Here is a 55,573-nt window from a genome sequence, read left to right as displayed (position 1 = left end):
TAAGCTTAGATGTAAAACCCCTTACATATAAAAATTTTCAAATTTTTTGTTTAATGAATAAATGTTTGGTTTCCCTTGAATTTTATGGATCGATTAAAAAAATAAATATTTGAATGTTTCACACCTAAACTTAAGTACCTAATAAACTAACAACCTTATATAACAATCCCCCGTATATATATATATATAATACATAATAACAGAGCAACCTCTTTTTAAAATCTCAATTGAGGAATTGAAGTACCTAAACTACCCATCTCCTTTATTCATCATTTTAAACATCTCTACCTAATAGTACCCTTAATAGAATAATTTACATTATAAATCTCTCCATCCTTAAAATAATTACACTATTTCTTTTAAAATAATTTACAACTAATACATGGCATGGACATGTTGGCTGTAGCCGGCATTGCTATTGCCTTTTTCAGCTTATTTGGACTTAGTGTTGCGCAACTTGCTTTGCGAAAACTTATGGCCGGAAAATTGTTTTGCAATATTATCTACTATATTAAAGCAAATTGAGAGAAATAGTAAAGTTTTAGAAGTTTTAAGTTTCAAATCACAGAACTTTCAAAGGTTTTAGTTTAATCCTACAACAAAATTTTAGGAGCTTTATAGTTCACCACAAAGTTTTAAAAGTTCTTAATTTAGTCCTACAACAAAAAAATTTATATTAATGTTAAGTTTTATCACAAAACTTTTAAATTTTTAGTTATAAAACAAAGTTGTAGGAGTCTTATACTTCACTACAAAAATTTTAAAAGTTTTTAGTTTAGTCCTACAACAAAAACTTTATATTTATGTAAGACATTACACCATCCGAATTTTGTAACGTCGCATCCCTTTTAATCCATATGTTGCTACGTAAAGGCCCGCTTTGATTCTTCTTTTTTTTGTCCTTTTGTTTTATTATTGGTTTCTTGCATAGTTTTATCTTCTTTTTTTTGGTTTTTGTTTGTTTTTGATTTTTGGTATATATATATATATATTGAGAGAGAAAGATTTCTTATTTTGAGAACCATTTTTTTTTTGGTAAGAACCATGAAAACTCGTAAACTATATATTTGTTCACATGTTTTTTTTTTGTTTATTCATATGTGAAATGATGTAAAAATGTATGTTGTAGAAGAAACTTTTAAAATAGCCTATTATGAACTTGTGAATGAATTTGTTCACATTTTCTGTTTATATATGACAAACGACTATATATAAGGTTTGAGAAAAAAAAATCTTCTACAACATATATTTTTATAACGTTTCACATGTGAACGAACAAAAAAAAACATGTGATCCAATATAAAATTTAGGAGTTTTCACGGTTTTTAAAAAAAACAGGTTCTCAAAATAAGGGTCCCTTATATATATATATATATATATATGTTTTAGGTAAAATAAAACAAGTATTAATATAAAACATATAAAACAATAGGTTTTTCTACAGTGATAATCATCGTGCATCATAAAAATTATCGTACATCAATTGATTCGTGAATCTTCGTGCATCAATTTAACCATGATCTAAGGGTTAAGATCTTGTCTTATTTGTTTTACTTTAATACTTGTTTTACAATACCCAACCCTTATATATATATATATATTTTCTTTTGACTTATTGTTTTCTTGTACAAAATATATATATGTATTTGATACTACAAACTTTAAAACGTGCTTATGATATTGCCATAAATATTATTATATTTAATATTTGATATGTTAAAATTCTTAACAAACACATATAGTGTAACTACATAAAAAACAAATCGTAATCACAATAATTGAAATCGTGCAGACGAAACCTAATGTGGTGTTACCCTCAAATAGATATATAGTATTTAATTTGAAAAACTTTTGAGCAAACATATCTATAACAAAATGATGTTTAAGCAAATGGTTGTCAATTTAACACGTGTACACAAATAACGAAACCATATCAACACGATAACTAAGGCCCTGCAGCGTGGGGCGTATACCCCGCTAGTTGAAGAGAATTACGTCCGTTTTGAAAAGAAAAATCGTTTAGATAATAGGTTCGGATGAGCTCAAACTCGAGCTTCCAAAATTTTTATAAGCTTGAGCACAAGCACGGTTGAATTCAGACTTAATTCGGCTCGACTTGTTTACATCTTTTCACATCACTATACAATTATTATCTACACATCTATACTAAATTTATGTAGATTTATACAAGTAATACCTTTATTAATTCTATAGATATTCTTTAGTGTAAAATGGGCTCCCTTTGGGGGTACCAGCTGTATAAGGTGCCTCGAACCCTGAGCATACTGTCCGTTTGGATGTAAATGCTCAGCTCGATGGAAGGACCTTTCCACCCGCCGTTTAAAAAAAAGTTTCTATAGATATTAAAGGCGCCTGGTATCCCGACCAGACTTTTGGTAATTAAACACACTATTTGTAGCGATTATCGCTGCAAATAGTGGTGTTTTGTCCATATCCAAATATTTGCAACGATAACTGATAGGGGGCCCACTATTACTTCGCCAGATTTGCCATTACACATAGAGGGCCCACACCATTTGCAGCGACTATCGCTGCAAATATTAGTTATGATCGAGATACCAAAAAATAATGGTGGGGATACAGGTTGCGTTAAAAACAGTAGCTGATACAATGGGAAGAAAATAGTAAGTAAGATGGTTATATAAAAGACAAAAGGAGTTAATTACTGTAAAATTGAGAAAGGAAAACTGGTCCATCAACAGTAGGAATGCGGAGACTAGGCTCTTCAGTCAAATCAAATTCGTCCGTGATAACTCAGACACCAAATTCATGCAACCCCATCCCTTTTACTACATCAATGTTCCACCTTTCATTTCATTTCTGGTTAAGTTAGGCCGAGGGTAATACCACTAGGTAAAAGTCAATCTGACCAAGATATTAGTGGCGACGTCGCCGCTAATTTCTCGTTCAGATTTACTAGATATGGGAGCCCGCAGTATTAACGGCAACGTCGCCGCTAATACCCTCTGTGGTGGGGTTACACATTTTCTCCTGGTGGGGTTACACATCCCGTTAAGTTATTCCACAACAATTTTACAAATATTATATATTAACATATTAAGACATGAGGTGTTTAGTTACGGAAAATACCCATTGTTTTTCATTTTTGTTTTTCAAGCTAACATGAAAAACAAAAAACGCGTGCTAATCATAGTTTCTAAGAATATTTTACAAGAAAACAAAAAACATTGTTTTTTATTTTTATTTTATTAAAAACTTGATAAAAACATCTTTTTTTTTAATCCATTTCCATTTTTCATTTCATTATTCCCTCTCCCCTCACATCTCTAATATGTTTTCTAGTTTTTTAATTGAAATGAGTTTTCAACATTTTTATTTATTTTCTAAAAAATAAAAACCCCTTAATATCATAAATAAAAAAACTTAAAAACATTTTCAAAAACCAAACGGGACTGAAGTATCTATTGTGTTTTCTTTCTTCTTTCATTTGTTTTATTTTCTTTTTAATTAAACATACGGAGCATTAAGCACACTTACAATCTTCTTATTATCTACTAATGGTCCGCTTTTTATTGCTTTGAAAAAGAATCAGCATCGCTAAGGCTATCCCGATATTGACTCATTATAGAGAGAATAAATGAGTCTTAGACTAACGTATATTGTATAATAATGAGTTAGTTATGCGTAAAGGAAAAAAGAGAAGAAGTATTTGCTTTCAAGATTGACTTTGCAAAAACGTACGATAATGTCAACTGGAAGTTCCTTATTTCAATTTTAGAAGGGATGGGGTTTCAGGACTTATGGTGTAGATGGGTTTACGAGCTGTTGTCCGTGGCAAGGTCATCCATCATTGTCAATGGGTCACCTACCTTCGAGTTCCAATGTCAAAAAGGTATGAGGCAGGGTGACCCGATGGCTCCGTTTTTATTCACTATTGTAATGGAAGCTCTATCGGTCATGTTGAGAAAGGCGATAGAATCTGGAAAGTTTAAAGGGATTGAATTGACGGGTAGTGACCAGGTGGTCTCACATATGTTCTATGCGGACGACTGTGTAATTATGGGGGAGTGGTCGACGAATAATATAAGGTACGTGGCAAACATATTAAGAGTGTTCAATATGTGTTTTGGATTAAAGATCCATCTTGGAAAGTCATCATTATTTGGTGTGGGAGTCGAAGATATAGAAATCAAAGAGATGGCCCAGAAGATTAAATGTATGGAAGGAAGGTTGCCGTTTTTGCATCTAGGCATTTGAGTCGGGGCCAATATGAACAGGATAGTGAATTGGAACTTCCTCTTCGATATTTTTGAGGCAAGACTATCAAGATGGAAGGCGACATCTCTTTCCATGGCAGGTAGAATAACTCTCAGAAATTCTGTTATGGAGAGTCTTCCTAATTATTATTTTTCCATCTTTAAAGCCCCGGTATCGGTTATAGAAGGGTTGGAGTCCAGAATAAGAAAATTTTTATGGGGTGGGGGTGAGTCAGGAAAGAAAATACATTGGGTAACTTGAGAAAGAGTGGCTTCTCCTATCAATATGGGGGGACTGGGGTTGAAGTGTTTGAGGGATACTAATTTGGCGCTTCTAGCCAAATGGATGTGGAGGTATAAAACGGAGCCGAACAGCCTGTGGAGGAAAGTGATTAGTGCGATTCATGATACTAAAAGAGGGTGGAATTGCATCCCAAATAACAAATACATGCTACGGGTGTAGAGTAATATTGTCAGGAGTATAGAATCGATAAAAGTGGCAGGATTAGGTGTAAAGGAGCTGCTGAAGGGAGAACTTGGTAACGGGGAGGATATTAGTTTTTGGCTGGATAGATGGGTGTCCAGCTTGTCATTGAAAGAGAGATTTCCACTCCCTTTTCAAACTCGAAAAATAGAAAAAGATTAAGGTAGTAGATCGTTATAATTGGGGGACTGGTTGTTTCAGTGATAAATGGAATTGGATGAGAAGCACGATGTCGAGCCAGGAAGAGAGTGAAAGGGTGGACCTAATGGCATTACTAAATGGTGTAAGATTGGTGGATAGGCCAGATAAATGGGAGTGGCAAGGAGGAAAAGAGAACGTCTTTTCGGTTAAAGACGTAAGGAAGTTCTTGGAAAAAAGGAAAGATTATTCGAATAGGTATATTATGGATTAGTGCAATTGGGCACCAAAGAAGTGTAACGTGTTTGTTTGGCGAGCTGTGATGGATAGAATCCCAACTAAAGATGCATTGAAGACTCGGGATTGTTGGAATGGAGATACTAGTTGTTCCCTATGTGGGGAGGGGTCGGAGAGCACGCAACACATTTTTTGTGAATGCGTGGTTTCTGCTCGGGTTTGGCACTTTATTAGCTGCTGGACCAACTCTGCTCCGTTCTTTGTATTCAATTTGGCAGACTTACTGGAGATACATAAACAGCGTGGAAGAGGGAAGACAAAGATCATGGCTATCAAAGGTATCATCATCATTAGTTGTTGGTGCAGTTGGAAAGCCAGAAACGCGAAGATCTTTGAAAATAAGGAAGCCAATACCATAGAAATCACTCAAAGTATTAAGACTTTGGGGTTTCTTTGGTTCTAAGTATAGGACAAACCATAGGAATTTATCTTGGAACGATTGGTGTAATTTCAATGTTATGTAAATACTTGTAAATACAGGTCGCCGACGTTTTTGCCGGGACATATATGAATAGAAGTTTACTTTTCAAAAAAAAAAAAATTTTATGCGTAAAGGATATTGTAAAAGATCGTTATTGAATGGTAGTATTGTCACGGACAGATTATAGTTATGGTTTTTTTGATGTCGCATACTGATTGAACGTTTGAAAAAAAAAAACAGTTATGGTTTGATAATGAATGGGCATTGTGACCTCTCTAATGACGGTAACTTTACAACATTAAGGTGATGTGTTATCAATTTCACATCATAACCACACCACTTTTGCAATCATGATCAACTAGATTCAATAATATCCCATATAAAGTAAAAGAATAATATTAAACAAAAAATTTTAAATTGGATGGACGACGCCATCCGTAACTACCCCGCGCCGGCATGAATACCTTCATAATGTAATGGTTGATATTGTGACCTTGGCTCGAGGTTTGTAAGGCTTATATATAGTGGGTGTTGTGCCTTGCTAAACGGATACTTGACTATATACTTTTTTCTTCATGTTTTCTCTATAACCTACTTACGAGGTTTGTTATTATTATTATTATTACTACCAGACTTTCCATTAAAGTATAATTTCTTCTTCTAATGAATACTACTATACGAGTAGTAATGACATATACACATTTAGGTTTTCTAATTTTGCTTTTAAATCATTGAAAAAGGTTTAAAACAAATATAACTAGACAACTATTGAATGAAAAGGTACGTGTTACAAAAAGTTTAGATATTTTTTTGACCAATTAACATTATCAAACAAACAAGAGCGGTGTGTGTTTTTGGACTAATTATGGTTTCATCATATAAATACTTTTTGTCAGGATATTAGCAATTTTGTTTATTAGTAATTATAATTATATCTGTTAACTTACTTTAGTTAAATTAAAACTGGTTTACTTGATTGTCAAGGTTAGTGGATCAATTATATTATTTACTATATATTAGAAGGGTACCCGAGTAATGACACGGTATTTGTGGCGTCAGTATGGTGGTGACAGCAATTGGTGGTTGTAGTGACAACGTCTAGTGGATAAGGTAATTAATATAAGGGGTTTGCTAAATATAACCCTTAGGGCTGTATTTAAAGTGCATAAATTGTTTGTACATTTACCATAAAATTTAGGGAGTGAACTTTTAATATAGAAAATACAATTTTTTTATGTACATTAAATACAACCTTTAAGACTACATTTAACATTTTCCTTAACATAAAAATAAATGATATAAAGAGAGGTAGAGGATATATATAGTGAGATAATGCACATATTGTGTAAAAGTGATAAGATAAGTATTATGGGTATATTTCATATCCAAATTATATAATTATCTAGCTTTTTGTACTAAGCTAGAAAAGCTATAAATCTGTTAGGTTATATTGTTTTAATCTTTTTAAGTTGTGCTAGGTTTTAAACCAGCTTGAAATTAGCTCTATAAAATAGACCTAATAACCCACGGTTAAAGCTATATATCCAAAAATCTCATATAAATTATAGTAATTCTTGCATGTTGTGAGGGTTAATTGTGCGTTTTGTTGGATCAATATTTGTTTTTAAGTGTTAATAACCTTAGGATAGATAAATACAAAAAGAACTATCCAAATTTCCGTACCTGTTTAATTCTCACAAGTTTCTGAATAGAGGGGTGGAAGCAACACGTATAACCAAAAACAAGCCATATGCCTATTAAACTGTAAATGATAAAGGTTTAATATTTGGTCCCGTCCACTTTTCTTAATTACATGCTATCTATTCGTGTTTTTGTTGTGCCATCGAGAATAGATTATTTGTGAGGGTCATTTTGCTCGGTAAAAGCAGCATCTTGAATTATGATCACATATGTTCAACTAGTTAATTAAGTATTTCATGATTCACATGTTCAATTAAAATAAAGTTAGGATTTTCCTTTTCTACGTGAGGGCGGTGAGGCAATGTACGTAAGGTTATCTAATTAATTTATGTTTTTGACTATGGGTATGTTTGACAAAACTAGCTGGTAGCTGTAGCTGAAAGCTTGTAGCTGTAATTTTTCGGATACAAGTGTTTGGCGGAGTAGCTATAGCTTTTAACAAAATGCGTAAAATGACTAAAATAGACATAAATAATAGTTAGTATTAAATTATATATATGTAAAATCTTTTTCAATTTAATCTATAAAAAAAATATTTAATTTGTTTCATATACATATATAAAATATAAATAAAAAACTCAACTAAATATATATATAATATATTAAGTAAAAGAAAAATGTAATTTGATATTAATACTTTATTATTGAAAATATATATATATGCTCCTGCTAGGCGTTAGCTAGAGGTTTATAGTGCCAAAAAACATTACCATAGACATTATGTTAAAAATATATATGCTGGCAAATGCCAACTCCAAAAGCATTGCCATAGTCAACACTGAACCATTAATGTAAGTTGACGATGGGTTTTAATGTAATTTACATCTCAAAAGCTTCAAGCTTTTGGAAAACGCTTGCATAAGTAGCGTTTGAAATTTTAGCTTTTTGATTAGTTCAGAAGCTTGAAGCTCTTTTAACCAAACGAAACTTTTTATTTGATATGAACTTTTTCATAAAAGCTTGAAGCTCCTAAAAGCTCTAAAAAGCTTCTTGGCAAACATACCCCATTTCTATTTTCTAAGGCATGTTTTTTGAACAGTCAAAAAACGCCAAAACGTTTCAGCTAAGCCTGAAAATAACACTGTATAGTATTATTATACAATTATACTATAAATATCAAATAATACATTACAATTATTGCATGATATTTCTATACGAGTAGTGTATATGTTAGGCTTGACTTAGATTTAAGTACACAAATACCAAAAGCCACAAGCGTATAGCGTTCCTAGAATGGAAAAGATCGCACAAAAGCATGATGTGTATATTTTGTCTATTACACGTATTAAAAATTAAAAATAAAAATATATCTACTAATTAATGATCTATGTGTTTCGAATAATCTTGACAAATTTTCTATGTTTAAACTTAAACACTCAGTACTTCTATAACTCCTTATCAGTCATTTATCTAAAATATCTTTATTAACCATTCATATCAACTACCTTTACATTAATTATCTACACCATTCGACGACGCCTCCATCACCAACAGTCACCCCCACCACTATATCATTGTCATCACAACCATCGTATTGCGCGGATACCGTGCTAGTCAAGTATGCAAACATCGAGGAGAGCACATAAATCTTATTTGTTAATTACTAATTTTTAAAAAATAGTACAATATATATATATATAATAGTACAGTGAATGGATCAAGTGAGAACCACATATATGTTAAGAACCGTGAGAACTATTAAAAAATCATCTCTAAGGGTTTTTGCCCTTAGAATTAAGAGCTACGCCCGTACCGTAACAACCGTCAGCATCTATTGAATATTCCCATATGCGTCCGGTGACAACCCCTTTAGAACGAATGTAAGGCAACGCCTGTACCGTATCCATACGTTTTCTTAATACGTAACCTGTATGATTTTTTTATAAAAATTTTTTTTTTAATGGGTTTTTGTTAAAAGAAATAAAAAACAAAAAAAGTTTCAAAAAATGAAAAATTAAAATTAAAAAAATTAAAAACTATACAAAAAAGAAGAAAAGGGGAGGGAAACTAGTGGTTCTCACGGTTCTCTCCATATTTGTGGTTCTCACGTTAACCCTCACATGTGATACGTTATAAAAATATACGTTGCAGACGAAAGTTTTTTTTCAACAAAACCTTATATATATCCGTTTGATCACATGTGAACGAAAACGTGAACATATTCATTCACAAGTTCACAAAAGGTTATTTTGAAGGCTTTTTAAAAAAGTTTATTATACAACATACTTTTTTATATCATTTCTCATATGAATGAACAAAAAGAACATGTAATCCAATACATAATTCGAAAGTTCTTATGTTTTTTGAAAAAAAATGATTTTCAAAATACAGAGAGAAGGGAGAGAATGTCCGTTTTTTTAGCTTGTTTTTTTGTTTTTCATTTTTTCACTTTTTTTTTTATTCATTCTTTAATTAACTCAATTACTAAAAAAATTTTAAAAAATTAAATTAAAAAAATTTTAACACGAATCAGTGAGTTATATATGTAAGGGTACGGTACGAGCCTCCCTCAAGGATATTAATAAGGGTAGTTGGTGGAAGTGATAGGTCATAGGGGGTGATCGATGATGGGGTAATCTACTTCGCTTATAGGGGGTGATCGGTGATAGGTCATAGAGGGTGATAGCCATCATGGCCCCGCCATAGACTGAGAGACTTCGTTTATAGCTTACTTTTTTGAAAAAAAAAAATATATTTATAAATTTTTAAAATTTTTTATACGGAATTAGTTAATTAAAAAGAGACTGAAAAAAGTAAAAAAAAAAAAGGTTCAAAACAACAAGCTAAAAAAAAAAAACCTTTTTTTCTTCCCTCCTTAAAATACCATCTCTATCAATATATGACAAACCATATAATACGATGTGGATACACATCTCATTAAACCACATTTTCATCTTTCATGGTTACAAGATAAGTATGGATCATGTTGAAGAAAAGTCTTAATATTACATCACGACTCCATATATCATCTGTACTTAATTTGTTCCAAAATTAATTGTCAACATTATTTTTCCACTATTAACATAGTCATAGTTATTAAACTTTTACGAGTCGAGTTGATTTACATAAAAAACGAGTCAACTCTTTGGGTGCTCGTTTTTGTCAAGACTCTTACAAGTCGATGTGTAAACGTAGACCGAGTCACAAATATGTAATTATCGTAGTTTGATACTTTGGTTATTTATAATATTAGTTATTTATATTGTTATATTATTTTGTGTATTATCTAAGTAGTGTTGATCAATTTATTGCGAATTTGAAGATAAATTGTAAATTTATGACTCAAAACTACTGAAAATGTAACATTTTAGTAAATTTAGTAAGATAATGAACTTATATTTTCTTTATAAAAACGTCACATATATATTAATTGTACTATATTATGTACAAGTAGTATTTAAAAATGTCCTGACTCTTACAAGTCGAATCACGAGTTAAAAAATCATATTTTCAAATTGAGTTAAATACGAGTCAAAACTATGAGCATAGTTACATTGTAAAAGTAGGTAAATTCTTTCCAAGTTTTTGTCTTAACCTCATAATTAGTCTTAGTTGGTAATGTTAACAAATGTAATATAATGACATGTTTGTGATGTAAACGTGATGAGTCATCTATTATGAGTTGTGAAAGTTAATATAAAGATCATCTATACAACTATTATATTTACTTGATTTGAGTAAAAATCAGGTGTTAACTCCGAATTCTACGCCATTGTTCAATGTTCTAGCCCCCTTTCCCTAAAAGTCAAAAGCAAAAATAGATAGAGATTCTTTAAGATAAAAATAATTTTATAGATAAAATTAAAGAAATCTTAAAATTTGAATTAAAATTAAAGATTAAAATTTAAAATTTATTTTTAAATTTTGATTATTGATTTTAATATAATGGTCAAAATTCTTTAACTTTACATATAAAGTTTATTAAAGTAAATGAACTTTAAAAGATCTCAATCTAACAAAAATTGACATGTGTTGACGTTTGGATAATAATAGTACAAATGTATAATGCTTCGATTTTGTCACCGAATCAAGCTACCGTACAAGTTCGTCAACTATTAATTTCAGATTGTTCATCAAACTTTTACTTGACTTAAAAGTCCATATATAAATCTTATCTTCTACACTTTTAGACTTTTAACCTTTTATGTTAAACGAAAGCCCTTGTACATTAATTAATTGTACACTTACCATAAAATTTATAAGTGGATTTTTAATATAGAAATGTATAATATTTTTATGCATGTTAAGTGAAGCCCTAACAGTGTGTTCTTAAGTTTTGTTGGAGGTGAAAAAGAAAAGAATCCAAGTGATCCTAAAATAAATTGTGTTCTTGAGTTGATTTTTAACAATGGAAAGAAAATGAAATGATAAAATTTGAAGGGATTTTTTAGTTGTATTTGTTTAAAAAATCTTCCTCTCATATTTGGGATGATTCGAAATGATTGAATCTCTTCTATTATAACCTTATCATTTCTCTTATTTTTTTAAAAAAAAATACTCAAAAACACAATGTAAAGGCTTTGTTTAGTATTTTCCTATAATTTACCACTAAAATTTGCTCTAGAAGTTCACCACATAAAACCTATGCGGCTATGCCACTCAAATTTGTTTTGTCGTAACTAAACATTATTGATTATGTTAGAAATATAATTATGGTGTTAAATTGTAACTTTCTAATATGTAAAAGGGTATTAGTGATAATAGGCTAAATTTATAAATACCCCTAAATCCTACCTTTTGTAAACAAGCCTTTTACCCCAATTAATCCATATGACTTATTGAAAGTAGACTTATACCTGCAAAATACGGTGACAGTGGAAGTATTTATGACGAAAGTGGTGACGGTGATGGCGGCGGCAGCGGGGATGGTGATGGGGTGGTAGAGATGGCAAAAATACCCGTACCCGATGGAGAATCCAATACCCTGACCCAGTTTGATCAAGGAATCCCCAAGTTGACCGGGGATGAAGACGTCTTTGGGGATGTAATCTTATTCCCCGATGGGGATGGAGACGGGGATAGGAAACTGTAAATTCTCAATCCTCATATCCGAATGCTATAACACTATATATATTTACTAAAATTAATTCAAGTTTTTTTTATATGTTAGAGTTATTTTAAGTTTACAATTTTTTATTTAATACTTTTTATCTATTATATTATGTTTCTCATTTATTCAACACATATATTAGTTTACATATTGAGAGAAAAGGTCGAACAATACGTTCTACTACTCATTTTATGCTATAATAAATTTATGTCAAAAAAAGATAACCCGGTACCTGACGGGGATCCCGATACCTGATGAGGATGGGTATGGAGATGTAATTTATATCACCGACGGGGATGAGGATTATAAGTAGAAACCGGGGATGGGGATGAGGATTGAGATCTCCGGCAATACCCGCCCCATTGTCATCCCTATGGGGTGGCGATGGTGGTGAATGTAAAAGTAATCAATGTTAAAAGTGGTATTTTAGTTATTTTAAGTGTTGAGAGATCTATACTGTAAATTATTTCATTAAGGGTATTATAGGTATATTAGATAGAGATGTTTAAATTAGTGAATAAATAAGAAGAATATTTTTAGTTTTTCAAAGGCATAAAATTTAAGGAAAAAAAAAGTAATTTATTTTATTAGATACTATAGATATCAATTCTCTCCACCTTTTATCCTTAATATGCATAGAATCCAACATGAAAACACATTGAAAGCTCAGATCTATATATTACATATTATGCAAATAATAATATTTTGGAAATTGAAAAACTTATCAAATCAAAATTTTGAAACGGAGTGTAAGGTTGACACCACAAATTCCATCCCCCAAAACCATATTTTGACTACGCTTCAATTATATCAACTGTACTTGAACTGTTAGATAATCATAGTGGATGATAACATCACTATTCGTACCCCTATTGTAGAATCGTACATGAGACTTTCATCTCATACGGCTCCTCAAAGGTCATAGATAAATCTAAGGACCCGTCCATTATTATTATTTTTGATATGTTTGTAGGATAGAAAGATAGATAGAGATAAAAAAAAATCCATCATAAGGTCCCTTATTAGACGCTGGAATTCCGTCGGTTATATTTCTAATAAAGTGCTTCTGAATTCATCTTATCTTTTAATAATTTAAATTCTTCTTTGTTGAATAATAACTTAATCCTTGACTAAAATATTTCTTGTAACAATATCAATAGACATTTCAATCTAACCTTTTTTTTCCGTTCCTATTCTCCTTTCTCAAAAAAAGGGACCTTAAACAAAGTTAAAGAATTACTTCGTTCTTGATAGTTGTTTACTTAATCAGTGAATGGAAGTATACTCTGGATCAGACTCATGGGAAGTACTCTTTAATTATTTCTACGAATTTAAAGCCCCACTTAGAATTCTTTTTATTCAAAAAAATACACTTACAATATTTCTATTACGAATCCTTTGTGTACTTTAGTGTTCCTAGCTATCCACTCCTTTTTATGAATCTATTTTCGGGTAATACATATATAGTAAATAGTAATAATAATAGTATATAGTATAGTAAAAGATAGTCTAAACCTCAGAAAGTTGATCTTTTGAACCCGCTTCAAGTCATGATGATTAATTAAAATTTTTAATACTAGTAAAGATATGAAAGCTTTAATTGAAGAAAAAATTATTTGAATAAATAAACGTGAAATCCTTTGAATAGTAATGATAATATTTATAAACCCTTATAAAATATATTGAAATTCTATTTTAAATAATTTAAGCATTTTTTTTAATATCCCCATATTGCCCTTTAATTCACACATTACCTCTAATTTTATATCTCTAAACACAATCAGACAAACATCATACCATGATGTAACACACAGTAACTTCTTTCTCTCCTTTCTATTTACACACATGCATATTAATTCTTCCCCCACTGTTTTGTATTATCATCATCGTTTAACCGCCGCAACGCGCAGCACCAACCCTCGTTAAAAAATAATAATAATAAAGAAGAAATGTATCAAATTCATTTTAATGAAATTAAATATATTACATCATTAGAATCAGTGTTATGTGATATATTTCTATAATACTTTTTTTTTTTCCTTTTGAAACATACCAACATATGCATATAATCTCGATGTGCATTTTAAACACCATGACATAATATACGTATGATTAGATTTGTGGTAATTCATGAAGGTGCACTTTTCACTACTAAAAAGCTGGGCTTTACCGACCAAATTACCGACGAAAATATCCGTCGCAATTTCTGACGGATTTACTAACAGATATACCGTCGCAACGTTGTTTTACAACTATGAGTCAGTTTACGACAGATTTATCGATGGATTTGCGACGGTTTCAACGACGGAAAAACTACGTAGGTAATTCGTTGGAAATTATTACCTACGCGGTTTTTACCTACGGATTTTTTTCGTCGTTAATCCGTCGGTGATAGCAGTTAACGGATTACCGACGGATTTGACCGTCGGTAAAGCCCAGTTTTCTAATAGTGTTTTGATTATTGTTACATCATTAGGAAAACGCTCTATATATAAGAAAATTTACATGTTCATAAATGCATAGTTGTATACATTTATAAAAGGGAAGTGATAATCGTACCATTTGTTTTAATATTATTACCACAACACTGCATTACTGACTTGTACATTCTGTTATATATATTATACTTAATGATAAATTAATTGAAAAAAGTATACTAATATCATTTCTCTTTATAAAAAGTCATGTCCTATAAATATCACCTTATGTGATTTACGATACAATCCAATTGCATGTGAATTTCAAACGTTTTTGGTATTGATAAAATAATTAAAATATGCTATAAGATATTTTCAAGTTTAATACGAATATATTACCCTTATTATTAAAGTCGTCTGTTATGTTAAATTAAGGCTGAAGAGAGTGGGGTTGCTAGCCCGGAGGTTCTGCCACTAATCGTCGACTAGCAGTGGGAAACACAATCCCCGTCAAGCCGTTTGTATTTTTGGCGGTTTTTATAAGTAGCTGGCTTACTTATTCCCTCTCCCCCTCTCTCTCCATTGTCTCTTTCTTTTGTATATTTTTATTTGAATATTATATCAACCAATTATCCTAAGTCATTTGTCGAAAATTAATGATTGAAAGATGGCTCATGGGAGGCGATATCACTCTCACTAAATTTGCTTAGATTACTCATGATATTTTCTCAAAGGCACATGACAAGTCCACATACAACTACTCAAATAGTCTAAAGGGAGACCATACCGGTCCTCTTAGCGTAACAGTTTAAACGTTGAAGACTCACACAAAATTTAAATAAAGAAAAGAGATTTTCCTTTTTCCTAGCTTTAGATTATTACTATATACATTATCTAACATAAAGTTTTTGAAAATTCTATATTCTTATTTCATATTAAAATTACATGCGATATCATAGATCACAAATTTCAATTCAATGCTTAATTAGTTTCTATTGAACTGAAGTCATTTTAAAATTTACTTGACTATATATAGATTGGGAAAAGAGAATATAAGGCTGTCCGGTACCTAAGCTTAGGTGTGGAACCCCTCACATACTAATATTTTATTATATCTTGTTTAATGAATAAATACATGGGCCCCCATGATTTTTATGGATTAAAAAAACAATATGTGAGTATTCCACACCTAAGCTTAGATACCCGACAACCTTATATTCCCATCCCCATATAGATTTTATAATGTTCACAAAATAGAAACGGTAACGTGAAATTAAAGAGTAATATATAGACATAAATATCTATATCTATATCTATATAATAATATATAATAGAATACCATATGACATAATTTGTCATTTGTATAACATAATTATGTACTGGTTATATTAATTCACTAAATAGCAAAATTAAATAATGGTGGGTATCTCAGTGGTCTTGCTATTCTCCATAACAAGTTGTCACTTTCTTAATCATTTTGAAAGTCACCTAATATGACAATAATTTGACATATCATTACTTAGTGACGGTCTTTTCTTATAATTAAGTATTATTCATACATTACTTAACAGTCAAATTTATAATTTAACATTGTACGTTTTTGATGGAGTATGTTAAAAGCAAAGTAGTTAAATACCAAGTGATGTTTTTTTATAATATATAATGTATGATATATATATGAAAGTTCATTTTTTAAAGTTATATTTGGAAAAATTTGAAATATGTTAACATTGAGAAATCACTGTGCAAGCCCAAATTGGTCATGAGCTTGAACCTCGGTGGTCATTAGGAGATTTATGACAATGATAGAATTTGTAACATTTACATTGAGACACATAAATCATTAGTTCATTACTAATAGATCACCGTTACTCCGTTATAATGAGTGTAAACTATGTTACGCTAGCACCTAGGCAATCTTTCCACTTCTATAGTTCTATAAAAGCAGAGCAACTCGCGCAGATTTAACTATAGTGTAATATTATCCAATGAGTGGTTCCCACATTATACATTTTAGTGTCTGGCTTTAACAATTTCGTATTTAAAATGACACTCGTATAAGTTGGTCTCTTGCAGCGAAATTAAGGCACGCAAAACTCTAGAGCTAAAATCTTATTAAGGTTGTGCAAGTAATGATATAAAAGGATTAACTTTTCTTATTTTAATTTGGAACGGCATTGTAACAATTTCTTCATTTAAGATTCCCAAGCCTGTAACCACTAGCTAGACTGTCTAGTTGGTGTGGGATTATGTTATTTTAATTAATAAAAGTTACTATTGAGAAATATATTTAGTGATTTTTGCCGTAACTTCATATCACAAGGAAGCTCTATTAATTAGGTTTCTTTCTTTAGTAATTTCGAGTTGGTGAAATTAGAAATATCAATCGGGACATTACAACCTATTTACTTAAAGCATTAAAGTTTGAATACTTGCAATAATTGATAAACCACGTATAGCACTTTGAATAATGCTATTCATTTTGTTAAAAAAATCTTATCCATCATATCCATTACTTTTTCGTGGTTCAATATTCTCGTTACGTTTCAACTTCTTATTAAACATGTATGTGTTTGAACATATACAATTAAACATCCTCAATTTTCTTTTCTTTGATATCAATTGTCATGAAACTATATGCCACTTATAAACTATGCATTATTAATCAAACTAGATGACCTCAGTGAACTAAAGAAAAGCATTCATTCACTTGCTACTAATGTCCACCGATCTTTACAGAAAATAGATAATACACCCAGAATCATCATAGAGGAGATTAAGATCCTATTTTATATAAGATAGATAAGACCTCCTATCTTGCAAATTGACTTTTTATTAAACATGTTGATTTTATTTATGGGTTTTGATTTCTCCCTAATAATATATAAATAAATATAAATAAACGTATATAATATTGACCTCGTAATAAAAACTCTGCCCAAGAAACAAAAGATCCCTCAGAGGCGACTTGAATCCAATCTCTCTCCCTCCCTCTATACCTATATTTATTAGTTGCACTACTTTTCTAACATTCTGGCTTCCATATATCTTCTCAACATTTTAGTGTTTTGTCAACCCTCACATACATTTCTTCACCTTTTAACATCTCACTGTATTAATTTCTTCACCAGAAACCAATACGTACCATATCCTATTACTCCAAAAAGAATAAAATGGTGTTTGGATGGCGTAAAGCTTTTTGTACATCTATTCCTAAAGAAACTGATCACCATGATTCCGGTGGTGGTGGTTCTATTACCCCGAAATCTAGTGGTTCCAGATTTGCATTTTTTAGCTCTAATCCATCTACACCTCGGCTTCCCTCGAAATCTAATTCCACTGACAACCTTAGCTGTCACATCAACAACAAACTGCCGGAAAGATCAGCATCTGTTCCTGTTAGTCCAAGGCTTAATTGTAAAACAAGCAATAATAGCCCCTTTCAGTGGTCATCTACTCCTTCCTCACCTAGATCCCCTTCTCCTTTCTCCCTCATTAAATCCAATCTTCGTATATCCACTACTACTAATGTAAGTATATATATATATATATATTTCAGTCAGTATATATTTTACTTAAGATGTTAATTGTGAAATAATAATGATATTGAATTTTACAGAAGAGATGTGGATTGTGTTTGCAAAGTGTGAAGAGAGGGAAAGGAGTAGCGATTTACACTGCAGAATGTGAACACGTTTTCCATTTTCCATGTGTGGCTGATTACGTCAAGAAAAAAGGAAGCTTAGCCTGTCCTATTTGTAATTCTATTTGGAAAGAAATCCCTATCTTATCTGTAAACCGCCATGAAATACCACCACCAGCTGCTGCTGCTGCTAAGGAATCAGCTGTAAATGATGTTGAGAAGAAGAGTAAATTGCGGAAACAGAATTCATTTCTGTTAAAAGTTTATGATGATGATGAGCCTTTGATTTCGTCATCCATTCCGAAAGCTAGATTTAATCCGATTCCGGAATCAGATGAAAGCTGTGATGATGATGATCAACATCAATTTCAAGGATTTCATACTAATATTATTAATATTAATAATAAAAATTGTAATGAAATTGATGGAAGAGAGATAGCCGTACGGTTGTTACCGGAGGTGGCGGTGGTTTCTTCTGACCGGAACAACGAGACGTACGCGGTTGTGTTGAAACTGATTCCTCCGGCGGTGGTGGTGGAGAAGCCGCAAAACAGAGCTCCGATTGATTTAGTGGCGGTGATTGATGTGAGTGAAAAATCGTCAATTGAAAATTTGAGGAAGATGAAAAGGATAATGAAATTGATTATTTCATCACTTTCATCAAATGATCGTTTATCAATTGTTGCATTTTCTTCATATTCAAAGCGGTTATTGCCTTTGAAGAGAATGTCAAGCAATGGCCAACGCGCCGCGCGTCGGATAGTTGATGCGATGGTGGTTCTAGAAGGTTCGTCCAGTTCACAAGACGCTGTGAAAAAAGCTGCAAAGGTGTTAGAAGATCGCCGGGAGAAAAATTCCGTCGCTAGTATTGTTGTTATTTCAGATTTTGTTAGCCAGACTGTGCAGGTGGCATCCACGCGCTACTCTCACGCGCACCTTGATATAGCCGTACACACGGTTAACATCGCCGAAACTGAAGACCACTCTCTTGGGAGATCAGTTACCAGTTTGTTACACGTGCCGGTTCATGATTTGCAAGTAAAGCTAGGTTTTGTTTCCGGGTCGGGTCATGCTGAAATTGCTGGTGTGTATGGGTATTCTCCTAGATCAGTTTATCTCGGATCGGGTACGGTTCGGGTTGGAGAGATGTGTATGAATGAAGAGAGAGAATTGTTGGTTGAATTAAAAGTACCTTTTTCGGCGGTAGGGGCCCACACGCCCACAGTGCTATCCGTATGTTGCAGTTACAGGGAATCAGTAACACAAGAGGTAATTAATTGTAAAGAGTACGCATTGGTGGTGCCACGTGTACACACCGTTAGATCATCCTCTGTTACTATCCAACGGTTGAGAAATCTTTTCATTACGACTCGAGCATTAGCCGAGTCTCGCCGATTGACTGCTCGAAACGACTTGATTGGGGCGTACCATATGCTTATCTCGGCTCGTGCGATCTTGCATCAAACAAGCTCGACTTGTAGTGAATTTGTTGTTAGCATTGAAGCCGAGCTGAATGAGTTGCAACGTAGACGTCAAGCGAGGGTTGAGACGGCTGTGGCGGCGGCTTATGTTGATGACAAGGGCGAGCCGTTAACGCCGACATCGGCTTGGAGAGTGGCCGAGAAGCTAGCGAAAGTTGCTATCATGAGAAAGTCTTTGAATAGAGTAAGCGACTTGCACGGCTTTGAGGATGCTAGATTTTAATAAACATTTATATTTTCAGTCCTTATTGTTTTACATTGTTACATTTTATACGCTTAATAATATTAAAATCTCAAAAGCTGGAAAGAAATTATAATCGTGGGACCAGTACTCCAGTAGAGTAATAGAGACAAATGGTACTAGACGGCTTGACCCTTTTATTCAGTAGAAAGAAAACAAGAGATTAATGAGATTGATTGACAGAGCAATGAAAAGGGAGGGGGCTCTATGTCTTTTTGTCCATATTAAAAAAAACATAGAAAAATTTGAAAAATAAGTTAAAAAATGTTGGTGTGAGTGAGAATAGGCTAAAATTGTTAAAAATAATGATGATGATTGAGCACTGGGTATCTTTTGTTGGTTGTTTGTGTCGTAAAAAGATTTTTGTATTTTGGGAAGAAAATTGTCTTTTCAATTGTCATGTTTTGGGCATATAATGAATAAATGATCATAAGATGGAATGTGTACATGAATCTAATCTATAAAATAGACAGTCGCCTTTTAACATTTTTTTGTAAAGATTGTTCCTTAATTCCAAAGGTATAATCCAAGGTGATTGAATCTATTAATCTATTATATAATAGCATGTGCATGATTTATGTTTCATTATCATTATAATTGTAACTCTTTAGTTGTGTCGGGATCATGAAAGTTATTAGAATTTAATCTAACACTTTTCCATGTAAGATTATATTAATCATCTGTTGATTAAGTTTTGTTTGTATTCACCCTTGAAACACACAAATAGGCTTTATATATATGGTCATGTTATATCGGCGGTTATACAATTGGTCATGTTATTTTCTCATGGTAAGTCATATCAGGTAATTTAAACGATTTCTACACACCTAAGGAGCGTTTAGATGTTGAAAACAACGGTTGTTTTCTACTTTTATCTTTCAGTTAAACATGAAAACAGAATATGCGTTATAATCATAAGTTTCCAAGCATAACTTTTCAAGAAAACAAAAACATTGTTATTCATCTTTAAAAAAAAAATTTAAGGATATCTTTTAATAAAAATTTATATAGAAAAACCTAAAAAGCATTTTCACAACCAAACTCGTCCTTAACTTTTACGTCCCTAGACTAAAGGTTGTGAGGTATTCTTTCGCCCTTGGTCGTTGTCGTTTCTCCGGCAAGTCGCTGGCGCACCGACCCGTTAAAAGATACCGAGAAAAAACCCCTCCACGATCTATTTAGAACACATTTTCCCACTTTATATTTGAGCCAACAGCTCTTTGACCAAACTAACGGCTAGTTGGCTCTTCATTATATACGACTATACGAGTAAATCTTATTATCTTTATCAAGGCACCACATATTTTTAGTACGTCGGTAACAAGTACTCCGTAGCATGTTAGGAAGTATACACGAAGACAATGATACTAGGTTAGCAAATTAAGTCACCAGGTTTTACTTTGGAGGCGAGAGTTCCAATCTAAGTAGGATCAAACCATTTATGGTATGTATGGGGGGCATTAAATAGTTTTCTATGATCGATTGGTAGTCAATTGTGATACTGGGGTTAAAGTTCCCCCTTACCCTTTTCTTTATTCAACATAATGGTTCGGAAAGGCCTTCGCTTTTGGATATTATAGGAAAATTCTAGTTGACAATTGTTTTAAAAGAAAAATAGAGATGAGAAGATTTGAATACATACACTATTGCAACATAGGATATTGTCCTATTTATATGATAATGATACATTGCAAAAGACTATTATAGTTATAGTTTCGTACATCACAAGCTGACATAAAACTAAAGTTGCTGACTTGCTGATGCTATTGATGTCGCATAAGAAAATTATGTTGTAAAGCTGGTAGGGATTTTCACAAAAGGTTTTGCAAAACCCCGTAACTGAAAATCATTTGCAAAAGTTGTAGTTCCGAGTTTGAGAAACTCATTGTGGGTTTTTCATTGTCTGAATTTGAGAAACTCGGGTTCTCATATAAATAGGGCATATTAAGGATGTACACATCAGTTTTATCCATCATTTTCCCAAACATTTTTTACCCCAATAATAATATATTCATTTTTTATGCTAACAACCAAAGTATATTTTATCAAACCAATTCATCATTTATCCAATTTTTTGTCATCTATCTCCACACTTTACCATCTTTCTCCACAAACACCCAATGATGGATACTCTACACCTCATCACCCACAAAAATATTCTTTTTACAAACATCATCTATCTCATCACAAATCACCTATGATACTCTTGTTGTGGATAGTTTAACGATAAAGATTGAAGAGAAGATACATATTGACAAATTAACTATTAATTTTTTTTAATAAATAATATTAATAATAAAAGAAATTTTTAACTTTTTTAAAGCTTACAATTACACAAAACCACACATCCTACTGTAATTGATGATATAATTTTGCATTGGGTTAGTATGATGAATCTTTCAAAATAAGTTATTATACATAACAAAAAATGCATTTGGTTTAATTAAACTTAATAAATTCATTGTATAAAAAAATACAGATCACAGATGCCAATACGTATAAAAAAAATCAACCTCTACTCACTCTTGAGTCCTCAACTGGGTATAATAAATAAAGATTTGTTGTTATTATTATTATTATTATTATTATTATTATTATTATTATTATTATTATTATAACAAATTAACAATGATGAGGAGCGACCCTAGGAAACGGTGGGTTTTGGTAGATTTAATACAAAAGCGTATTTAAACTATTCTTTGAAATGGTGGGGAAAGTATGTTTTCTCAAGATATATAATTCAAACAATTAATTGAATAAGGACAATAATCTTATTATAAATTATTAAAAGTTGCAATCGTGAGTTTCTTGAAATGATTTATGTGTTTGCTATAATAGACTATTAGTCTATTAAGAAAAATAATAGGTAGCGAAAAGAAAAGAAAGCAAACAGTTCAATTTCATTTGTATATGGATTCATAGTCCATTTTTTTTCTTCAGATTTATGTACGTAAATGAAATATGTTAATCACCGTAAGGAGAATAGATGGTAGTAGGTTCTCAAAATGACTTGCGGTCACTTTTGGTCCCCTTTTTCATCAAACACTCAAAATTTAACCGACTATAGTTGGAACTTGTAACAAGTATGAAGAAATTAACGACACTAGATACCTTATTTTTCGAGTTGTCTTTTGTAAGGTGTCTTAACGTATCAATGTATATAATTAATACATAAATTTTTTTTGTGTCATACTTAACTATGTTATTCATCTTGTTGCTATTTTTGGACTTGATGCTATTTACGTCGCTAACTGTGTAGCTAAATTTGAGCCGTCACTGGTTTATGTTGCTACTTTTGTCACTACTTTTAAACAATGGTATAGCTAAATGCTACTATCCATTGCTTTATAACAGGAAATATTATACTCATATTATATAAAAGATACACAATTCAAATAATAGATGTTATTCTAACCAACCATTGATATTAAATAGAACAAAACCTTAAAGATTTTCTACATAGATAGGAGTTTTTATACTCATAACCAACTCATTACAACAAACAATTAATTACAAGAATTGTTGCTAAAAAAAAAAACATTACTTAAGCATATCCGTTTCTTGAGCATGACCTTTCGAGCATCACAAGCAAGTGCAACTTCTCAACTTCATGTCTAGCATCTATAAAATCCTGACACCATATCGAGTTACAAACAAGATAGAAAAACTTAACTAGGAACAAAACACTTGGTAAAGTACATATATGAAAGAGTAAAAACATATCTAACCATAGTACGTAGTCGCTTCAAACCTGAAAGATTATACAAGCAGTTTTGTAATTACGAAAGATTATATGAAAGATTTAATTCTGTAAGTTAACAAAAGTCAGCTAGATGAAACCACGTAATCTGAATATATAGCAGCAGGTAGGATCCTTCAATAAATACTCGGAGATAACTTACTCTCAAAAACTCGAGAGCAGCATCCTTAAGAAATCGTATGGTTTTAATTCATTCTCATAAGAAATCCAAACTTGAGCAACAGGTACATAACTATGGTCAATTAATCATAAAGTAACCCACAAGTTATAAGTAAACAGCTTGAGCGCATTTTATTTCGGAGAAAATTAATGTAACCACATGCACATAACTACATAAGTAATGAAATCAGAAGGTAAATACCTTGACTAATGATTTGTCACAATACTTAGTGCAGCATATGAACGAGAAAACACTCAAAATCATACCTTTATCCGAGGTATAAGGGCTGGACCACCATAAGCAAATGCTGAATATATCTGAACAAGAGTTGCCCCTGCTCTTATCTTTTTGTAAGCATCCTCACCACTTAATCAAGTACACATTTGGTAAAAAATTTATCATGTAATGTCATAATAAGAGCTAGAACTTATTGAAAATTGATATGCAATTCAGACACAATCCTGCTCACACCTCCACAGCCAACCAAAGGGATCTTTCCCTGAAAAAAATCAAATACAATTGAATTGTTAAAGAATATAGATATATACGCTAGTATGAGAGATGGATAAATTTTTAAATGCAGATAGCCCATACACCCAATATAGTTTGTCAAAAAAAAATAAATGGTGAACATTCAATATAAAGATTGATGTAGCTTTGTTAGAATATAAATGTCACTTAGGATGTTATTTGACAAACTGAAAAGAGGCTTCCCACTCAGTCCACCACTTTCCTGTGATACAGGATTTCCCTGCACTACCTCTGGCCTTGAAATGGTAGTGTTTGATATAATCTACAAGAAACAGAAAACAGAACTGTGAGGATCCATAATTATGCATGGTTTAAATCTGTAGTATTATTAAAACAAAAACTGTAAGAGTCATTATCCTTATGGAACTTAATAACACCTATTTCTTTATAGATATTCAGCTATCTTTTAAGCAGCATATTCTTCTTTAATTATGTGTTTCCCGTCTAACATGTATATTTAACTAAATGTTACTTACTTCATCAGTTAAAATGAATATCTACAACCATATAAATCAAAGTTAAATTTCACCAAGGGGCCTTGGAACTCCTTAAAACAATAGAGCCACTAATTATAACATGTTTCAGCCATAGGTAACAGTCAAGCATAGGAAAACCACAAACAAAAGAGGCACTAGTCCTGCAACTTCTCGCCAAATATATATATGCATTACATACAAAGAAAATAGTACCAGGAAGCCTGTTAAATGGAGGTAAATGAGATGGTTGGTTTAAAGGCTCAATATGGGTAATCTTTGGGTATAACTAAAACCAAGTTGGTTTAACCTGTAATGCTTTTTGTCAACTTATTTGTAGTTAATTACGGTGTCAAATATGATTACAGAGATAGTAGTATATATCCTGGAAAACATTTATTAAAAGGTTTTGCGCATTAAAGTACAGTTAGTGGATATTTCGTCCCATTTGACATATTTCCTTTTAGCCTTCCCTTTTTACTTTACCTGATCCCTGTCAGAGATAAAACATAGCCTGAATCAACCCATTCTTAAGTAGAAGGACCAGAATTGCCACTTCCAATGCTAATCATCCGATAACCGAAAGATAATGAATTGTATTTTTATCAAAGCCAGCAGACAACCCAATTGGATTGGAAAACCTCCTTCCCCAAACATCAAGTCCTAGTATGGGTTGATCTTGCCTCTTTTCTCTAGGTACCTATCCACGAGCTGCAGCAGAAATAGCAAGGCGATGAGCGACCTCTGTATCCAGTAAAACAAAAAATGGATTGGCAGCTTTTGAAGCAGTGAATAGCCAGCCACTGCAGAAGTATCCACCATGAATAAAAATAACCACCAGATGTAATGACACAAAATGTGTACAAGGTGGCCAGTAATTATAAGCCATAATTTCACTTGGCATAGTCTACAGTCTACTATATGATGTATGCACTAAAAGAAAACTATGGATAAACAACACATATACATTATAGTTTCAAGTTTTTTCAAGTTCAAAAATAAGATCATAGCAGTCGAAAGAGCACTCAAGAACACCGACAACGGAACTAGAGAAGGTCTGGTTTAAAAAGACGGGAATGCTTTAGAAACAAGTCAATCAACAAAAGCAGTGGCCATGGTTAAGACGGGAACATCACCAAAAGTTTGGTGAACATTAAAGAACTCATATGATTCGTCCATTTCTACAAGATGTGGTCGACCAGAATGAACGTCAACATATTCACGTCCCACGTTACTACACGAAATTATGAAAACAGTTACTGAGCCAACAAAATTAGACTTGCAAACTAGCAATTGTATCACAAATTAGCAAACTCATCTAATTAAGTAATGAATCATAACAGAACGAATACAAGCACAATTCAATGTGAAGTTCATAGAGGCATTTTCACAAACAGTTGGCGTGCAGCCATACTTTCAAGCTTAAAAATTCAGCTTTTTAATAAATTCATCCATCTAAACACGAAGACAAGGCAATTACAGATCATTCAAACACTGAAAATGACTCACTGTAAGAATATTGAACCAAACTCAACAGTAATACATATACAAATTTAACATCATGTGTATATATAAACATACCTTTCACCAGCCCCATCTCAGAAGAAACCCTTGCTAAGCCTTTTATCCTTATAATCTGTAGGGATTTCAGAATTAGCCCTAAGTAACCATCTCCCGTCTATCTTAACATCACCAGGATACTGAAAACTCTGTAACTGACTATAACTCCCTTCATTATCATTATTAGCACCTAAAACCATCAAATAATGAGAAATCTCGGCTTCTTTATCCTCAATCGTTTAACTAAAACCCTAACTTGTTCCAACTCCCCTTTAAAAAAACATCATTTGGTTTCCAACCATTTCTAGTCATGTATATGAACACACTAATCAAAACCCATTTTAACAACCAATTTATGCAATTGAGAACCCTTAACTGGGCATACAATAGTTATTTGCAACCAAACTCGCCCAGTGTGACCAGTATAAAAGCTAGCTATCTGACTCCCAAATTTTGGATATAACGACATAAATTCAGGTAAGAGACGGCGTTTATATATCAAGAAACAACATTTTTACAACTACAGGGGTGCAACATTGTTTACATTGGTGCTTACCTGGTATTCCCAACACATGGAATGAACTTCTATTTTCACAAATTTGAACTCCATGACCTGCAATTCCACATAGTTTGTATTTAGAAGACTGTCTTGTTATAGCTTCTTATTCAGCATATGTGATTCAAGGAGTAGTCTAATCTATTTATAGAACAAATTCGACAGTTTTTTTTTCTTATGCATTTGAATATAATTCAGATTTTACCCCGTTTGACGTGTTCAACCCATTTGACCCGTTAAAGATAAATATAATCCATTTATATGTACATGGGTTCAAAAATGCCACTCCCATGTAGATATATCTTCATGGGAACTGTAAAAATATCCGTTAAACAAACCATGGCCAAATTTTAAAGATTCCACATCATCCTTCGATCCTAATATAGTTACTTTCAAATACAATGCCGTTTCAAAATTGCAAAGATAAAAGTTATAAGACAGCGGATATACATATTTATCACTGGTTGTTACTTAGAAATCACCCGGTCATCATACCTGCATAGTGAGTTTAGCAAACTTGCCAGTTTCCTCCGAGAAATGTTTTTCCGTCTACTATGTCAGTGTAGATGGCCTTTCATCTTTCCTCCTGACCTCTAATTTTTCTGAAAGATACTTCTCATATCTATGTAAAAGTCCACAAAATGACCAAAAATATCAAATCCATAGCATAGAAGACATGCATTACCAGCTACATACAACCCTGGTTATCAATAATTACCCTCTACTTTCACTAAATTAAGAATAACATATTCCAAAACCCTCAACTTCACGCAAGTGATTTTAGGAAAATTAACCAACAGTTATTTTAAAGAAACACTAACACAGTCACTTGAATTGAAAATACAAAATCCAAAAACTTGGTTTATATATATATATATCCAGAGAGCAATTTATTAAAATAAATGATATTGTCACAACTGATTTACATAACAAAAAAACCAGAGATATTCATTTTTAATGATCACCAAAAATTATAATAATAGCAAAAGAAACGTACCATGATGGAATAATCATCCTTGTCACTCAAATTCTTTGAGCAGGGAAGTATTTCGAAAACTGTAGCGCTATCTTTCTCCCTAAACCGATCACATTAACATAAAAAGATATACATTATAACTCAAACACCAAACCCCTGAACTTATTAATATCCACTTTATCAATAAAATAAAAAATCATGATCAGTTGTATGTTAAAAAGATATATCACATAATTGAGATAAAAAAAAATCTCTTTTTAAACAAAGTAAAATTTAATAACAAAATCGAATGTTTTTAGGGAAAAGATCACATTTTTTTCAACATCAAATTCAACCAAAATTTCAATTAGGATTAGAATATTAGTAAAAAAAAAAGTTACCTTAGACATCATCCATGTCACTCAAATACATTTTGATGCCAGAATTCATAATTTTGGGAAGAAAGGAGACACGGTTGGGGAAAGAGGGAAGATGTCTATTTACCGAAGAAATTTTGATGGCCGGGGGATTATGTATTCCCTTATTTATATAATCAAACTTGTAGGAAGATTGGTAACTACCTTTTTGGAGTAACCGCAGGTGTAAAACTTTTATTGGAGGCCACGTCGGATTTCATAGTGTCTTTTACATCCTAAGACATGCCACATAGCTAACTTTGAAAACCTTTATTTATATAGTATAAGATATAAGATATAAGATATAAGATAATATATTCCACTATAACTTAGAACTAAACTAGATTAATACCCGGTCGGTGATCGGGTTACTCGAAAACAACCTATTTGACCCGTCAAACCCACTTGAGTACTTGACCCAAAGCCAACTCGATACAGATCGATCCAATTGACAACCATAACAATTTGGGTTGTCATTACTCGACTCAAACCGAAACCAGAACTAAAACCCTCACGAAAATAACCGAGTTAGGGTTGTGAAATCTCGAATCGTCAACCCACTAACCTTATTTTTCGGGTTAGGTTGCGGTTGACCTATTGGTTTAACAGGTCGATCCTCTAACGTGAAAATATTTTTAAATTTATATAATATTTTTTTAACAGGTCGACCCATCAACCCATTTGACCTGAAATCAACCTACTAACCCATAACTCATATGACTTATTTGACTTAACCTTAAGTTGCCAACCCGTCAATCCACCAGCCTATTTGACCCGACAACCCAAAACTCGACCTACTACCCCGCCAAACCAATTTATTTTTAAGTTGATGGGTTGGTTTGGGTTGACTGTTGTAGGTAAGAGTTGAAAAATCTGACCTGAAATTTTTAATGGGTTGGGTCAGGGTCACAGGTTTTTTATCCATCAACATGCCAACTCAAACTCATTGACAGCTTTACTAACAATAGTCGTTATTTACATATCTACATACCTTTTATAAACCACAAAAAAGTTGATTTGACATTTTTACTTAAAAATTAAAATAAGTTGGGCCTGTGAACTCGCCAACCCATGTATTAGTCTGGTCAACCCGGATCGACCGGAGTTCATTTAATTGATATTTTAGAAACACACGTACCGTATTAGATTAAAGACTTTTTAATTGATTTTATAATCTTAAAACAGAAAAGAATGTAACTAATATTAGTTCATTTAATGTTTATTTTAGTGGGGAAAATAAATAATGATTGTTGATAAATAAACAGTATATATAAATTGATGAATTTCTTAGCTACAAACAAAATATAATTTGCCTTTTGATTTTTTTTTAATGTTTACAGAAGTATAAGTTTATGAATGTTAAGTTATATTAAAAGATTTCCAACTCATTAAGAATTTGAATATATTTTTTATTTATAGTTTTTCTTTAAATTCAGTTGTTACCAAATATAAAAATGACATTTAATAGTTTTTAAATATAATCCAACAAATTAGAATACAAGAAAATAAAACTCTCAGCCAATCAAAAACGAGATAATTCATTCTTTTTTTCTCTCTGCTCTACCGGCAATATATATATATATAATATGAGTTCTTGTTTAAAATAGAGAAAGAAACCTATTTCATTACAGAAATGTAGCCACGTGGTCTGTGTATATGGCAAGTTTGAAGCACTGTGATCATATGAAATTTAATAGTACAGCAAATTAATCGTATAGCTGAGAATTATGAAATTTAATTTCTGGGTATGCGGATCATACCCTGCCTTCTCATAATCCTTCAAGGTTCTACTCAGATCTGCCTGTCGAATTATAAATGAAGCACATGCTTAGAAAGAGTCATAAGCTATACATATAAATCTGAAAAGCCACATGGTACATCGACAGGGGAAATATCACATGCATATGCAATTACAATTTACAAAGGATGAGAAAGTATGATGCTTATATATCCATGTAGTTGGAAAAGCGACATACCTGTAAGCTTGGTACAGCAAGCTCTGCTAGCTGCTTTGTCAAGTTGTGAGGATACTTCTGAAAGACAAAAGATACAGTTCATAAGATGCAACATTTTCTACAAAAAGTTTCAAAGTTGGCGAGTAGTAAATTATTTGGCATATAATGAAGTGTATTACATTGCTCTATCCAAGTAATAATGCAGTCATTAAGTCTCCTGTCCCCTGCAAGCACAGGGATAGAAAATGTGGGTAGTTACAGCACATAAGAAAAGTCAAGTCGTGAACTATGCAGGGATCACAATCTTGAATTGCACGGGAGCTTGACGCCTTGACCCTGTCATAGTTAAAATTAATATCAAAGAGAAGAGCTTACAACTAAAGATTTCCAATCAACAAACACAATCAAGTAAAGACAAAGTTGTAAACACTACTAATATGTTAGAATAGAGTTGCTAAACATTCCTTGAATGGGTACCTTTTCTTTCTGATGACTTCCAATCAGAAGAAGATTCCCATTTATGTATCCTTGTTATCACAACCTGAGAAATAGAAGAACGGTAACATACTAAATATGAAGCAGTGGGGAAAAAAACTCAAGTACTACAACATTACTAGATTTTCTATGCCTCGTGAACCTGCTAAAACATTTCTAGCGAGTCAGATTCCGCAACTTTATCATAATACAGAGACATAAGTGGTATTTGGTCTGACATGACAACATACATTTCTCAAGCTATCTGCCATTTCTCCCAGGGATACTGGATTTGAGATTTTGGAATGTTCTTATTCATGATCATCAGATTACTAGGTATCGGAACAATGATGAAAGCCAATAAATGTTTAGTACCGCCAGAAGGTCTCTTGGCTAGCAATATCCAAGGTGGTTCATCAACAAAGAAGTTGCGGGTTCGAGTCCGATCGGAGATAATGTGTGAGTAAATGTGTAGCATGTATATATTTGCATTCCAAAAAAAAGGATGAGTACTAAAAGCAAGAGAAACATAGAAAAACCTACTTGCGATGCTGATGAATAAAATTTCAAGTTTGAGTAAAGACCTTTGATGGACTAGCAGCATGAAAAAGAATCAAAAAACATATAATTGTAGGGACCGTCAAAATTCCAGATTTGAGATAAAAAAATGCTACTGCTTTTCCATATGGGTGTTCACTAGAAAACTCGACGACTGTCATGAAATGATGTTCGTTTGTTTGCTTAACATGGTGTTTTGGTTCATAATCAAGTTTTCTACCATCAACTAGCTATAGTTTGACCTTGCATCACGACAAACTTTCATTAGCTATATGTCAAAAAAGATTAACACGTAGACAATGAATTCTTGTAAAATATAAGAGATGCTTACCATCCGTGGGCCAGTGAGTAAGTGTTCGGATTCTTTCTCGTCACTGTTATGAAACTTAAGTGACCATAAAGAACCCAGCAAAGACCACTCGTTCTCAAGAAGTTGACCAAGAAGTCAAGAACAAGTGTTTCGCCTTTTCTCGTGAACCCAAATATATCCTTTGTCAATGATTCGTACGTTATATCTTTTGTTCTTTAAAGACCCGGCCTCAACCCAGAATAAAATTAGTTTCCAAAAACAAGAGGTAGATATTAAAAAAGATACCCAAAAGGGGAACAGGTTCAATGAGGCAAATAGTTTAAGAGTGCTAAATTTCGAGTTTTTTTCCAAAATAGGGTAATGAGAAATTTTATTTACCAAATTACTATGTTTTTAAAAATATTTATTATTTTGGTTTAAAATTTAATTTAACATTATATAGCATTATGATATTACATTAATATACATTAAATTTTTACAAACAATTATTTTTATATAACCTTCACCAATCATCTTACATTATATTTTATTATATGAAATTAATTAAAACTTTGAAATTTAAAAATACTAAAAATAACTAATGAGTAAACTCTCTAAATAATCTTTATCACAAACTATTATTTTTATATTATCTTTTTATAATCTTAGTCAATTATCTTACATTATATTTTATTATATTTTTTTATAACTAATAAGTAAACTCTTTAAATATCTTTTTTAGAATTTGATTTGTTACAGAAATAAGATGACTTTATAGTTATATTTTAGACACTGAATCATAAAAGATAAACTTTGCATAAGATCTTGAGAGTTACCCATGCCGACCCATTTAGCCAATTTTAATAATAAATGGTTTTCTAAAAATTAAAATTTTGTAGCGGTATTTGAAAGTCGGATCTTGAATCTGATTACCAGATTATTCATTTTATTTTAACCAAAAGTCCAGATTATTCATTTCCTTTTTAACCAACAGTGTAAGTGTTACTCATATTTATATATTTGTAAATATGTAATTCTGATAACGTTTTTGAATCTCATTACAAAATTATTCAGTTCAACCGTTAAATTTAAAAATTAAAAAAAATATATATATTCTGTTCATTTTGACCAAAAGTTTCAATTGTTTTTTGTTTTTTTTTTTCCAAAACACATTAAAAAAATTGACAGTCATTACATGCGTATAAGTTGTAAGAAAACCAATTACTGTTATTGTTATTTTTATAAAAGTTGAATAACAACACTATAGCGGGTATAGTAATGTTAAATTAGTTTTAAACTTAATGAAAAAAATTGTTAGCTTAAGTTCCAACCCAAAATGGTAAATATTTTTAAAACTATACCAATTTGGTAAATAATTTTTTCCACTACACTAGTTTGGAAAAAAACTTGCTAAAATTCGATTTCTAATAGTTTAAGAGTGCTAAAATGTATAAGTAAACTAAATTTTGAATTGACCCATTTGAAATTTTGACCCGGATACTTTCTGACCTGAACCAAATAAATTTTATAGATATGTATCATACAACGTAGTAAGTATTATAAACTTCTAACGACAAGTCTTTGATTTGAAATGATTGTTTTCACGTCACTTCACATGTTTTATATTGTCATTGTCGTTTTTCCGCTGCAATGAGCGGGCATATAACTCGTATAAATCAATATCAAAGAATATGACAAACATGAAACACGATGCCAAAAATTCAAAACACTACTCTTCGAGGCATTTAATCAAACATCTATTGTGTAAACTTAGAAAAGTGGGACAACAAAATCATTTCAAAGAAAAAAAAAGTTCACAATTTTTAGATAACCAAATTATATAAAGAGAGATGAAATAGACATAAAGAAAGAGTTTCAACAAAAAATTCCTTTATATTTCAATCAAAAACCTATGCTGCACAGGAAATGGCATGGGAACGAGAAACGGGTACGGGAAACAACAAAACTCAAAAAATCAAGAAACGGGTACGGCGCGGGTACAGAAATAAATAAATACATATATATATATATATTATAAATAATGTACCACTGATGGTCCACGAATGCACAACTTATGTTTTAATTAAGTATACAAGAAAGAAAGTAAGCAAGCAAGTAAATAACAAGAACAATGTAAAGTTCAATTGCAATACATCAATGCAAGGATAATCATATGTATCATTGATTAAACGATGAATACATGGTTGATCTTACACTTGACTTACAAGAATACAAAAGAACTAAGATAATTGCTAAGTCTAGACAGACAAGAAAAACTTAAGCAATTACAAGTGACACACTTTTAAGATGGCAAGACGCACTTCATACAATGTGGCTGTGTTGCTTTATATAGGGGAAGACTTGGGGCAACACAACATGCTTTGATTGTGACTTGATGGTGGTTGTCGACTTCCAATTGGCTCATGGTACTTGAATCATGTGCCTATTGTCTTCTATACCAAATCGGGTAAGAGAGAGAGAACCTCTGCTTTGGTCCCAACATGTACATTTGCCTTTCAAGGCAAATTACAGTTGGTTAACCACCATGTGACCTTTTTGTCTTTATGTAGTTTGAATATTTCCCGCCATGACAAACTTAGGTCAGCATGCATCCCGCTGAAGACGTCTCTTCATCTGCTGATGACTTGTTAGAAGACTTGCTGACGACGTGTGTCAGTTCTCAAGTCTCCTTCAGCGAATCCCAGACTTAACAGACAAGCTACTCCGTTCTTCTCTCGCTGGTCGAGCTACTCCGTTCCCCCCTTATTTGCTGAGGAGACTTGCTGGATGAAAAATTACTTTAGACAAAGATAAGAATGAATATGAGCTGAAGATGTCTTTTATATCATTAAAGTGAATTACAGGCTGAGCATAAAGCTTTTACAAGATAGACATCTAAAGATTTGCAGCCTCTATCTCCCAGGCATCTTCCTGTTTGGCAATTCTAAGTACTGGATCATCTTTTCTCGCTGGCTTCATCAATTCCTCATCAATCCTGCTGATAATTGAGCGAGCACTGATCATCTTTGCAAATCTTCTTCTGATGCTGATCAGGAAACTAGTGGATGCTTGTTCAATTTCTGCCAGTCTGAAAAAGAGTTGATCATTTTTGAAGTTTTGGAAGAAAATGCCAGCAGGGTCTTCAAGAATTCTCCCTTCTTCAAAAGAACACCTGGGAGGAAGCCTCAGATTTAATGCTGCATCACCAGAGATAGGAGGAAGGTCAGCAGGCAAGGGTTGTGCAGCAAGCTTTCTTTTTAGGACACGTCTGCCTGCTGAGGAGGATACAGCTGCTGGAGACCCAAAGACTGCCCTCAGCATGGGAAGGTCTGCCTTGAACTTTGTTTCGAACTTCAGTGCCTTTTCAAAATAACTTTTCAGCATCCCCTGAAGTTGTTCATAGCTGGCAGCCTTTTTATCCTTAATGATCGTATAGATTTCATACCATTCTGAAGCCCCCAAGTTAGTCAATTTTACATCTTCAATCTTAGTTGGGGCACTGTGCCCTTCTCTCAGGAACTTCAGATTGGTTTTCGTTCCCAAGGCACTGTGCCCTTTTCAAAAATTAGTATGTTTTTAAAAATATTTATCATTTTGTTTTAAAATTTAATTTAACATTATATAGCATTATGGTATTACATTAATATACATTAAATTTTTACAAACAATTATTTTTATATAACTTTCACCAATCATCTTACATTATATTTTATTATATGAAATTAATTAAAACTTTGAAATTTAAAAATACTAAAAATAACTAATGAGTAAACTCTCTAAATAATCTTTTTCACAAACTATTATTTTTATATTATCTTTTTATAATCTTCGTCAATCATCTTACATTATATTTTATTATATTTTTTATAACTAATAAGTAATCTTTAAATATCTTTTTTAGAATTTGATTTGTTACAGAAATAAGATGACTTTATAGTTATATTTTAGACACTGAATCATAAAAGATAAACTTTGCATAAGATCTTGAGAGTTACCCATGCCGACCTATTTAGCCAATTTTAATAATAAATGGTTTTCTAAAAATTAAAATTTTGTAGCGGTATTTGAAAGTCGGATCTTGAATCTGATTACCAGATTATTCATTTTATTTTAACCAAAAGTCCAGATTATTCATTTCCTTTTTAACCAAAAGTGTAAGTGTTACTCATATTTATATATTTGTAAATATGTAATTCTGATAACGTGTTTGAATCTCATTACAAAATTATTCAGTTCAACCGTTAAATTTAAAAATTAAAAAAATATATATATATTCAGTTCATTCTGACCAAAAGTTTCAATTGTTTTTTTTTTTTTTCCAAAACACATAAAAAAAATTGACAGTCATTACATGCGTATAAGTTGTAAGAAAACCAATTACTGTTATTGTTATTTTTATAAAAGTTGAATAACAACACTATAGCGGGTATAGTAATGTTAAATTAGTTTTAAACTTAATGAAAAAAATTGTTAGCTTAAGTTCCAACCCAAAATGGTAAATATTTTTAAAACTATACCAATTTGGTAAATAATTTTTTCCACTACACTAGTTTGGAAAAAAACTCGCTAAAATTCGATTTCTAATAGTTTAAGAGTGCTAAAATGTATAAGTAAACAAATTTTATAGATGTGTATTATACAACGTAGTAAGTATTATAAACTTCTAACGACAAGTCTTTGATTTGAAATGATTGTTTTCACGGCACTTCACATGTTTTATATTGTCATTGTCGTTTTTCCGCCGCAATGAGCGGGCATATAACTCGTATAAATCAATATCAAAGAATATGACAAACATGAAACACGATGCCAAAAATTAAAAACACTACTCTTCGAGGCATTTAATCAAACATCTATTGTGTATGTTGGGTCTTTTGGGTTTTATCAAAGTCATATTTTCCTTATAAACATGAAAAACGCAGCGGAAGAAATGAACCTTTCATTATGTTATATGTAGTTAAAATCAAATTTTAACATATAAAAGAAAACCCCAAACAATAAGGATCCATGTATATGAATGTCATACAATCAAAATAACAACCATAGGGTGTTTAGAAGACTACCTTCTTCCAAGCTTATGAGAAGGTTGATATGAAGAAGATGATGTTCCTAGAAAGGCCAAATCTTCAAGATAGAAGTACCTCAAGCTTGCATACCCCAAGTCTCCAACAAACACCCAAATATGCTAGGATTTAGACTTAAAAAAACTTTCTCCTTTTGCCTTGTTTGTGCCAAAATCAAGAGAAGAAAAAGAGAGAGTTTTTGCACTTGAGAGTTGAGAGAACACTATAGCAAATGTATGTAACAATTGTGTGTTTCCAATGTAGCTAGTGGATTATGTAAAACAAGCAAATGCATGTGCATTTTTGGGTGGGGTTGGCTGGCCACAAGGTGAGACCACATGGGTCTCACCAACTCAAAATCCACTTGCATTTTCCTTTTATACAATATATATAAATGTATTATAACATGTTATATACCTTATGTAACATATTATGTATTATACATAACACACATAAGTGTTTATTTTGCCAAATAAACACATTCACATATTTCTCAAAATAAATTATCCATATAATTTACTTATATTTCTCAAGTGCATTTATTTAGAAACCCATTTCCTAAATGCTTCAAGTATTGATATTTATTTAAAGATCATATCATATAAATACATATCATAAGTGTTTGTCTAACTTGTTATTGGGTATGACCTGACTTGGATCATCACATACTAGCCACGTCAATTTAATATGTGTCTTGGGCATCCGAAATTCCAACAATCTCCCACTTGCACAAGATTCATAGAATATTGACGCAAATAGCAAATACCGCCTAACAACGGTTTGCTACCCCTAATACGTGTGACGTAGTGCCATTCAATAACATCATCCCCTTCAAGTCTCTACTTGAAATGATTTAGGTGAATCGATCATTTTTCCTTTTGTCACAGATGTCATGTTAAATCCTAGAGACATAGAGTGATCATTCTCTATTGATTTAACTTTGTAACAGGCCTTAGACATCTAACTCTCAACGAATAAGAGGGACAAATCCCATTTCGACTACATACGTCTTTCACAATCACCTTATATCATACCTGAGCTTAGCCTTATGTACTGCCATGTTTCAGAACAGCGAAGAACCAAGTCAAAGTGTAATATTCAGTGAATATCAAGACCCAATATGTATCTCAGGTCTGAGGACACAATGATATTTGCCTTTTAAATCAAGATTACTTATGATCAATCACAAAGATTCCATGTAGTAATGCTTGAGTGCAGGTCAGTCCAATATTTGTATCCCACAAATATCTATGAACCTTGGCAGCAACACATTGCTCTATATTGAAAACCTTTTGAACATCTACCAATCCAAGTTCATAACAGTCTTACATTCATATTTGTTCCCACAAATATGATCGACTACGGACATTTAGAATAACTAATTTATTCATGGATTTAAACATGCAAAAAAATGGAACATAACACACTTTAAATGCATAATACCAATATTCATATAAAAGTGTTAACAAATACAAACGTTCCGATATCTAAATACATAAAATAGATCAAATCCAATCACTAGAATATCGAAGTCCCATGGCACAAGTATGACTTTCATGCTTAGGCCTTTCAAGGAGCTTCGTGAGTGGGTCCGCAATATTTTGATCGGTGTGAACTTTGCGAATACATATCTTTCCCTTTTCAACTTCATCCCTTATGTAGTTGAATCTCCGCTCAATGTGTCTAGTCTTTTGATGCGCACGAGGTTCTTTGATTTGAGCAATTGCGCCCTCGTTATCACAAAGGATTTCTAGGGGTTCTTGAATGGAAGGAACAACCCCTAGATCGGCAATGAATTTCTTCAACCATGCAGCCTCTTGTGCTGCCAAAGAGGCGGCGATGTATTCTGACTCTGTAGTGGACAATGCAACCACATCTTGCTTCGAGCTTTTCCAAGAAACAGCTCCTCCATTTAGAATGAAGATGTACCCCGATTGTGATCGAGAATCATCTCGATCAGTTTGGAAACTCGCATCCGTGTAACCCTTTACAACGAGCTCCTCCTCACCAGATCCATATATTAAGAACATATCTTTAGTATTTCTAAGATATTTCAATATATTCTTGACAGCCATCCAATGACTATCTCCTGGATTTTGCTGGTATCTACTTGTCATGCTCAAAGCGCATGACACGTCCGGTCTCGTGCATATCATAGCATACATGATGGATCCTATAGCAGATGCATATGGGATTCCATTCATTTTCTCTTGCTCAACTTTTGAGCTAGGAGATTGAGAAGTGCTCAATATAGTTCCTCTTTGAATAGGTACTAAACCTTTCTTAGAGTTTTCCATCTTGAACCTTTTCAAGATTTTATCTATGTATGCACTTTGATTCAAACCTATTAAGCGCCTTGATCTATCCCTATAGATCCTTATTCCCAAAATATAGGCGGCTTCACCAAGATCCTTAATGGAAAAGCAACTTCCAAGCCAGGCTTTTACACCTTCCAAGGTTGGAATATCATTTCCAAATAGAAGAATGTCATCGACATATAATACTAGAAAGGTAATGATGCTCCCACTGGCCTTCTTATACACACAAGCTTCATCAGCATTTTTGATGAAGCCAAATTTCTTGACTTCTTCATCAAAACGACGATTCCAGCTTCTTGATGCTTGTTTCAATCCATAGATTGATTTCTTTAACTTGCATACTTTATTAGGATGTTTAGGATCGACAAAACCTTCAGGCTGATCCATATAGACATCTTCCTCAAGATATCCATTTAGAAAAGCGGTTTTGACATCCATTTGCCATATCTCATAGTCATAATGAGCGGCTATGGCAAATAATATCCTAATAGACTTTAGCATTGCCACGGGCGAAAAAGTTTCATCATAGTGACCCCTCGAGTTTGAGTGAAACCTTTTGCTACAAGTCTAGCTTTATAAGTAAGCAAGTTTCCATGCATATCGTGTTTCAATTTGAACACCCATTTACTTCCAACTACTTTGGAATTTGGTGGTTCATTAACTAATTCCCAAACTTGGTTATCATACATGGATTGCATCTCAGCGTTCATGGCTTCTAACCATTTGTCCGAATCCGATTTGGACATTGCATCATGGTAGGTGGTAGGTTCATCAGAAACCATCATATAGCATTCATCCATAAGAAATCCATATCTTTCCGGTGGATAAGAAGCTCTACCAGATCTGCGAACGTTTTGTGTGCCTTGATCAACTCCTTGATCATCTTCAACATATTTTTGTTGAAAGCTAGTGTCACCCAAGTGTGTATCTGTCAGTGGTTCTTGATCTTCTTCAAGTTCCACTGTTCTAGAACTAGTTCCTTCCATAAGGAATTTAGTCTCCAAGAACTCAGCCTTTCGAGCAACAAATACATTTTGCTCATTAGGATCGTAGAAATAATATCCCAAATCATCTTTAGGATATCCTACAAAGATACATTTAGTGGATCGGGGTTCTAATTTGCTTGAGGTATCATGTCTTACATAAGCCTCACAACCCCATACTTTTAAATATGACAAAGATGGAACTCTTCCATGCCATATTTCAAAAGGTGTTCTCTCCACTTTCTTGGTTGGAGCCATATTTAAAATTCGGGCAGCAGAGATTATGGCATAACCCCAAAATGACAGAGGTAGTGAGCTTTTGCTCATCATAGAACGAACCATATCTAATAGGGTTCGATTCCTCCTTTCAGACACACCATTATGTTGTGGTGTTCCAGGGGGAGTTAGTTGTGAGATTATCCCACAACTTCTAAGATGATATTGAAAAGCATCACTTAGGTATTCACCTCCTCTATCAGAACGAAGAATTTTTATTGTCTTGCTGAGTTGGTTTTCTACTTCATTCTTGAAAATTTTGAACACTTCAAAAGCTTCACTCTTGTGTTTTAATAAGTACACATAACCGTAACGACTATAGTCATCGGTGAATGTAATGAAGTATCTTTCACCATTCCTAGTCATTGGCTTAAAAGGACCACATACATCCGAATGTATGATACCTAATAAATCTTTTGCCCTTTCATTAGTGCCATTGAAAGGTGCCTTAGTCATCTTGCCTTGTAAACAAGATTCACATACATCAAATGAATCATTTGATTTTGTTTTCAAAAGACCATTCTTTTGAAGTGTTAGTACGCGATTCTTATTTATATGGCCAAGACGACAATGCCAAATATAGGTTTCACTTAAATCTAATTTAAGTTTCTTGGTGGTAGCTTGGTACATTGAGTTGTCATATGTTGTGCTTTCATGAACCAATTCATAAATACCATTTCTAGGCATGGCTTTAAAATAAAATACATCATTCATAGAAATATGGATATCATTGTTAACAAATTTAAAATCATATCCAACATGTCTTAAACGGGAAACTAAATAATGTTCCTAGTTAAACTAGGTGCATACAAAACATTGTTCAATACAATTTCCAAACCATTTGGTAGTTTCAAAAGATAGTCTCCTTGGGCTTCAACTTGTACTTTCGCACCATTGCCCATAAAGAGACTAATGTCCCCCTTCTTGATGTTCCTTTTTCTTATGAACCCCTGTAACATATTACAAATATGAGTTCCACATCCGGTATCCAATACCCATATGTAAGAAAAAACAGTATTAAGCTCAATATATATCATAAATATTGTACCTGAGGTTTGCCCTGCATCCCTCTTAGCTTTGAGATAGGTTGGACAATTACGCTTCCAATGTCCTACCTCCCCACACTCAAAGCATGGGTCATTGACAGCAACCTTTTGCTTCTTCGTTTTTGGAGTATCCATTTTTGCCTTTCCTGTTCCTCTGTTGTTCCTTTTGTTGTTTCCCTTTCCTTTAGCAACATTTGCCTTTGGTCCGGGGTTGGCCCTTTTCTTTCCGCCTTCATTGATCATGTGAACGGGTTGAACCTTTCCTCCCATGCTAGCCTCGGCCGTTTTGAGCATCCCATGGAGCTCGGAAACGGTTTTGTCCCATCCGTTCATGTTATAATTTAACACGAAGGTCTCAAATCTCTTAGATAAGGAGTTGAGGATCAAATCCGTAGCCAACTCGGTTGAAACGGGACAATTTAGCCTTTCGAGGCGATCAATGTAGCTTTTCATTTTAAGAACATAAGTTGAGACGGGTTGAGAATCATCCATATGACATGCATGAAGCGCTCGAACCGTTTCGAAGCGTTCAACCCTTGCCTTTTGTTGGAACATTTCCTTGAGTTGGGTAATCATGTCGTATGCCCCATGGTGCTCGAACTCCTTTTGGAGTTCGGGAGTCATACTCGCCAACATTATGCAACTAACTTGCACGGAGTCATCGACATATTTAACCCAATCATTGTAGGCATCAACATTTGTTTCTTCGGGCTCATCGGGAATAGGATCGTCTAGTATATAGGATTTCTTTTCATGCTTGAGAACAATTCTCAAGTTACGAAACCAATCCACAAAGTTGTTTTGGTTAAGACGCTCCTTTTCAAGGATGGATCTTAGTGAAAAATTATGGACGTTTGGGTTGGGGTTGATTGGATTGTTAGCGGCCATCTACAAGATTAACAAAGTCTTTATTAGTATTTTTGATATCAAATATAAATTTTAATTGTTAATACCCTTTTATGTCTCATGGACAATTAATAATTAAAATCTAGAATCCAATGTTATATTTAAATGATGGTTAGGTGACCTTTATCCCATTATTTAAATTAACAAGGTAGTCAACGTTTGACAATTGTAACATTTTACAATTTCTAGTGGTATGGGATCGGTTTTAACATCTTATGTTAAGTCGGCATGTTTAATCCCATCAACGCCTTTGGTTACCATGCTTCGGTGACCCTAATCACATGGCTTTCAAGTCAAGTTGTCTCACTTATACACACATGTAAATTTATCTATACAAATGGTTAGGTGACCTTTATCCCACAAGTATAATGAATTTACCTTAACTTATAAGTTCCCTCAAGGTAGTTAGGTGACCTTTATCCTACAAAGAGTTCCCAAATAATTAAGTGTTGTATAAAAGATGGCGTTTTAACTTGTTTTTAAAGGGTCGTTTGAGTTTTTATATTCTAGTTAAAACTTTGTATCATGATGATAATTTTGAAATCCATATTTCAAAGTTCTTTTATAAAATCCATTTTTATAATTGTAGCCATTAACTTTTAATAAAAACCATTTTATTTTACCAAGTTAATGTCAATTTTAAAACCAATTTTTAAACTTTTATGTATGTCATTTAGTTTGTAGTTTTGAACATCCACATGACAATATTATCAAACAACCACACAAACATGACAAACATAATAATAAGTGCACAACATTAGCCAACTAATTTGACCACACTTGTTAGCCGAAACAAGTGTGTCAAAAGGTCCCAACCTAAGAGACAAAGTGACACAAAATTTATGTCAATGAACTCCCACTTGATCTTGCATCCAAATGCTTCAAGTAATCTTTTGTGATGTGATTTGAATGTCTTTCTTCACTCTTCCTTTTGGCCTCCAAAACAGCCCCTAAACTCTTTAAAGCCTTCTTGGAGATTACATTTACAAGAAAAAATGCAACTAGTCTACTTATTACATTCCAAATGAAATAAATAAAATTACATAACCAAATGAATGAAGAAAATCCTATTTAACTATTACAACCATTGAATAATTAAATAAAATACAAACACATCCACATATCACAAACAATCACAAGGTCTTTTGGCTAAGTTGTGACACTATAATACACAAACAAAAATCAACTTTTGATGCATACATCCATATAACCGGCTCTAGATGCCATTGTTGGGTCTTTTGGGTTTTATCAAAGTCATATTTTCCTTATAAACATGAAAAACGCAGCGGAAGAAATGAACCTTTCATTATGTTATATGTAGTTAAAATCAAATTTTAACATATAAAAGAAAACCCCAAACAATAAGGATCCATGTATATGAATGTCATACAATCAAAATAACAACCATAGGGTGTTTAGAAGACTACCTTCTTCTAAGCTTATGAGAAGGTTGATATGAAGAAGATGATGTTCCTAGAAAGGCCAAGTCTTCAAGATAGAAGTACCTCAAGCTTGCATACCCCAAGTCTCCAACAAACACCCAAATATGCTAGGATTTAGACTTAAAAAAACTTTCTCCTTTTGCCTTGTTTGTGCCAAAATCAAGAGAAGAAAAAGAGAGAGTTTTTGCACTTGAGAGTTGAGAGAACACTATAGCAAATGCATGTAACAATTGTGTGTTTCCAATGTAGCTAGTGGGTTATGTAAAACAAGCAAATGCATGTGCATTTTTGGGTGGGGTTGGCTGGCCACAAGGTGAGACCACATGGGTCTCACCAACTCAAAATCCACTTGCATTTTCCTTTTATACAATATATATAAATGTATTATAACATGTTATATACCTTATGTAACATATTATGTATTATACATAACACACATAAGTGTTTATTTTGCCAAATAAACACATTCACATATTTCTCAAAATAAATTATCCATATAATTTACTTATATTTCTCAAGTGCATTTATTTAGAAACTCATTTCCTAAATGCTTCAAGTATTGATATTTATTTAAAGATCATATCATATAAATACATATCATAAGTGTTTGTCTAACTTGTTATTGGGTATGACCTGACTTGGATCATCACATACTAGCCACGTCAATTTAATATGTGTCTTGGGCATCCGAAATTCCAACAGTGTAAACTTAGAAAAATGGGACAACAAAATCATTTCAAAGAAAAAAAAGTTCACAATTTTTAGATAACCAAATTATATAAAGAGAGATGAAATAGACATAAAGAAAGAGTTTCAACAAAAAATTCCTTTATATTTCAATCAAAAACCTATGCTGCACAGGAAATGGCATGGGAACGAGAAACGGGTACGGGAAACAACAAAACTCAAAAAATCAAGAAACGGGTACGGCGCGGGTACATAAATAAATACATATATATATATTATAAATAATGTCCCACAAACCCCAAAATATATTCATACGTTGATGTAAACTTCAAAATACATACATCTTCCAAAGATAATGATAAATCTTTCAAAATTCATACATCTTCTAAAACAAAGGTAATCAAATATTATCAATCAAACCGTTTTCAAGATCCGGGTCATCTAGTGAAAGATCCGCAAAAACTTGACTTAAACTTCCAAGTACCTCCTGTACCAACCTTTTGGGTTTTGGTTATAAACTGCTACAATGGCGGTTCATCAGTTGATACAGATGTGTATATGTATAGATTAAAAATATACTTTAAATGGTATCTTGAAAATATACTTTATATATACGTATCTTGAAAACTATTTTATACTTAAAAATATACTTCTATTCATCTATTCAAAAACTGTCGTATGGTAACCGAAACGAAGCGTATGGTGAGTAATGGGTCGGTGTGAACATTCCAAGCAGATCTCCCAAGGAGCTTACCGTATGGTTGGATGGATTGCAGCTCAGTTCAAAGTCACGCGACATAGTGGAAGTATTTTTTTCGTTTGGTGGTGGCTCTTTTGGAAGGCTAGAAACAATTGTGTTCATAACAATATTCGTGAAGGTAGTGTTGACGTTTTCAACTCGCTGTTGTCGACCTCATTCCTTTGGTTTCATAGTCGGAGCAAGAACTTGACTTTGAATTGGTCAAATTGGTTGGTGAATCCCATTATGTGAGGTCCTCACTTATAGTCTGAGTTGTTTCTTTTTTATCGAGGTATGGTCGTAGGGTATTCGGTTTCTTATCTTTTGTATTTCTTATATATACCATGACTATGTTGGTTTAATCTCCGGTACCTTGCTAGTAGATCCCTTTATTAATATAATTTTTATGCCGTTAAAAAAAAAACATTGTAAAGGACCAACCAATACACCAAGTCCTAATTTTGTTTTATACTTGCTCCTATATAAAAATTATCACATTTTTAGAAATAGTTACACAATAGTTACATACGAAATTACTAAATTACCTTTAATTAAGCTCCCGCTATGGAAAAAGTTTTATAAAATACCAAATTTGGCCTTAATGAATTAATTTATACTCTAAACCTTTATTTTAATAATTATTTAACACTTTAAGCCTTTATCTTCTAAAAAATTTCCACTAACAAAATTACATCAGCCTACCCTACTTGATACCGCCACCACCACCAATAATATCAACACTGACACCACTAGACCGCCTTCCCCACCACTTCCGCCGCATTGCACTGGTACCATGCTCGTATATGTTTAAAAGGCTGGATAAATTGGGGAAAAAAAACTATTTACATTGTATTTCTATATTGTTATAAAAGAACTTGATGTACCTAATTTGTCCATGTCCTTTATATTCATTAGTTTGAATATCATCACTTAATATAACTATTATACCTTTAAAATCTCAACAACTTATGTTTCTCTCTCTCTTCAAACATCAACCACTCTTAATTTCCTTTTCACTCATTCATAAATTATTTTATTTTTCTAATTCATTCAAAATCTTTTATCTCAAAACTCGTACATCATTAAATTATAAAATTTATATGGGTGTTCTTAGCTTTCATGCTCTTTCATCAAAGAAAAGATGGCATTCAATGTACTTTCGACGAATTTTTAAATCTGAGGGCGGAGCCTGTACGGTTAAGACATTTCGCTATCACACGCTATGACCTATGTCCTCATATATCCTATCACACTCTATGACCTATCAGCCCCATCATCTCATCGCTGCAACACACTCTATGACCTATTTTGCAAGAGGTATGTCCTATCACACTCTATGACCTATTTTGCAAGAGGTACTTTTGTAGTATGTAACTAGTTATTGTACCCGCGCGTTTCCGCGGAATACTTTTTTATATGATAAAGTTTAGGCTCAAATTTATGTCAAATATTCGAACCCAAACTTTAAAAAAGACAACTAAATATATAACAATAACAATAAGAAAAAAATAAAAAGAATAATAAGATGTATAAAAACATAAACAATGATAATGCTTTAAATGTTACATGAACGTAAGACTTCGATAATGAAAGTTATTATATATTAAAAACGTTAAATATATAAAAATACGTAATAAAATAATAAAAAACAAAGTTTTTAAAAATAAAACCATAGTTGTGTGAAAGTAGTTTGATGAAAACATATGATCCTAAAAGTTTAGTGTAAAAAATATAAAATCGAAAACTTTTATGTGGGATAAAGACTAAAAGATAGAAACTTTCTAAGAAAAAAACAACTAAACATGTAACAATTAAAAAATGTAAAGGAATAATAAGATAAATAAAAATATAGAATAATACTTATATTAATTTTTTAAATGTTAATTAAATATAAGAGGTAATGATGATAAAAAGTTATTATATATTGAAAACATTATATATATATAACAATACGGATGAAAATAATCAGAAAACAAATGTTTAAAAGTAAAACGTAACTATGTGAAAGTTGTTTGATAAAAACATGCGAACCTAAAAGTTTTGTGTCAAAAAAAATGAAAACAAAAACTTTGATGTTGGGTAAAAGTTAAAAAATACAAACTATAGGGGGTTCAAATGAAAGTTAGTAAAAATTATCATGTGCTATTAGCACTTGTACATTACAAGCTTAAAAGGTTTGTAAATCCTTATAAGTTTTTAGTATATAGGTAATTGGTGGTGGACGGAATTGTGTATCTTTATTTATGTTTGTCGTGTTGGAGAGGGGAAAGGCGACAATTATTAGAAGTACCGTAGCCTAAGGTCATTAATTAACAATTTAATGATAATTCGTTTCTTATTTGGACGTGGTTATATCTTATTTCTTTATGGATGTACCTTTATATTCTCATCGTAGTGTTTTATTAGATTGTGATTTTTTGTATGAAATTGCAAGTACCGTAGCACGGATCTGTTAATTTAATGTTTAATAACAATAGTAACAGTTTGATGATTTCTGGTCTTAATTGATCTTTACCCGAATTTGTTTTTTTTTACCAACCCCCTTTAAGTTTTATTTTGATTATTATCACCGTGTTGTATATGATTGATCTGTTTTAGATGTTGAAGATATTTTGAATTGTACGGATTTTGTATCAATTTTGCAGATTTCACCTTGAATAATCTCTTTCATGGGGACGCCCGAGGTATTTTTATCTTCTTTTTTCTTTTCTTTCTAATTAAATTTCGTAACTAATTAAGTGTACGTATATGTGTGTGTATATTTTATTCAGGCTACAATGATCTGTCTGGATGATTCTGCTTGTTTGCGTGGTCACCGTTGGAGTAAGGCTCAATTTGTGGCTGTTAAAGTCTATTGCGAACTAAAATTTAAGGTAGTTAGTTGTCGTATATATATATATCTATATATATATATAGGGTTCTATAGGATTATAATCATGTTCATCCATTCTCATTCTCAAAATGAGAATCAAATAAGAACGGGTCACAGCCATTTTCCATTTCTAATTTTTAGAAATGAAAAGAGTTTTCTATTTCTAAACAAATGAAAATTTTGAAAACGTTTTCTCGTTAGAAAATGTTATTTTCATTTTCTATTTGAGACCCGGGTTCTATATATGCATGTTGATTAATCGTCGGTCCAAAACATCGTACTGTAATATTTAACTCTTTCTACTTATTAATGATTGGAGCAGCCATCCTACTCTTAGGTAATCATTAATGATAATCCCGCCTTTTCTGTTAAAATTCATTCCTACGTGCCTTGTATGATGAAATTGTTTTCTCGTTATAGTGTAATCCAGAGAATCGTGTGGGCTTACTGGGAATGGGTTCATTTAAATTTGGTCCCACGCTTTCTCCTACTAATGATATGAACTCCATCATCTTGTATCTTGAAGGTTCCTTTTCTTCTCTTTAGATAGCTTTATATATATGTATACTTTTCCATATATATATACCCTGGAAAATTTTATAATATCAATGAATAATCGTTAAATTTACAAGAGATACAGAAACTGCTTGAACCTTAATCTACGGGTATGCATGCATGAAAGATTAAGGAACATACAAGAGCGGCCATGTATTATATGACAACCAGTCAAAGCTGTTAAGAGTGGCCAACACACAGTGATAATTCATTAGTTAAAAACACATAGTAAGATAGCTGAAATGATCAATCCTTAATAATGAGGGACTTTGGCAGGTTCCACTTCTCCGTCATATGAATATATAGCTACATATATATTTATTTTTATTTACACAAGAATTATATATATATTTTAGATATACAACATGCGTGTGTGATTCTAGTGTATGTTCAACTTCATGGTTGGACTTAACAATGGGTCTATGCGCTTCCCAGATATGTACCTTTATAATTACGGCGAAAGGGCAGATTTTTATGATGCTATGGGAGCTGCAGCTTCGAAACTATGGGATTTCGCACGGATTAAAAGAAGGATACTTGCTTTTGTTGGAAGGTATGCAATTCGATCTATGCCTAATGGTTTATATGTATATACATACATATATATAGTGCATACGTGGAGCTTAGATACCTAAGTTTGGGTATAGAACCCTTCACATACTAATTTTTTTTAACATTTATTGTATAATGGATAAATGATTGGGCCCCCATGTTTTTTATGGATTAAAATATTAAAATGAGAGCGGTTTCATACCCAAGCTTAGGTATCTAATATATATATATGTATGTTGTTTGTATGTATGTATGTATGTATGTGTGTATGTGTGTATGTGTGTATGTGTGTGTGTGTGTGTGTTTGCTAATCAAGCAGTTGTGTTTCTTTGTTGCTACTTGCTAGTCCTATAAATATGCATTGGAGTTATACTAAGCCACTTGGAGAGCAATTCAAAGACTGTGGGGTGGCTTTAGATGTTGTCAATTTCTTTATAATGAAGAAAATCAGTCATCGTGTGGAGTATGGCACTGGTGCGCATGAGTTGTTATATGGTACATACCATTATGGGAGGGAACAGCTTGGTGAACTTGTTGAGCTTATTAATACTGATGGCAACTGCCACATCGTGGACATGGAGGACGTAAATGAAACTTCTATTGGCAGAAAACTACAGAGGTCTCGTATATTAAGAAAGAGTGTTCGTTACCTCGTAAAGAGAAAGGCGAAAAAGAATGGTAAGTCAAAAATTTTATTCACAAGGTATATATTATTCTACTTTTTTGGTGTATAAAGATGGTCTTCAAACGATACTGTTTTTTTCTTTTTACATCTTGGTAAGTCAAAGTTTGATTTCCCAATTATTATTGTTTTAAACTTTGCCGATTAATCTTGTTTGAGGTATGGAATGTTCTCCCCCAGGTGATGGAATTGGAGCTGGAGAGAATGAAAAGTTGAAGTTGGAAGCCGTCTGATGCATCCGTGTTGCTTCATGTTACCATATTTCTGATAAATCTGTAATCATACTAGTATTATCCCCCTTATCCTCCATATCTTTTCCCTCCATTTCTTAACTTGCCACAAGTGTAATAAATGACTTATTATGCATTAATTACATGTTCCCAGCATTCTTAACTTTTAATTAGTCTATGCCATTATATATATAATAATAATAATAATTAAAGTCTGCTTAAGGACAGGAAAGTTTTGGTCTTTTTTTATTGTTGCCAAAAAACTTTTAGTTTTTTAGTTATTGGCACAAACTATGTATCTTCTTTGCTTTCATTAATGTTCTTCTCTCTTCATCTCCTACCTTGTTCTTTCTTCATCTCCACCTTCATCTGCTACCTTTTTCTTCTTATTTCTTCATCTCACTGTTGAAAACCCCTAATGTTACTCTTGTGCTGACATTAGGCTTTTGGTATATTGGGGGGGAAACTTCATCAGACTAGTGGGCTTTAGATGTTTATGTGCCGGGCCACTTGCCACCTAAAATGTGCCCATGACGACATCAGGCACTAAAACACTGCTTGACAAGTTGAACAGCAGGGTTTTGGTATATTGAGGGGTTGGAAACATCACCGGGCTGGCGGGTTCTAGATGTTTATGTGCCGGGCCATCTGGAACCTAAAGTATGCCCATCACGACATCAGGCACTAAAACACTGCTTGACAAGTTGAACAGCATTTTCACAACAGAAATGGAAATAAACTCACGACCGAGTGAAGAACAAGCATCCCAGTTTCAGTTTTTAATATTTCACAACAGAAATGGTGAACCAACTAATCCAAAAATAATTCAGATAAGCTAATGGGGGATTTTTAATATTTTATTTCCAGAAAATCAACAATAAAGTCAAGTAAAAACTACAAACCTGCTCGGTTTCAGTTTCCAGAACTAGCCGGCAGGTTAACTCAAAGGCTTATTATATTGTTTAATGAACAAAAGTAAGTAGGTACTTGTGTTTAGCTTATTATATTGTTTAATGATTATAGGTAGTCGGGAATACTTGCAAAGCTCAGTAACTTACGTTATCATTTGTTGTATGCTTCTACGAGGTAAGATACACTACTTTGACACGCCGAGGGTTCAACAAAAACATAGTTTTCATATAATAACTTCCCAATTGATGTCTTGTATACTTATGCTTAATCGGGATTACACGGGAGGTGATATGGGATATGTATATGCATATTGAAGCCTGAAATGCTACCCCAAAGGTATGTGACGTTATGATATGATATGTAATGATATGCTATGAAATGTTATGCAATGATACGATATGAAATGAAATGCTATGAAATGTGATGTATGATGATGATATGTGAAATGTGCATGATTACATGGTTTGTTCATCTAGTTCACTAGAATTATTAAGTTGCCATGACACGTGCACGTTTAAGGGCCCAAACGTAATGATGTATATGTGATGATTGTTTAGGTTGTGTAAACACCTAAACTATATGTGATATGAAATCGAGCTCCTAAATTTGATGTGAAAGTGTTAAGCTTAACTTGTACTTGCCCTAGCCCAGTTAAGTGCGTTGATGTGGTTGCTTGGGTGGCTCCTTGCAACATGGTACAACGCGAAGAGTAATACGGGAGGTCTTACCAACCCCATTGTCATTGAACATACGGATTACTCCTGGATTGGCTTGCCATTCCTTAACGACATTGATGCACTACTGAATGGTGGTTCATTTAGTCGGGTGCGACTTATGTCACACTTAACGAGATGCATATGTTATATGAGACGCGTGACTTTTGTCACGATTGTAAAGATGTTCAAATGTGATATGTGATGATGCAAAAGATGACTAGGCACATTTAGGATGACCCATCCTAATATAATGATGTTGATGATATGATATGTAAGTGTGATGATATGTTTGAGGATTTGTGCCTTAACGACTTAATATGACTTTTATATAATGTTTTAAATGGACAAATGTTTCATAACTTATGTGTTATCTTACTTAGCTAATTCGTTAGCTAACACTTACTCTTTTAAAATGTGTTGTGCCCTCAGGTCCAATAATAGTGAGCAGGTAGATGTGAGAAGATGTGAGGCATGGGTAGATGATCTTGAAGCTGGTTATAGTTTACCCATAGTGGCTGCTCGCTCTAGACATTTGCTTTAGGTTTAGATAATAATGACTTGTATTGATAATGTGTTCGGTTGTTTAATGTTGGGCAACCGATGGATTTCCATTTAGACTTATTTTGATGATATGGCTAGTAACACCATTTAATGAATAAACCAAACAGATTTTGCTGGTTTGAATTTTTAAAGTTTAATTCCGCTTCTTTTAACGCCGTTAGGCAAAAGTTTTTGGAAATCCTTATTTTTAAACGACGGGTGTTACACTTATTGGGAACGGGTTCATTTAAATTTGGTCCCAAGCTTCCTCCTACTAATGATTTGAGCTCCATCGTCTTGTATCTTGAAGGTTCCTTTTCTTCACTTTAGATCAATGTTTTAAATACCGGCCGGTATTACCGGTACCAGAGACCACGTCGGTATTTTAAGTTCGGTATTTTCAATATTCAATACCGGCCGGTATTTCCGGTATTCCCGGTATTTTCCGGCATTACCATACCGGTATTTTCAAAAAATAAATTTTGATTTTTTTAAAAAACCGAAAAAACATACAAAATAGTCCAAAACTCATAGAAAAGGGCCATTTCGGGGCTCGAAGGTCGATCAAACCGCCTCTTGATGCGGTTTACAACTTGACGCGTCTTGTTTCTGCGGTCGTTTTGACTGGTCACACGCCCAAAACGGAGCCTTCTAGCAAAAGTTATGCCCATTTTTGTGGTGGCCTCTTTTTGTCTTGATTTTCTAAAAACAAAAGGGCATGATCCTCAATGGTTGGGCTTGCATCTGCATCACTATGTGTTTGGGATCGATGATTTTGCATATTTTTGAACTACTTATTGTGTTTAAATAATGCAATAAGCTATATATAAACACACAGAATCGCAATTCCAAATGCTCTAAATCAAAGAGATCACTTGAATATATATTATAGATATAAGAATCATATATGAAATACTTGAATATAAATTATAGATCACTTGAGCTTCAGCTGCTACTGTCACGCTCAATGGGCTTTGATACGACTCAACCAAGAGATTGCAGAACTGTTGGGCCAACTCGTGGGCCCAATGGGTCGGTGATAGAAGCTCGGGGTATGGGGATGACTCAAGCTTTCCAGCCCATAAAAGACATCCCATTAGTTTCAGGCAAATGTTGGTTAGCAAAATGGGAGAAACTTTCATCGTGTTATATTTTTTTTTGTACGAATTGCCCTATTTCTTTTTGGATGTATCTTTATATTGCTCATCGTAGTGTTTTATTAGATTGTGATTTTTTGTATGAAATTGCAAGTACCGTAGCATGGACCTGTTAATTTAATCATTAATAATAAGATCTTGACCCGAATTTGTTTTTTTTTACCCACCCCCTTTAAGTTTTATTTTGATTATTATCATCGTGTTGTGTATGATTGATCTGTTTTAGATGTTGATGACGATATTTTGAATTATACAGATTTTGTATTGATTTTACCTTGAATAATCTCCTTCATGGGGACGCCCGAGGTATTTTCATCTTTTTCTTTCTTACTATATATTCAATTAATTAGATTTCGTAACTAATTAAGTGTACGTATATATTTTATTCAGGCTACAATGATCTGTTTGGACGATTCTTCTTGTTTGTGTGGTCACCGTTACAGTAAAGCTCAATTTGAGGCTGTTAAAGTCTACTGCGAACTAAAATTTAAGGTAATTAATTGTCTCACGCACACACATATATTGATGATTATGGTGAGTTATCACCAAAATAAATCCCTAATTATATAAAATCAAATATGTCGAGCCTTCACAAAAATACAAAAAAAGTGAGGTTTGCAAGACATAGACTAAGGAGGGAAGGCTTGGAAGCTTAGACAAAGTCTAAGGAGGGAAGGCTTGGAAGCTTAGACAAAGTAAGGAAGAAAAGGCTTCCAAGGCTAGACAAGTAAGGAAGGAAAGGCTTCCAACCTTAGAGTGTAGGCTAGACAAGTAAGAAAGGAAAGACATATAACCTTAAGCAAAGGAGAGGAAGCCATGGGGCCCAGCCTAGGCCTCTAAGGAAGGATAAAGTCTAAGGCTAGGAAAAGACTAAGTGTCTAAGCCTAGGAAAAGACTAAGTGTCTAAGCTAGGAAAAGACTAAGTGTCTAAGCCTAGGAAAAGACTAAGTGTCTAACCTAGGAAAAGACTAAGTGTCTAAGCCTAGGAAAGGACAAAGTGTCTAAACTTAGAAAAAGACTAAGTGTCTAAGGGAGACTAAACAAAGGAAGACACTCTCTCTTGGTAAGGCTTAGGTGAAGCAAAGATGGGGTGGCCCCCACTGGCCAAGCTTGGCAAGGTAAAGAGAGATGGAGCTCGACCCAATTGTCTTCTTTCTATGCCTAGACCTCAATAACATTTTGGGTATATAAGTAAGCTAAATCGAGGCTAAACCTCGATTGAGTTATATCAAAGCCTGGAAGCTCGATATTGGTTAACATCAATCCAAATTAGCATTGACATATTGATAAATAACTATTCAAATGACTGGCAAGGAATGTTCTATACCTAATATTGTCGTATCGGGCCAGGGCCCATATTGCACGGCCCAAAGTACTAGAAACCCTAATCAGATGCCTATAAATAGGCCTCATCAATTGTTTGTCAGCACATTCCATTCACAATCAATTTATCACATACACATATTTATAACATTCTCTGCAACAGCAGAGAATATACAGCATCATCAATATATTCATATACTTTCATCATCAGTCAATCATTATATAGAAATACATATATCATTAATATCCTCCATAGATGGATACATCTTTATGGAAAAATCATCATACACCTTAGATTCGTCAAGAGTTTATTAGGTTTGCACTCTTTTTGAGGAGATCTTGATGATTTTCATGGTTAAATCCTTTATTTGATTGAGCTCCACTTTTCATGCTCAAACATGTATATATATATATATAATTAATTTTCTGTTAAAATTAATTCCTACATGCCTTGTATGATGAAATTGTTTTCTCGTTATAGTGTAATCCAGAGAATCGTGTGGGCTTATTGGGAATGGATTCATTTAAATTTGGTCTCAAACTTTCTCCTACTAATGATTTGAGCTCCATCGTCTCATATCTTGAAGGTTCCTTTTCTTCGCTTTAGAGTTTAGATAGTTATATATATATACTAGGTTTTTGACCCGCGCGATGCGCGAGCTGTATAAAAAACTATATAATACACTTTATATATAAAGAAACAATAGCGAACATATTTCATTAAAATTACGTGATGTGAACTATATAAATAGTTTAGTAACATATAAACATATGGT

At 32.8% G+C, this 55,573-nt stretch overlaps 2 protein-coding genes and 1 long non-coding RNA gene across 3 annotated transcripts; 2 read left to right on the top strand and 1 right to left on the bottom strand.

Moving 5' to 3' along the window:
• The first annotated feature begins 17,684 nt into the window (after positions 1-17,684).
• On the top strand, positions 17,685-20,181 carry LOC122588848 (probable E3 ubiquitin-protein ligase EDA40). Its single transcript, XM_043761062.1, has 2 exons — positions 17,685-18,276; positions 18,366-20,181. Exons 1-2 carry the CDS (start codon positions 17,920-17,922, stop codon positions 20,091-20,093), a joined length of 2,085 nt encoding a protein of 694 aa, XP_043616997.1. The 5' UTR covers positions 17,685-17,919; the 3' UTR covers positions 20,094-20,181.
• A 3,332-nt stretch (positions 20,182-23,513) lies between these two features.
• On the bottom strand, positions 23,514-28,597 carry LOC122589848. The gene is made up of 9 exons (XR_006322364.1): positions 28,508-28,597; positions 28,149-28,227; positions 27,647-27,773; positions 27,152-27,208; positions 26,617-26,785; positions 25,522-25,746; positions 24,298-24,824; positions 24,014-24,103; positions 23,514-23,919 (listed from the first exon to the last, which is right to left on the bottom strand). It is a non-coding gene; the product is annotated as an uncharacterized LOC122589848 (long non-coding RNA).
• A 19,258-nt stretch (positions 28,598-47,855) lies between these two features.
• On the top strand, positions 47,856-50,295 carry LOC122586369 (26S proteasome non-ATPase regulatory subunit 4 homolog). Its single transcript, XM_043758363.1, has 6 exons — positions 47,856-47,942; positions 48,030-48,131; positions 48,551-48,656; positions 49,121-49,238; positions 49,584-49,915; positions 50,100-50,295. Exons 1-6 carry the CDS (start codon positions 47,928-47,930, stop codon positions 50,150-50,152), a joined length of 726 nt encoding a protein of 241 aa, XP_043614298.1. The 5' UTR covers positions 47,856-47,927; the 3' UTR covers positions 50,153-50,295.
• Positions 50,296-55,573: the final 5,278 nt, after the last annotated feature.

This window comes from Erigeron canadensis, chromosome 2 (genome assembly GCF_010389155.1).
Source record: "Erigeron canadensis isolate Cc75 chromosome 2, C_canadensis_v1, whole genome shotgun sequence".
Taxonomy (NCBI): Eukaryota; Viridiplantae; Streptophyta; class Magnoliopsida; order Asterales; family Asteraceae; genus Erigeron; species Erigeron canadensis.
This window is presented reverse-complemented; position numbering and strand designations above follow the sequence as displayed.

Coding starts and splice junctions, on each gene's coding strand:
- LOC122588848 (XM_043761062.1), top strand. CDS start 17,920: ATGGTGTTTGGATGGCGTAAAGCTTTTTGTACATCTATTCCTAAAGAA. Junction 18,277..18,365: donor GTATATCCACTACTACTAAT/GTAAGTATATAT, acceptor TGAATTTTACAG/AAGAGATGTGGATTGTGTTT.
- LOC122586369 (XM_043758363.1), top strand. Junction 48,657..49,120: donor CATCATCTTGTATCTTGAAG/GTTCCTTTTCTT, acceptor TGCGCTTCCCAG/ATATGTACCTTTATAATTAC. Junction 49,239..49,583: donor ATACTTGCTTTTGTTGGAAG/GTATGCAATTCG, acceptor GCTACTTGCTAG/TCCTATAAATATGCATTGGA.